General features: G+C 36.3%; 3 protein-coding genes and 1 long non-coding RNA gene across 8 annotated transcripts; 1 reads left to right on the top strand and 3 right to left on the bottom strand.

Annotated features, from left to right (window-relative positions):
• Positions 1-11,240: 11,240 nt before the first annotated feature.
• On the bottom strand, positions 11,241-12,324 carry LOC127794944 (uncharacterized). The gene is made up of 4 exons (XR_008021721.1): positions 12,076-12,324; positions 11,792-11,994; positions 11,540-11,711; positions 11,241-11,431 (listed from the first exon to the last, which is right to left on the bottom strand). It is a non-coding gene; the product is annotated as an uncharacterized LOC127794944 (long non-coding RNA).
• A 3,124-nt stretch (positions 12,325-15,448) lies between these two features.
• LOC127809247 (single-strand DNA endonuclease 1) lies at positions 15,449-23,845 on the top strand. 2 transcript variants are annotated; one of them, XM_052348018.1, is made up of 10 exons: positions 15,449-15,616; positions 15,737-15,894; positions 18,039-18,100; positions 18,207-18,325; positions 19,159-19,210; positions 19,345-19,417; positions 19,537-19,610; positions 20,180-20,239; positions 20,363-20,525; positions 21,741-23,845. In XM_052348018.1, exons 1-10 carry the CDS (start codon positions 15,549-15,551, stop codon positions 21,875-21,877), a joined length of 966 nt encoding a protein of 321 aa, XP_052203978.1. In that variant the 5' UTR covers positions 15,449-15,548; the 3' UTR covers positions 21,878-23,845. The 2 variants fall into 2 exon arrangements, with proteins under 2 accessions (XP_052203978.1, XP_052203973.1); XM_052348013.1 differs by having other exon boundaries at positions 18,198-18,325.
• LOC127809234 (splicing factor-like protein 1) lies at positions 21,832-27,254 on the bottom strand. Of its 3 annotated transcripts, none has more exons than XR_008025104.1 (4): positions 26,679-27,254; positions 26,406-26,511; positions 22,483-24,989; positions 21,832-22,103 (listed from the first exon to the last, which is right to left on the bottom strand). XR_008025104.1 is itself a non-coding variant. In XM_052348004.1 (4 exons), the coding sequence occupies exon 4, from the start codon at positions 24,982-24,984 to the stop codon at positions 22,573-22,575; it is 2,412 nt and encodes an 803-aa protein (XP_052203964.1). In that variant the 5' UTR covers positions 24,985-24,989; positions 26,406-26,511; positions 26,679-26,767; positions 27,011-27,254; the 3' UTR covers positions 21,832-22,572. The 3 variants fall into 3 exon arrangements, 2 of the variants coding, with proteins under 2 accessions (XP_052203964.1, XP_052203961.1); XM_052348004.1 differs by having other exon boundaries at positions 21,832-24,989; positions 26,679-26,767; positions 27,011-27,254; XM_052348001.1 differs by having other exon boundaries at positions 21,832-24,989; positions 27,011-27,254.
• A 6,507-nt stretch (positions 27,255-33,761) lies between these two features.
• Positions 33,762-67,330, bottom strand: LOC127809223 (DNA mismatch repair protein MSH3). 2 transcript variants are annotated; one of them, XM_052347991.1, is made up of 12 exons: positions 66,252-67,330; positions 59,485-59,673; positions 58,173-58,337; positions 57,662-57,760; positions 57,315-57,566; positions 56,392-56,643; positions 56,161-56,292; positions 41,522-41,788; positions 41,360-41,431; positions 38,599-38,748; positions 37,455-37,946; positions 33,762-34,349 (listed from the first exon to the last, which is right to left on the bottom strand). In XM_052347991.1, exons 1-12 carry the CDS (start codon positions 67,212-67,214, stop codon positions 34,032-34,034), a joined length of 3,351 nt encoding a protein of 1,116 aa, XP_052203951.1. In that variant the 5' UTR covers positions 67,215-67,330; the 3' UTR covers positions 33,762-34,031. The 2 variants fall into 2 exon arrangements, with proteins under 2 accessions (XP_052203951.1, XP_052203955.1); XM_052347995.1 differs by having other exon boundaries at positions 41,522-41,782.
• Between the last annotated feature and the right edge of the window lie 4,759 nt (positions 67,331-72,089).

The raw sequence follows: 72,089 nt of genomic DNA, 5'->3' as shown, positions 1-72,089 counted from the left end.
ATAAAAAATTACTTAATATTTTTTCAAAATTTATTAAATAAAATAAATAAATACAATACAAAATACTTTTATTTAGAATTCCTTCCATATTCCTCATTTTTTCAATATTGGTTAACATACACCGAGGGCTAAATAAAAATGGGATGAATTCATAATTAACCTAAATGAATATAATAAATTTGTTTTTAACTACTTCACAGAAAAAAAATATTTCTATATAATCAAACAAACTAATTACACTCTATAACTACTTTTATGTAAGATACCTAAAATACCCTTAATAAGATTTTAAAATGGAAAGCCCACATTGCCCTTAGCCTCATTTACTAAAATACCCTTGTCTCTTTCATTGACATTTCCTCTCTCTCTTCTCTTCCAAAATTCACGCTCTTACTTTATTCTCTCTATTGTTGAAACCATCAAACTTAACCATTCTTCCTACATTCAATATTTTGTTTATTGGGTCATGTAACTTCTTCATCAATCATTGCACCGACCACATTGAAGCCGCATTCACAAGAAGTTTCCCTCTCCAACAAGCATTCAAGGTATTGATTTTGATTTATATTTGTTTTGTTTTTCAAAAGTATTTTTGTGTTGACATTGCTTATTAAAGTTGTGTAGAGTGGTTGTGGTTGTGAATAAAATATTTTTAGTAGTTATTCATTCTAGATCTGTGTGGAAAAAACAATTCAGAAAAGACACACCGTCATCGAAATTTTCAGAAATGGCACACCATCATCAGGTTTTGTTGGGCCCTATTGGGCTTTGTTTGCAACAAAGCCCGATAGGCTTTGCAACAAGGCCCAATTGGCCCAATTAAGCCCGATAAGTCCAACTAAGCTTGATAGGCCCAACAAAGCCCCAATAGGCGCTTTCCCAACAAAGCCCGATAAGTCCAACTAAGCTAGATAGGCCCAACAAATCCTGATATGCTTTCCTAATTAAGCCAGATAGGCCCAACTAAGTCTGATAGGCTTTCCCAACAAAACTCGATAGGCTAACTAAGCCCGATAGGCCCAACAAAACTCGATAGGCTTTCCTAACAAAGCTGATATGGTTTTCCAATAAAGCCCGATATGCCCAATAAAGCCCGATAGACCCAACTAAGCCCGATATGCCTAACAAATCCATATAGGCTTTCCTAACAAAGCCAATAAGCCCGATAAGACTTTTCACCAACGATGCCCAAGGAGAAGCCCTCGGGCAGAACTCTCATGTGTGCCAAAATATGATAAAATAATTAAATTATTTTTTTTCACAAACTAAATATTTTAGTTATAATTAGAGAATATTATATTAATAATAAAATTATTATTTTGTAAGTAAAACATCATGTATTTAAGTTGTACAAATGATCTCTTTAGAAAAACAAAATGAAATAAAAGCTTTTTATACTTACCAATAGTTAGAATTGGGGAATTTAACATGTTCGGGTTAAATAGTTTAACTTCTTGCTTTGAATCTTGCAGGAATGGATAAAGTGTCGTTGGTAATTACGTGGAACAAAAAATGGACCGATAATAAGTATACTGGGGGTAATAAGACGTGTATGATGGCCAATAAAAATGCAACTTTTACTCAATTAATTGATATTGTTTACACAGTGACAGAAATTAATAAAACAATGTACGACATCAACATTCTTTTTTTAATGGAACCATCGTGCAGTCTTCCAGCCACTAAGCTCCCTATCAAGGACGACTATGGTGTTGAGTTTGTTATGTATGAATGAAGTAAATATAAAATGATTTATGTTGATATGATTTGTAAAGATGTTGGAGTTTGTAACATACATAGTAACCTGCAATATGAATTTCCTTTATATAGTGGTGGTAATCAAGATGCAGGTGTTGACGTTCCACTTATATCAGCACGTAGTCCACTGTAGAACGATGATTTTGGTACATATAGTACCGCTGGTTTGTTAGATGATGCTTCACACACAGATGATAGCAATAGTGATGACAGTGGTGGTGGTGATGAAGGATAAGCCAATACGGAGTATTTAGAAATAAGATTTTCAAGTTTTCAATTTGAGAACAACCTTTTACATATGGAAACTAGGTCGTTCCTGGTATAGAAAATTATGCAATTGAGATAACGCAACTCGAAATGTTGATTCCCTACCAAGTTGATATTTTTTTAGCAGGGCACACTATTTAAAAGTAAACATGAACTGATTTTGGCATTTGAAAAATATTGTGTTGATGTTAAAATAGACTATCGAATCAGACGTTCGTGCACGGTTCGATTTGAGGCCGGTTGCAAAGATGTGAATTGCAAGTCTTTGCTTCGTGCAAGATGCAGACCTGGTTGTACGTTTTGGCATGTGGTGAAGTTTATGTCGGATCACACATGTAGTTCGAACATCTACGATTCATATTTTCGGAGTGTGAAGGCTATTATCATCGGTTCTCACAACGAGTGGCAATTAGTGAATACACACGTGGAATGCTAATGGGAGAGCTGCTTAAGCAGCATGGTGTACAGATCATGTACACTAAAGTTTGATAGTCTTCACAACATGCAAAGAGACTTGCTTATAGCAATGCAGATGACTAATTTCAGCAACTACCCTCATATTTTCACATGTTGAAAGAAACAAATCATAACACTATCATGGTAATAGAGACAGATGAAAATAATCATTTCTTGTATTCATTTTTTGCTCTTGGAGCTTCGCTTCAGAGTTTTCGGTCTTACATAAGGCCGGTTGTTGCTGTTGATGCTACCCATTTGAAAGGTAAATATAAATGAGTGATTTTTGTTGCCATTTGCAAAGATGGAAAGAAAATGATTTATCCCATCGCTTTTGGATTTGGAGATGGTGAGTCTGATAGATTATGGATTTGGTTTTTAAGAAAATTGAGAGAGGCTATCGGCATACTGGAGGATTTGGTAATTGTATCCGATCGACACCAAAGCATTGCGAACTCAATGAGCATTATTTTCCCTCATGTTCCACATGTATTTGGTTTCTTCCACCTTAAACAAAACCTAAAAAAACGATGTAGACAACGAAATGATGTGATGGAGACATTCTACCATACAATATACAGCTACACCTAAGTAGAGTGTGATACACACATGATAGAAATTCAATTAATGCATCATCAGACGCATCTAACATTGGTGGAAGCAGATATTCCATGATGACCACCAATATTGTCGAGTCTCTCAATAAATGTATGGTGAAAGCACAAAATGAGTGCACATGAATTTTTGAGACATATGTTTCAAAAATTGCTCAACGACAGACGTGTTAGTGCTGACAGGATTGTAACTGAGATTACCTTCACTGTAGTGGCACATGTCAACTTTACCTATGACAAAACATTAGATCGAGTATGTAGTGTAGTTCCCATAATACTCGAGAATAAGTTCCTTGTGAAACATGCCAAAGAAGGTGATGGGATCGTTAACATTACTGCGAAAACATTCAATTGTCGTAAGTGGGATCTTGATCAATTACCGTGTCTTCATGTAGTTGCTACTGACGGGTATCATGGTTTGACTTTATTGTTCTTATTACATTCATTGTTTAATGTGATATATTAATACTCTATCTTTTTTATTGTACGTGACAGTTTCATGCAGGGGCACTGCTATTCGTTTTGCCATCCATATTACACCGCAAGCTGGGTCAGAAAAGCATATGAACTTCCCATCAATCCGGTCCTTAACAAGTCCGTTTGGGTTATTGTTGCACATGTTAGAGGGGTGGTTGTACACCCACCCGTACAAAGAAGACAACTGGGTAGACCGAGAGAGGGTCGGATTCCTTCCGGTGGGGAAGCTCGTTGAGGGAAAAAATGTAAAAAATGCGGTGCATAGGGGCACAATCGTCTATCTTGCCCTAATGAATGGTCTTCTTCCATTGGAGAGTCGAGTACAGTCGCTACTATAAAATCAAGATAAGCTGCCATGTCCACTAAAAGAGCAAGTTGAAAATGCAACATTTGTAAAAAGACTAAACACACTTGTCGTCGGTGCCTTATACAGTTGAGCAATCAATGTGATGATAAATTTGGCAACAATGTAGACAATCAATAGAATTGAGAATATTTTAGCAATTGTAATCTTTCGATTTCCTTGATATAAACTTGTAATTATTGATTGAAAGGTTGTGTGGTTGTATGTTGATGGATAGGGAGACTGAGTCTCTAATGTAAGTTCAATGGCCTAAAAATAAGGGAGACTCTACCGAAGTTTTATGAAATTTTAACTAACAATGACAAAGATGATGTTATGATATTTGATTTTCTTACTTTTTATACTGACAATCATCCTCTAAGAACAGATTAAATGCTCAAAAACTAAAAATGTTCATACTAGATGATGTTATGAATTGGGAATATTATATTATAATTTTTTTTATAATTATATTAAATTTATAACTTTATATTGTAATTTTTCAGAAGCTTTTAAGGGACATGGTCAATTCAAATCACTCTTTGGTGCTTCACTATAAATATTTTCAGCATATGTGTTACCTTTAATTTTTTAAAATATATTTTATAAAATAAAATTTGGAAATGTAATTCCAAATCAATGATTTAATTTTTTTCAAACTATTGGGAAACTAGGAAAAAACCCTATTACAAAAAAAAAAAAAAAAATTATAAAATTAAAAAATTGGTAAGAAATTGCCTATCGGGCTGTGTTGGGAAACAAAGCCTGATAGCCTTCCCAACAAAGCCTGATAGGATATTTTTTGTCAATTTTTTATTTTTTCAATTATTTTTTGGTTCAATTACCACTAATCTAATCTCTTTTAAGTCTTTCGGGTTAATTAAACATAAAATGCACCTCAAACAACTCTATACATCACATTAGAATTAAGTGGAATGGATGAATGATTAAGTGTTCTTTCTATCTATTAAGTGTTTACATTGAACCAAGTAGATGTTAGTATATTTTATAAAATAAAATTTGGAAGTGTAATTCCAATTCAGTGATTTAAGTTTTTTAAACTATTGGGAAATTAGGAAAAAATTCCATTACAAAAAAAAAAAATGTAAAATTGACAAGAAATTGCCTATCGGACTGTGTTGGGAAACAAAGCCCGATAGGCTTCCCAACAAAGCTTGATGGGAACAACAAAGCCCGATATGATATTTCTTGCCAATTTTTTATTTTTTTTATTTTCAATTATTTTTTGGTTCAATTACCACTAAATTGATCTCTTTACGTTCTTCGGATTAATTAAACATAAAATGCACTTCAAATAACTCTATACATCACATTAGAATTAAGTGGAATGGATGGATGATTAAGTGTTCCTTCTATCTATCAAGTGTTTACATTGAACCAAGTAGATATTAGTATATTTTATAAAATAAAATTTGGAAGTGTAATTCTAAATTAGTGATTTAATTTTTTTCAAACTATTGGGAAATTAGGAAAAAATTCCATTACAAAAAAAAAAAGGTCACTTCATCATTGTTTTTACATTTAGTTAAGCAAATTTTTTAAAAAATTCGATAGAGTCTCCCATATTTTTTAACAATAAACCTACATTAGAGACTCAGTCTCCATGTCCAACCATTTATCACATCAACAACACAAAAACACATAGGTATATGGTCACTACTTCCATCTAGTTCAAATCACACCATTTTACAAAGAATACATCGATATACAATCTATACTACAGTGCTATGTTTATACAAAAATATTTCTATCTTCCTACGAAGGGTACGGACATCTGGAGTTAGTTGCATCTATCACTTATCTTCATTATGCCTTAGGATGTCATGGGTGTATTTTAAAATAAGGCACCCGCAACTGTCCATGTATTAGACATAATAATTAATTGAAAAAATAATCATATTGAAAAATTCAAATGACTCTATAACTAGATTTTAATTAATTAATTTACCCCTCTTGTTGCTGAGGCAACTTCTGAGGATCGGTACTCTCCACCTCCCATTCACGATCTGAAGTGGCAGTTTTGATTGCGTGGGAGTAATAATCAGGGCGTGTTGCAACCTAGGGAATTCAAGACTTATTTTTTTTTAAATAAAATTCTTTTCACATGCTAAATTTAATTATTCTCGAAATTCTCATAAACCTATCCAGTGCCAGACTAAACAATTCATACACTAGGTTTAAACAGAATTTTATATAGTAGAAGCTGGAATCGAACCTGAACATAGCATCTTATACATTGGTAACCGAACATGATTCTTGATACAAAATCTTTCAAAACTTGGTATAATACATAAGCTTTCAAAATACGACTTAAAACATACATTCTTATCATGACATAATACATAATACTTGAAATATTTATGTTGAAGCAAAACATAGTACAACTTGCTCATTCCTTGACAATTTGTGTCGTTACACTTCTTTGATTTTCGTACTTTTATTGCAAGTCCCAACTGAAACGTTTGAATGTTTCAGGGGCATAACCCGAGTAAGATAATGAATCATCTAAGTAAGGGTAAAAAATGTTTTATTATGCATGTATGCAATGTCTTACTTCTTCATAAGGGTCAACTGCACCCTTCATGCTATTCATCATTTTTACGGCCACCCCTTTCGAAGTCGGGGTGGATGGGGGCACCTTTCGTAAAGTAGCAGTGCCAGTTTATACTCTCAAACGGATACAATGTACGTGATCAATGATATCAACGTGTACATATGCATTTCATAGTCATGTCATGTATGCAATTTACGTGATGGATACATATCAGGGCATGCCAATATGATGAAAATATTCTCGAGGATCGAGTTTCAAACATAAATCACTTACGTAGTACCAAGTACTTACTTAAGGGTAAATCATTTATAACCATACAAAGCTTGTAGAAGTACACTTACCTTTCAAAATAAAACTGTCTTGATAAGCATGTCGACCTCGAAGGGCATGCTAGACGTGCTATTTCTCAATTCTTGGCCTCACGGGTTCCTAAACATCAAATTTATTCCAAAATATCAATTTCCTAGTCTGCTCATAATTTTTCATAATTTTTCTAATTTCTCCTTATTTTCTAAGCCTTATTTCCTCAAAAATTTATAGTAAATATCTAAACCCTTGTTTAACCCAATTTTTCTTCACTAATATTCTTCAAATAGCATTTATAGGCTTTTTAAATTTTCTTGCAATTTTTCAAATTTAATTCCTATTTTTTCTCTATTTTTCATAATAACAAAATCACAAAATAAATAATTAATTTAACATTTTCCAGTAAATTTTTCCCAAAATAAGGCATAAATTAAATTCTAGATTTTCTGGATTATTTTTCCAGATTTTTGAAAAATTCTTCCTATTTTATTTTATTTTCTTTCTTTTCTTTTTCTTCTTTTCCACCTGGCTCGCGCGTGCAACCCACGTGTTGCCTCCCACACCCCTGGCGCGTGCGGGCCACGCACTGTTTTCTGGTCATCTTCTCCGGCGGCTACTTTACCGTCGACGACCCTCTCTAGCCCCCAAGCTTCGAAACAACCTCTTATCCCACTTAAATTCGACCTCCTGACACCGAATATGGCCTTAAAATTTTGAAAAAAATAAAAAAAAATCAAACAATACCTCAAATCGGCATTAACAGTCTCGACTCCGGTGATGGCTCGACTTTCCGGCGAGCTTTGATTCGCTGCTTTCCTCTGCTCCAATGGCCACCAAACTCTCCAAAATTCTTGCCCACAACTCAAGGATCAGAAGTTCTCTCACCAAACTCTCAAAACACTGCCTTAACACTTGATTTTCAAAGTAAATTTTGAATGAAAAACCATTGCTTGAACTCGGCTATTTATAACTCAAAATCAGCCACGACTTATCCCATCAAGGTCACTCTCACGCCCTAAGCGCCATACTGAAGGTCATCACGGCCTTAACCCTCTAATTTTGCTTGCTTCAGACGCGGCCAAAGCATGGTCATGGCGTCTGACTAATTCTGATTTTTGCTTGATTTTTTTTATATAATATACATATATATATATGAATTTATATAATAGCATATTAAAATAAAATTTGTAAGGAAATTCTCAAATTTAATACACAATCTTTACATATAATTTCTGGTATTTTATACAATAATCATGTTTAAACTCATAATTCATATAAAATATTTCACATTCATTTAAATCATATATGTATTTATAATTTATACATACCGTACTTTTTATACTTAGCCTAACTATATTAAATCCACTCATAGACACTAAAATTCTAATAATTTCACTATGGCTCACATATACCAAAAATTTACGCTATTTATTCACGACGTTCTAGGGTATTACTGTAAGCACCCCCGCCTGGATATCCCCAACCACCCGGACTACCTGAACGGGAGCTCCTACGGGAGGAGAAAAAGAATAAACATAAGACAAGACCTACCCTGGCATGCATGCACGAAAATAAGAACAGCGAAAGCAAAGCTAAACACATGCATGCACTACAGGTACCCCGCTAGCACAGCGGTCATAAGAAAAATAAAAGAATACAAATTCCTGTGCCGACACACACGAGACACGAGGTATGACCTGGCACAGTCAAAAATAAAAGAATAAACCCTACACAACCATCACAGTTGACAGAGACTGACGGGACTGCCTGTACACCATACCAACTCTGCCGCTAAAAGCTGATTCCCTTGCCAAACCCCACGCTGCCACTACCTGGAATGATGGAAAGCAAAGTGAGTCGAGAGACTCAGCAAGTATAAGGAAAGAAAGGCTGAAGGCTGTATAAATCCAATAAATTCTCCCCAGAATAAACCCTCAGGTACACACAAGGCATGAGACGCTACAACACAACAGTATAGCATAATAAAACACATACCGGTCCTTGGGGCCCACACAAAACACACGGCACCTAAGTCCTATACCAACCTGCCGCTGTCCTGAAAGGCAACATAAATCTCCAACAAACCTGCGTGCGCTGTCCCGGGTCGGTGCTCCCATCACCCGTGTGTTCGTGTCAGTACTCCTGACACCCGAGCCATAGGCTCCCTCGGAATGGTCATCCCGTCCGAAAACTGATAACTACCAGTAACCATGCAATGCACATAAAAATGCAATGGCGTAGTGAGCATCAATGTGATACACTGGCACCCATACATCCAGGCATTAGGCCATGCTCCACCCATATAGTAAACCACACGCGATGCATATGCCTGTGCTGAATGCAACCTAACCAAGCTAGAATGTCCGTGTCCAAGCATACTCAATAAATGAATATCCCAACATGCAACCCGTACCCATGTGCATGTCAAATCATGAACAGTAATATAATGAATATTATCGTGCAGTAAATCACATACTAGCAGAACTAGTCAGTAGTGCCCGGCACTGGTCAACGGCTAGTGATTAGGAGTGTCCACCCGACGGTCCACTTCAGGGCCGTACAATAGTCTACCCCAACATTACCAAACAGCCGACCCCTACCTCACTACTCGATAGCTCTAACTAAACCGTAAGTAAACCTGAGAAAAATCAGAAATAAACCCGTACATCTAGGAACCTAGTCCCCAAGTTGGGTTCAGCATCATTTCAAAAGGAATGAGGGCGGTACAAACCCCCGTAGGCACATAATAAATAAAACTCTAGAAGTCTCAGATTTAATTTAAATTAAAACAATTGAATAATAACTCAATAAATAATGTTAGCCGCCAAATTAGAGTAAGGGAGAGGATAAAATACGAGAAATTACGGAGTCTCTCACGGGAATTAAAGAACAAGAGGATAGGGTGAGGAGCTTGCCTTTATACAGCTGTTCCTTGCCTTTTTTGCACTCTCGCTGCGAAATAAAATGTTTTCCTAGCAATAAATAAATTCGTAACTTTAATTAAATAAATCTACCGTGTAATATAAATAATTTAACTATCTAAAATCCCACATAAACGCACTACAAATAAAATCCCAATAAATCTCACATTTATTTTAAATTAAATCATGCTAATAAAATTCTCATTTCGTATAATTAATACATGAAACCGAAACGAATTAAGAGAAGACATGGGGTTCACAAAATGGAAAAAAGATCGCAAGGGTAGATGGAGCTTGCCTCGTTTAAGCTGATTACAACGTTTTTACGCTTAAATCCCACCAAAATAATACATATTGCAAATTAATATAAACGCCCAAAATTAACAAAATTGGACCCAAAACGAAATTCCAACCGTACAGAATATTTAATACATAATTATTTACTTACCGGAATAATTAAACCACGATTAAACTTAATTTAATCTCAAATTTCTCCCCCAAAAATGGCCCTGCACGCTGCTACTTCTTCCTTTTAATTCCTCTCTGTTTGCTGGTTCAAAGTTGGGATGAAACTTCGTTGAAATTGGCTTTTAGAAAGCCAAAGAATTGGGCCACCAGAAGCTGCCGCGTGGCAGCCAGCTGGTGCCACCGCCTAGCCCCAAAACGACATCGTTTTGGAGTTGGGTTTGCTGAAAAATTAGCAACTTTTCCTTCCTAGCGCACGCTGCCTCCTTGCCTCGAACCCGCAACCGCCTAATTGATCCCTCGAACCCGCAACCGCTTGATTGATCCCTCGAACCTGCAACCGCCTGGCTGGTCCCTCGCGCACGCGACCAGCTGAGCTGGCTGCCTCTTTCATCCATTAAGCGTTCTTAATTAAATTTAAAAGACTCTCAACCAACTTTCGAGATTTGCACCAGCGCCCCAACACTTTGGAAAACTTCACTTGCACCTCACATTTAATTACACTAACACCCCGAACATTCCTAAAACTTCACCTAATTATTTCTTTCATTTCCATAAATATTCTCAATTAATTTAATTAATTACTCTTAATTTCCTATTTCTTCAAAACAACATAAATTATTATTCTTTCTTAACTCTCCAAATAATTTAATATTTCCATTAAACTCCAAGACAAATAATTATTTTCTTTAAACAGTAAATACTCAATAATCACTGAAATAAAAATTAAATTAATATTTCCTTTGAACCCACAAATATTCAATAATCACTATAAACACAATAATTAATAATTAATATTTCTTTTAAACCCAAAAATATTTAACAATTATTAATTATTCCACACCAAATTAATAATCATTTATTTAATTCCCCAATTTCGGGATGTTACAATTACAATAGTTGTACAGATTCTACCCTAATCCTCTGGCTGTCTTCGTTCGTGGCGTTGGAGTCATATATCACAACTTTTTTATCCTTCAAACAAAACTTGACCAGAAACCAATGATAATTCTTATAATTACATGGGACCAAAACCTACATTTTTTTCAAGATGTGTTAGTCGTACGGAAATAAATACATCAATGATAAAATTATTAACACTTACGTAGTTGATTGTCTACTAAGGAAGATTTTTGTCAATGCTCCTGTCAACAAAACGTGCTCATTCTTCCGGGACAGTCGTCGTAGAAGGAACGAAAATTGTCCCAGTGTCCTCATATTATTTTTTCCAAAATTATGCTATAGACACCTACAACCAAACAAAACATAATAGAACAATAACTCGGTTGACAAATTAAATTGAAATGAAACAAAACAAAAAAAAAAGAGAGTAATTTAAGATGCATGGAGCGCTCACAAATAGCTCGGTCGACATGATAGCATAATTCCTATCATATAGTGGATGAGACTGTGCACGTCTTAAGGAACACATGTAACTATCAATGTGTTCCTTCCCCAACCATTCAATTTCTTTCTCTATGTGTTGGAAGTCCACCGGGGATAGATTGAGCACGTAACCGGTGTGACGACTACAATAATCAAGAATTAGAATTTCTACCATTTAGAACGTATTGTTGTTGTAAATAGAAAAAAAATACAAGTTACTTACAAAATATTTTATTTAGAGGTCATGAATTCATCCCTTACTTGCTCAGGCACTGATGGTACTGCCTCCACTTCTGGCTCATTCGCTGGAACATTTTTCTTTCTCTTTTTCGGTCGGATCAGATCAGTGTAAGGAGATTTTAGAAACTGCGATGGCTATTTGTCTCGCATAGCACGTTTAGTGACCCTAACCACTTCCTCTTGCAACTGTACGAAAAATAACTATTACAACATGCATTTTTAAAATGATATGTAAAACGTATAAATAAAAGTGAATTAGGAACTTACCCCAGATGTAGATGTCTGGCCTTGAAAATCGTGATGATTAGGATCTATCTGATCAACACCCAAATGGTGCTCATTGCCATCGTCGCTGTGAGCTTGGGAATCCTCGGTAGACAGGACACGTAAATGAGTGCATAGTGTTGTGATCTGTTCTCTTGTTTGACCTATTTCCTTGTCAAACTGTGCCTTCATCTGACTGATTTCTTGTTGCATCCATTTCCTCAACTGATAGATTTCCTATTGCAGCCATGGCCTTAATTGACTGATTTTCCCATCCATCATCTGCACCGTTTTCAACGTTAGATCCAGCCTCTCGGTGAATTGCAAAGGGCAAAAAAAAAAAAAAAAAAAAACTTATTACAAACAATTACAAATAAATAAAAAAATATTATTGTAATAAACATACCTCATTCTCATATTGTGCGCGATGTGCACTATGCTGCCCAAATCTTGGCATCTTCTCTTCCTCTCCCTCCTCATCCCTGTGTATCCTATCCTCCTCATCCTCATGCCCTCTCTCCATACCTCAACTCTCTTCCTTTTCATGCTTGCCCTCCCAACCTCTACCCTTTCTACCTCCACCATCCTCATCCTCATCCTCATCCCCCCTCATTCTTCTCATCTTCACTTCCAATTTTGTAGACGTCGACTCCAACCGAGTGTTGAGGGTTATATGATCTCCAAAAATTCGTCTCCCGATCTGCATTGGTGGGGTCTAGTGTTGTAAACGATTCTCGTGCCTACAAAATTATATTTTTTAGATAGATATTACATAAATAAAAAGAAACGACACATTTTAGGTTATATTTACACTTACATTTATCAAACATTCCTCGTAATTTTTTATTTGTGGCCTTTTATTCTACAACCGTTTCCTGCACCTAGGAATGGTGATTGATTCGGGTAGTCTGACGACCCATTTATTCTCAAGAAATGAGAATGTCTCGATCAACCACCATTGTAAAGAGCAAAAAAAAATTATAATAAAAAAATATAAAACAAATTAAATTAAACAAACATTAGTAAATACAAATCATATACAATGTATAATGTAATGTAATACAATACAAAGAGAGTAGCATATTAGTGAACGAAACCATAAAGGTTGATTTTCTTCCCAATCTCGCTAGTTAGTTTCTCTTTCTTTGTGGCCAAACGAAGGTAATGTAGACTTTGACTATAGATGTATGTCCCCTAAGGGAACGTCTCAAATGCATGTAAATTATTGATCATAGTCCATATGAAATCCTCAACATATGCGCGTTTATGATGACCCAACAATAGTATATTGATCACAACAATGTAAATTAGTTTTAGGACATCATCTGGTACCAAGTCATTTCTCGTAATTAAGTTGCAATTTTATGTCATGCCCAGACACAAATAGTAGCGGTGGAAATAGCTGTGCCCGTAAACTATTTACCTCAACGGGCCTCGCTTCAATGCTTTATTTATCAATGAGGCCAAACTAGACTCTACTAATAAGGATGAACTTCTGCCTCCCATACCTATGTGGTGCGCCGCCAATCTCGAACTGCATTTCATCGTTACGGGCACTAGGAAATGTTACCTCTCTAATTAGAAGTTGAAGTAGCAGTTATATTGCAATCATCATTTGTGATAGAGGTATCTGCAAGAAGTGACATAATGGGCTCTGCACAAATCTATCCAACAATGCATATTGGTTGAGAGCTTCATGAACTGCCACAAGGTGCTTGATCCCACAATGAGTAGTGAATCGCATTCTTTGCGGTATTACTCGGTGAGCGTGAATATAAGTAAATTTCTTAGTCTGTTGATCAACCATTTGCAAGAAAAAGAAAAAAAATAATATAAAAAATTAAAATAAATTAGCAAACAGTCAAATAAAAAAATTGAAAAACACTAAAACTACTATAAAAAAAACAAATTTAATAAACTAATTGAGAACATGTGATAAAAAATTATAGTAAAAAAAGTTAATTTGAAATTGTTTAGTTGCCCAACAAAACATAAAACTGCATTAATATTCTAAACTTATAACCCATAAATGAAAAATAATGTAACATTTGCTCAGATGATTTTTCTGTATTTGTATTTGTATGACTATTTTCTTTTTGTATTCAATCTTGTATTTGTATTTTAAATTATTTTTTATTTTTTATGTAATACCCCGAGAGCCCAGAAAAGTTAGTATATATCGAGGATAGTGTAAGAAAAGAAACAACACTAGCTGGATACTTTTTGGGCTGAATGTTGGCAAAGAACTCCCAAGTTAAGCGTGCTTGACCTGGGGTAATTCAGGTATGAGTGACTCCCTTGGGAAGTTCGTGTAGGCCCATCAGGATAAGTTGTTCCGGTCCTTCCTATCGCTCGAACGGGATGTTACATTTTATGTATTCAAACTTGTATTTATATTCTAAACGTGTATTTTTCTTGAGCATTTTCTATGTGTTGAATAAGATAAATGAATGACTCTTGAACTTGCTTTTCTCAATTTCTACTGTTGTTTTTTGAGAGAACATTGAAAGTTCGATTTTAGCGCAGTGTTAAAATTGAAAATAATGTATAACATTACCCATAATAATTAAAAAAAAAACACTTCTATATGGAATCAAACATTATTTTTCTGCTCTAATGGTTGTATTTTCTGTGTTGTTTGGTCAATAAAAAAAACCTTTTTATATAATAGGGAAATAGTTTTTATTTTTTGGTAGATAGTAGGAATTTAGAGTTGTTGTTGTTAACGTAAAGTAGAAATAAAAAATAGAATTATTTTTAAAACAAATAAATTATTATAAAAAATCACCATTTACAAAAATAATGTGTGGCGGCAGGTAAAATTTTGTAGCAATTACAGATAAAATTAATATTTCTGAAAATAAAATACATTACAAATTAATTTTTATAATTTAAAATTTTATATTACAAGTTAACAGAAAGTGGTGTGTGAGCCCTACCTCTTATGGGGGCTATGTCCCCTTCTCAATTTACCTACATCGAGTAAATATTATGTTATTCAACCCAAACTATATAGTAACGCTCTGTTTTTCTTTTGGCTAAACATGGGCAACATAAATTTTTATTAAGTGCAAAAATTTAATATTTAAAGGATTAATTCAAGTTTAGTTACGAAAAATATTATTGATACACCTTTGTGTACACTTTAAGCTACATAAAGGTGTACCAATGACAAAAAGTTTCTCATGAGGCGTATAGAGGCGCGTGAAGTGCAGGATATTTTGGTCATAATACCCTTTTATGTAGCCCAAAATGTACAAAATGAGTGTACATCTAGCATGATTCGTTAGCTAAAGGTGTTAACGTAATATTGAGTTAAATTAGGGGTATCCATGTAAATTGATTTGAGTGTTGAATTTTTTTTGAACTTTCCTCTTCCAGACACTTGCTTCCCAGTTCCCAACGTCGCTCTTCTTCCTCGTCCTCCTCTTCTTTTTCTTCTTCTTCGCAGTGTGGAATTATCAAACAACACAAAGATGGGGGTGAAAAATCTATGGGACATCATAGAATCCTGCAAGAAAACTATCCCTCTTCACCATCTCCAGTAAGTTCGTTTTCCCTATCTAAAATTTAACATTGCTCAAATCTCGTGTATATATATATTCTCTGCGAATTCCATGGTTTATAAATGTTTGTTTCAAAGGATCTGTTTTTTGGGACTCAGGAATAAGAGGGTATCCATAGATTTATCGTGTTGGATGGTTCAACTTCAAAATGTCAACAAGTCGCACTGTTCTCTCAAGGACAAGCTTTACATCAAGGGTCTCTTTCACCGTCTCAGAGCCCTCATTGCTTTGAACTGCACCCTCATCTTTGTCACTGGTATTGTTGTTTTACCCCCGCTTTTCTGTCTCTCATTGATTTAATATATCTTGTTCCATTGACAAAATGTGCAGTCGTTACGACGCACAGTTATCTATACTTTAAATGGTTGAATTTTCCCTTTTAAGTAACTGAATATAGAAAACATTTATGTTCTTGGATACCATGGTGTATCAAAGTATGAAACAGCTTCAAGAAGTGGAGATACTAAAATGTTGTTCTGCATAATAGTACTGATTGGCTTGATGCCAAGTGTTTGTTGGTCTTGCTCTACTGCTTTTGCTAGATACTTTTTCTATTCCATCCACTTTCCTCGCAGGAGCCTTTTTATTAGTCATCTTCTCACATGACCAAATCATTTTAAGTGTGTGCCACACATCTTATCCTTGATAGGAGCCTCCCCAACCTTATTATGGATAACATTATTTCTAATTTTATCTTTTCTTGTGTGGTTGCATATCCATCTCAACATCCTTATCTCCATTACGTTCATATTTTGCATATGTTGGTGCTTTATTGTCCAACATTTTGTCCCATCTTACTATCACATAAAATGTTGGATGCACTTTTCCATTCTATCCATCTTGTCTTAATTCTATGGGTAACATCCTCATTAATCTATCCATCTCTTTGGGTGATTGGTCCAAAATATTTGAATCGATCTTTTCTTAGTATGACTTGATCTTCCAATTTTACCTTAACATCTTCCATACTTGCATGTTTTCACTAAACAAACATTCCATATATTCGGTTTCTACTATGCTTAACTTGAAACCTTTAGATTCTAACCTATTCCTGCATATCTTGATCTTAGTACTCATGAAAATGATTGTGCCATTACTGAGAAAAGCATCCGGTCTCATGCCATCCTTGAATCTACAAGTATTGGTTGGGTTAACCCCTCGGATAAGAGGAGGATATAGAAATAGATTTAGTTTCAAGTAGGAGCAAGTCTACCCTAAAGCGGCATATCACTTATGCCCATTTGAAAATTAGGAGACCCAATGTTAAGTGAGGAAGTTTTGTTAAAGTGATCTGAGAGTATCAATCCATGGTTAGACACTTTCTTGGCTAGCTCACAATGAGTTAGCTGGAGTATGTAGATGGGATTTGAGTAAGAGTTTGGTAAACTATTTTCAATAATATCAATATGGATGACATTTTGGGTTACCTTGTTGGGAATGTGCTCTTGCACAAGAAAGGAAAATAATGGATTTGATCTAAGTGAAGTGTATAAAAGATGAATACCAAATGGTTCTGTAAATGAAGGGGTGATCAAGTGGATATGGGAGGATTATTTCTTCAAGCTAGTTAATGAAGGTAGAGAGGAGAAATAAATATTACACTGGGAAATGTTACTAATTCTGAAAAATAAAAGAACTACTGTTCCATAGATGTGTTTGTGCAGAAAAAGTAAAGCAAGTCCTAGAAAAGATGGAAAAATGGTGAATGGTTGGACTAGAGAATAGCTTCATAGAAGCATGAAATACATGAAAGAACATGACATTTTATGGTTAATAAAACTATTTAATGTAACTCTTAAATCGAATAGCATTCCTAATGTGTGGGAAAATAGTACTCTTGTACCCATTTACAAGAACAGAAAAGATGTCCAAAGTTGAAATTACTGAGAGATCAAATTAATAAGTCACACCATGAAACTTTAGCAGAGAATGATTAAGCAAAGGTTGAGAAGAGAGTCCGTGGTCTTTGAAGACCAATTTAGTGACATGTCAAGTGAAAAGTTTTAGAGATAAACAAACAAAAATTACATATAGATATACTGTATATTACTTAGAGAAAGCTATGAGAGAGTCATAAAAAAGTCTCTGTTAAAGCTTTGGAGAAGAAAGGAGTCTAGGCCAATGTAAGCCAATAACAGACGGCCCATGTCAACTGCTTTTCTCTCAATTGAACCCAAGGATACGCTTGATCAGCCTGGCCTTGGTTGGGTGTTGAATGAATAGTGGATACTACCAGATCAACATAAAGAAAATTTAATAGTGACATTGGACTCTATGTTTAAATTTAGATTCTTGCATTCTTTTGCTAAATATCAAGAGCTGGGGTCTTGCACTGTCAATTTCAGAAGGGTGAATTAAGTCCAGGAATAGATCATAGCTTTAATCTGTGTTGGTGTACAGATGGATCAATTCCTGCTATCAAGTTATCAACTTACAGAAGGCGCTTAAAGTCAGGGACTGAGGTAGGGCAATCCCTGCATCATTTTCTTTCTTTTGAACTATTAAGTTTCTCACATAGGAACTCCTTGCTGTACTAACTGTGCTTACTTATTAAGGCAGACTCTGCAGGATGAAATAAATTTGAATAATACATCTTCACTTCGAAGAAATATGGGATCTGAGTTTTCCTGTATGATAAAAGAGGCCAAGCTCCTTGGCATGGCACTTGAGGTTCCTTGCTTAGATGGGTAATTTTTTATTAACCGTGAAGATATTTTTTTCCTGGCTTGCAGAAGTATGAAGTTGGAAAAAAAGATGATGAAAAAGAAATCATTATGAGAGCTAGAGATGATTAATATTTGTGTATGTGTATATCTCTTGTTTGGTCTTGCAAATAATGTTTCATATCATATACGTGTGGTTTATACGGAAAATCTTTGTTTTGGAGACATCATGGTGAAAGTTTTTTTTTTTCCGAAATATTTTATTTGTTCAAAAGATTGGCACTTCCCTTCTCCTTTAGGAAAAAAAACTCACAATAATAAATATCAAATGAGATTTTTGTTTTTTTTGGCTAATTAATGAGATGTTGTATATGAAAAAATAACCGACTTTGTTACTCCTTTTATTTTGTCAGATTTTTGAGTTATTGGGTTTTGCCACTCCCTGTGCTGGTATTCTGTGTTTAGAGGTCTGCTTAACTTTTATTGTGCCAGGGTATAGAAGTAGCAACAGATTGCAACCTATACACTCTTGTGACTCTTCAGTCGTGATGTGCTGCTGAATTCTTTGCTTAAGAAGTCCCTTATTGATTTTAATGAGCATGCATGTCAGTCTAAAAGATTTTTTTCATATTTGTGATTAAGGAAGAGTTTCTTATTGATTTTATTCATATTGATTCAAGGCTTGATATACTGTTGCTGGAATGAAAAACGTTAGGGAGAAGTAAAAGCTTTTAAATTTTGATTCTGTCAGAATTAGCAAGTTATAAGATCATTTGTATGGCATCATATCATCATCTATGGTAATAGTCAAATAATTAGCATTAATCGTATCTTTAACTTCCCTTGCCAATATTCAGGGTCGAGGAAGCTGAAGCTCAGTGTGCTTTGTTAAACTCAGAATCATTGTGTGCAAGTAAAATCTCTTATTTTTTAAGTGAGAGTTTTCCCCCTGATTATCTGATTCTTAAGGGGACTCAAAAAGGTGATAATCTTACCATTGTATTTGTTACTGTTATAGTTACTTGCATTGTCACTGTTGCCAGGATGGATGTTTCACTTCAGATTCTGATGTCTTCCTATTTGGCGCGAGGACAGTTTACAGAGATATATGTCTTGGTTTGTTTGATGCCTAGATGGGTTTTTTTGGTTGCTTTTGCAGTTCTCTACACACAATTTTCTCATACTTATGATTGCTTTCTTATTGTGCTGATAGTGTTGATTACTTAATGATATAGGGGAAGGCGGCTTTGTTGTTTGTTATGAAATGGCTGATATTGAGAGAGAACTTGGATTTGGAAGAAATTCTTTGGTAATTTTCCTTCTGGAAAGTTTGTGATGAAATAGCCACTAAAAAGATTGTTCATTTTGTTTCTATTGATAATCTCTTAATTGATTGCCACTTTTAGAGTACTGTTCTATCTATGATTACAGGAAAAGTTTCAAAAGGAAGGCAAGAGAAAACAAAAGAAAAATAAGATTTTTTATGATGCAGGGTGGGAAATATCACCAAATGGCTGTTCAGGGTAGAATATTTGATGCATTGAAATGTATATTTATTCTGTTGACTCGCATAAAAAAATTCCCCTTTTAATTATTCCCCCCAGTGAATCTGAAATTTCTGATATATTGGAAAGTATTATGTGCTTTTATGAAATGCTGCCTTTTGAATCTAGTTCGTAGATTCACCTACATTATTTATCTTTCTTGAGTATTTCATAAGGATCATCATGCATGGCCTCATGCAGCATCATTGCCTTTCATTTAATTTGTCACTAACTGGTTGTAATCTTTGTAATAAATTTGAAATTCCAATTTACAGCATATTCATGGGATTAAGTTTGTTCTGAAGTACTAAATTAATGATCTATTGATTTTCAGATTACACTGTCTGTTCTTCTTGGCAGTGATTACTCTCCAGGAGTTCGGGGGCTTGGTCCAGTAATATGCTTAATCTGTTGCTTTTTAATTGTGTTGGATTGGCTCTTTTTTTCTTTGATCAATTGAATGATTTGCAAAGGAGCCAGTTATATGGACTTTTATGCTTTTCAACCTGGTTTACAGGAGTCAGCATGCCGAATAGTTGAGTCAATCGGTGATAAAGGTGTTCTTCAACGAATTGCTTTAGAAGGATTGTCATTTGCAAGAAAGGGTTCAAGGAAACAGGGGTGCAGTCGCAGATGCAATCATAAAGAAAATGAGTCAGATCGTCAACTTAACATCAATGGTGAACCATATTATGCATGTATTTTATGTAGCCTAGTGGTTACTTTGGACTGGCCTGCTTTTTCTTTCTACATATTGAGCAAATTTCTGGATTTAGTGAAATGGAAATTAATTCCAGAGGAGCAATATTTTTAACCTGGACAACTTGAGGACTTTTTAATGTCGATGTTGGTGATAATGATGTGTTGAAACCTATTCATGTCTCCACAATTGCATGTTTTCCAGTGCAAGATACACACACAATCACCTTTCTATTTTTCATTTCTTTATCTTAAGGTTAATATAGATGAATATTTATCAAAAAGAAACAAAATTAATTTAGAGCAATAGAGAGATGGGTGAGGAAACTATAGTGGCTAATGTACAATTTGTAGAAGCATTCTGCTTTCTTCTTTCACTAGTTTTTCTATTGATTGGACACACTAGTGTAGGTTTCTTGTCTTGCTGGCAGGGAAGAGACAATGAATGTGGATTCTTCTTAGAAAACAATTAGAAGGAGAAAGCTAGATATTGTACATCCTAATATTACCCGATCCATGTTTTCTTATAGTACTATACGGCCCCAGGTGAGCAACGCAAACATTTTTGCTGTATATTGTATGAGGGAGTAGATTTTATTGGAGTGCTATTTGGGCTCGTGGTTTAATTGAAGCTTCTTATTTTGCTATAACATACATGTCAAACAGATATTTTATTGTTATTCCATGTTGTACAGGTTGATTTCATAATATTAACTATGTCTATATCAATCATCTTCATTCTCCGCCGTTTGATGAGCTTTTCCATATGAAATGTTGTTAAAACTTCATCTTATCATTTCCTCGCTAGAGGGTTGCATTAGGAAGGGCACTTGGTGTAAAATTTTGTCACATTATTCTTTTGGATGGATTTGTATTGTCAATGTGACTTTTAGAAGTCAGTTAACATTATGAATTCTGTGCCACTGACTTTAATTTGGTTAGAATAAGGTGCCGTTGATGATGATACATTTCAGATCCTACTTCTAGGTTGATTATGATTTTTCAGCACCCTAAAATTTTTTGTCAATTTCTTTGATCATATTTGAATCTGGGTCAGTGTTGTGATGAGGTTCTTGAATGCACCATGCCTGGGATGGCAGGTCACAGGGGGGCTGCAAGCCTAGTATAACTGGTATCCTTATGCCCTTCTAATTTTTTGCTTGTCTAACTGATGGAATACATCATTATTTTGGTAGGAAGTGAACGGGATTTACAAGGGGAAAAGCATTTCCAGCAAGTTGTTGGTGCATATTTGAAGCCAAAGTGCCATTCTGCTGACTCTGAGGCTGTGCATGGAAGCAATATTAAGGAACAAAGATGTAGCAAAAGTTGATCTGTTAAATCAAAGCCTGTTGTGCCCTGCAGACTCAGGACGCCAAATAAAGCAGAACATTGCCTCCGGTAGCTGCTCCACAGTTTCAAGTGCTCCGCAACTGAGGTCATCGATCTCTTGAGCCCTTCCCCACCGCAGCATTGCCTCTTGGTGTCAAAAATGGTGACAGTCTGGTCTTGAATGTTGTATCGATGTCATTGACTCGAGTGAATCGAAACTGAAGGGTCTGCTGATCATGCCAAGAAGTCAAGAGAGTTGAGATTGTTCTTAGCTAGCATCAGAGAAGACCTTAAGTGACAAATGAATGGAAACTTTTATGGCATAAGGCCATCATGTGTTTATTTTCCTGTTATGGTGGGATGATTGTTGAAAACCCCACTTTCCTGTTACTGAAGCCTAAACAAAAGGAGAAATTTCATACTTGGTTATTAAACATCTTCGGCAGAAGATGTACATTACATCTATCAAATCTACAGAGTTTTAACATCGACGGCCATAACTGGATGAAACAAACAACCATACAAACAATCTCCAGCGAGTGCATATCCCCATTGAAACAAAAAAAAGAAAAAAAAAAAGAAAAGAAGATGATGGTCTAAACTCACCGTATAGAATCAACAATGTTCATGCACATTTTCTCCAAGTGCCACACGGGCATTCTTCTCCAAGAAACTCATGCATCCCAGCTTCATTTCTCATCTAGGAAGGTAAAAGGTTGAGCCTCGTCTGTTTTGATCAAAAATGGTTTGCGGGAATTCAGATGTCTGACTGATATGGAACTGTGGAGATGGCCTCCGAGTTGGTGTGGCAAAATATGGTAGGAATTGGGACCCAGGGTAGTCAGGATCACCAGGAAATTGTGATGGCAAGCAATGGGATGCAGAGGTGGTCGAGCTGGAAGCTCCGTGAGAGGATGCTGAGTTGCTTGCAGTTGGAGGTTTCAAACTCGCGTGGCACGAGACAAGTGGGGGGATACCAATGGCTTGACCTTCAAGAAGGTGATTGTCATGTCCGAATGGGATGGAGGAAGGCATGCTGAAGCCCTCACTTATTCTGGGAAAGGAGCCTTGTGGCTCAGGCTGGGCTGATCCAAATGGGCCAGGCCAAGCCGTCTGGTTGGTGAGACAGGTAGAAAAAACTGGCGGCCCAGGATGCACTGGAAAGTGGCTTAATGCAGGCAATCCTGTTTGTGGTGGTGGTGGACGGCCAGCCACCCTTACTGCTAGTATTTTCCCCTCCATTTTGCGCCCATTCATATGGGTCACTGCCATGGCAGCATCAGTGGGACTTTCAAAATTAACAAACCCATAACCTTTACTGAGACCACTGCTGAAATCTTTAATCACTTTCACGTCAATGATCTTGCCAAATGGACAAAAGAGCTCTCTCAACCTACCATCATCAAAATCCTGAGGAAGATAACCAACGTAAAGGCTCGCATCATGGCTTTCTTTGTTGAGTTTGCTTCTTGCCTTTGGAATTGAACCAGCCCCAAGCTCAGAAGAATGACACAAAACGTTAGCATCCTGCGGTGAAGCCATCAAGGGACAACCAAAGGCTGGATGGCAAAAGCTTCCACAAGTTGAACAAGCAGTCATCATTTTAAAGGTTGACTGCGGCTGCTGAGGGCAGACATACTGTTTGTGCCCTTCCTCCTTGCACACGTTGCAGTAGTTCTCACCTTTGTATGTTCCATTTAGTTTTGCAAGCTCCTGCAGTTGGGCTCGTTTGCGATCACTCATTCCATCTACCGGAATTAGCATTTTCTCAACCATTCCTACAGCTGCATCCAAAGACTTCTGGTTAAGTGCCTCTATATAGACATGCAAGTCTTCATCGTCTTCTGGTCTCACTGATTTTCTCTGGGAGCCTCTACCCCGCAGTAGAATCTTAGCACCAGTTTTCTTCTCCATTCTCTTTAGCGTGTTTCCCCTTGGACCAATTATATAACCAATAAAGTTGTACTCAGGATATTCCTTCACTGGTACATACAATTTTTTAAAGAGCTTTTCTGGCTTGTAACCAGGAGGAGTATTGAAAGTTGAATTCTTCTTAATCAACTTAGAAATGATAATTTGGCGTTCTTTGACTAGTTTGTTCCGGAGCCTCACCTCTCGTGTATTTATTCTTATACCAAGATTATTGTACTCTGGCTGGGGAGAGGGAGATCTTTCTTCCTCGGGTCTCTCATCATGCAGCTCTGAACTACGTAGCTTGCTGTTTATTTGGTGGAGTCTCTCCATCAACTTCTGAATCTGGTGATCCAACCCAGATTCAAGAGATCTTTTGAAAAAGTCAGGAAGTTGGATAGGGCCAAGCATTTTTAACTGTGACAGATCGCTAACCCACCTGGTTTTCCTTCTTTTACCAGTCTGTCTAGCAGCACCACTTTCCTCAACCTGTTCAGGCTGCTGATCCCATCTACTGCGACTCCGTTTTCCAGAACTTCCAGCATGCTCCAGTTGCTTATCAGCAGTTTCATCTTCTAAAATTGTAGAAACAACAGCTTTACCATGGGGATCTGAAACCGAAGACCCACCATCTGATTCTTCTTTAAACAGTTCTTCCTGTCTGAACTTCTTCTGCAACTGGTGAACTTGAATCGTATCTGAATTGCATACTGTTGCATCCAATGGTCTCTTCTTTTCTTTTGAACTATCATGGTAAGATCCTGATTTGTTATCAGTTCCAACAGCGTCCCTTTGAGAAGAAAATTCAGATGCAATCTCCTTTGAAGCATCCTCAACTGGTTGTTTTGTCCCATCATGGTCCCAATAAAACGGTACTGGAGAAATGCAGGCTGAAGGTTCCTCAGTTAATTCTTCATCTGATCCAACATTTGATTCCTCGTCTAGATCTTCTTCAGGGTCCAATTCTGAGTCTTCTTCAAGTTCCGTTTCTGGATCCTCTTCAGGATCCTCATCTGGATCTTCTTCAAGCTCATCATCAATATCATTCTTAAGAGAAGTATGAGGGCCACACCCAACAACAGGCTCTTCCACTCGTTCTTCTGCCTGTTCCTCAGACAGTGCATGTTTTGATTCCTTGATTTGAAAGCTGTGCTTCTCTTTTGTTCTGGAGTTATATGAAGCTTTACTTCTATTCATTTTACCTGTCTTGTAAAGGCAGCAGTTATTATCCAACAATTGGCTTGAAAGGATTTGGTAGTAAACATTCGAAAAACTGAACAACAAACAAATTCATTTGTTGCACTCAAAAAAGTCATGGCATCACACCATACTTTTCTTTTGGTATGAGCACCTGTCTATGTAGTGAACAGATCTAGTAAGTTACAAAAACACCATTGAACCTAAATTCCAGAGAAAATATAAAATTAGAAACCCAGACCCTTAAACAAATGACATAGCAGCACTAAAATTCTTTGAAGGCATGGAAAACTTATTACAGTGACTGGACGTGACAAATCGCTTAAAAATGCTACAGTGAACACCATTGTAAATACAAAATATAATAGCTCTTTTTCTATTCAAAGGAATAAGTAGTATAAAACAGCAATTCTTTGACATATTATCAATAAAATGGAAACTGTATCACCAGCTAAAGTGAACCCCATTGTACATACAAAATACAGCTGTAGTTCTTTTTCAGTTCAAAGGGATAAATTCTTCCATATATTATCTAAATAGAACTGGTATCATTATAACCATGCCATTAACTGCCAACTCCCATAGTGTATTTTTTCAGAATGCCCCATGTACACAATTAAAGTCGCTCAGTACCAGAACAATTATGTGCCTAGCTGCCCATGTACAGAAAAAGTTCCATATAGCAACCGGATACTTTCCAAGCCATGTAAGTACTGGCACAAATTTTGAGCACCACCATAGATCTGCATATTATGCTCAGTCTGCTTAATGCTTGAAATGTACTCAACTGAGGTACCCTACAAAAAACATAACATGAACCCAGGATTCCCCATGGATACATTCCCTGGATACACCAAGTGATACCTAAAGTGAATTTCAAAAATACATTATATCCTGCATTATCACCTAAAAAATATGACCCCCCAGCATTTTATAACAGGCCTTTAGGGACAAGGTGAATTTGAATACTGGACCACTCCCTGCTCATAGTGTGTTCATTAATATAACTGCCCCTATTACATTTTGCCAAGAATTCTATAGAAATGACAGTAGCATACTACAACCCTTACTCAGTAAACCGATCGTCGATGACATATATAATCTCAACAAATTACCATCAACAAGAAAATGTTATGAAATACCCAAGATTCATGGAATCCACTAAACTGAAGTGCGTTCGCTCCATTTTGCTGCCCCCCCCCCCCCCCCCCCTCTCTCTCTCTCTCTCACACACACACACACACACACACACACATCTGACCGGAAAAGAGGGCCCCCTATTATTACAAGTGAACTTTTTGCCCATCAATTTCTAATTATATCCAAAGGCAGTGCAAATTATCGCCACAAAATTAAGAGCTGTATAGTAATCGCTTTGATGTAATCAATAACTCAGTTCTGCATGGATGAGAATTATTCACCTAATCAAGCCCGTCCTCTAACTCAATTCAATGAGCAAGAAACTCCAACGCCACCAAGCTTCTCGATCTTGAATGGTTATATTTCATCAACACGGTGCATCGTGTCCTATTCACATCCGAACAGAAATTTAGGATTCCAGGCAAGGCACTTTTTGAACTCCGACTCGGTCAAAGTAGCAAAGAATATAAAAATGCAGACGAATAAATCTGTAAATACAATAAATCTTATATGCAGGCGAAAATTTAAGAGAGACAATCACGTCGAAATAGCACCTTCGTGACGTTATACTACACAAATTCTGTCTATCACGTCGAAATAGCACCTTCCCTAATCGCGCGCGCTCTCTCTCTCTCGATCTCAACTGCGATGACGTACCGATTGAATTTGGTACCGATGTTAGGCCGCGTTTGATAGCCAACTTTTTCCAAGGAAAAGGCAATTTTTCCACCCAATTTCCAACTTGTGCATTGTTTGACAGCCATTTTTTTCCAGGGAACTCATTTTCCCATTAATGGTCACGTAATTTTCCTTCAAACCATGGAAACCAAATTCCTTGGGGGGGGAGGAGATGGAATTTTCTTGGCAATTGAAAGCAGCAACTTACCGAGCGAGAGAGTCGACAGAGCCAGCAAGCGAGAGAACGATGGGAGAGCCAGCGACCGGCGAGGGGCCAAGGGGGCGACTGGCGAGGCGGCGAGAGCGAGGCCTAGGCCGAGTCGGCGCCAGCGAGCGACGATCCGAGGTCCGACGGAGGCAAGGAGGCCGGAGAAGGAGAAGGGCAGGGGGGTGGGCGGCGGCAGCGAGCGAAGCAAGAGAGGCAGAAGGGGCGGCGGCTGGGGGATGAGGGAGAAGGGCAGGTGGGTGGGGGAGGGTTTGCCAATTATTTATATTTTGTATTTTTAATAATTAATAAATATAAATATATAAAAATAAAAAATAAAAAATTACGTATAAATTATTTCTTTGAAAAACAAAAAAAAATTAATTTTGTAATTTTATTTCTTTGAGAAAATAATGTAATTAATTTAAAATACATTATTATTTTAATTTTTTTATTTAAAATTTAATATTTTTCAATATATTTTTATTATTAAATTTCATGAAAAATGTGTCATTTCTATAAAAAAATAATAATTATCAAATATAAAATAATGCCTATCAAACACAAAATGTTAGGAAAATAATCAAATTCTATAAAAAATATTACCAATCAAATACCAAAAGATGAAAAATAACATAATTTTTCAAGTAAAAAATTATATTAATCAAACAGCTTAGGTGGTGTTCTCTTTGTGTTTCAATTTTGAGTTTTGAGTTTTGAATTCATTTTCAATTTTATGTTTTGAGTGTTTGTTTTGGGATTATTGAAAATGAGTTCTTTTTGTCATTCTGAAAAAATGTTTCTCAAAAACTAAAAAATAGAAAACGCGTTCTCTTCAAGATTTTGAGAAAAAATATTTTATGATATTTTATTTAATAAATTTGATTCAAAGTAAATTATAAATATTTATTAATAAATTATAAATTTAATTTAAAGAATTTAAATTATAATTCCAAAAATAATTAATGATTTAATCATATATAATAATGTTTTAAAATTACAAAGTATTTTTTAAAGTCATTTTTAATTTGACTCAACTAATAATTTTATAATAAAATTATTTTTACTTACAAATTAAAATTTGACATTAATTTTAAAATTTAGATTACCCACAACATAAATATTAAAAAAATTATAAATCATAAAATAGTAAAAGAAAAAGTTTATCTAAAATTTTAAAAATATTATTGAAAAGAAAAAATAATAACAAAAACCATAATATATAAATCATAATACATATTTTGGGTGTGGAGGCAAAAGAAATGGCAAGGAAGAAATGGCCGAAGCTGAAAGAAGAAATGGCAAGGAAGAAATGGCAAAGTGTAGAAGAGACGACTGGCGGTGGTGATGGTAATGGCAGATCTGGGCGTAGAGGGCAGTGGCGATGATGGCGGTGGCGGTGGCAGATCTGGGAATGAAGGGCAGTGACGGGCGATAGCGATGGCGGTGGTGGCGGATCTGGGAGTAGCGGTGGTGTCGGTGGCAAGCGATGGCGGTGGAGGATGCAGACTTTGGCGTGGAGGGCAGTGGCGGTGGTGGTGGAAGATCTGTGTTGCTTGTTGGAAGAGAGAGTGGAGCTTGAAAGAGAGAAGGAAGAAGGAGTGCGTGAGGCTGAAAACACTTGCTATAACATCCTGTTCGAGCGATAGGAAGGACCGGAACAACTTACCCTGATGAGCCTACACGAACTTCCCAGGGGGGTCACCCATCCCTGGATTACCCCAGGTTAAGCACGCTTAACTTGGGAGTTCTTTGCCAATATTCAGCCCAAAAGGTATCCAGCTGGTGTTGTTTCCTTTCTTACACTATTCTCGATATATACTAACTTCTCTAGGCTCTCGGGGTATTACATTCTCCCCCCTTAAGCACATGACATCCCCGTCATGTGACCTTACAACCGGTCCCAGATCTCTCCCCCCTTGCATGGCCGATGTAGGATTCGCCTAAGGTGCCTACACGCACCCCCCATAAGGGCCTGACGCCCCTCTCGAGACTCAGCCTCCTCGCTGAGGTTTGCCCCACCATTGCGCTCAGAGGCTCGAGGGTCGGCTCTGATATCATTTGTAACATCTCGTTCGAGCGATAGGAAGGACCGGAACAACTCACCCTAATGGGCCTACACGAACTTCCTAGGGGGGTCACCCATCCCTGGATTATCCCAGTACGCTTAACTTGGGAGTTCTTTGCCAACATTCAGCCCAAAAGGTATCCAGCTGGTGTTGTTTCATTTCTTACACTATCCTCGATATATACTAACTTCTCTGGGCTCTCGGGGTATTACACTTGCGTTTTTCGCGTTTTCAATTTTTACTGTATTTTGGCTGAAAACATCCAAAACGTTTTTTTACTGTTTTCCATTCCTTCACAAATTTTTTCCTTGTTTTTGAAAACACGTTTTTGAAAATAACAAAGATAAAACATTTTCAGTGTTTTGGAAAATTGAAAATAGAAAACGGCCCGAAAATGCCAAAGTTGGCCCTTAAATTTTCGATTTCTAGGAATTTATTTTTCCTATAATTCAATTCCTTGAAATTCATTTTCTTTCCACTTAAATTCCACATTTACAATCAAACACACCCTTAATTACGAAAGAAGAGAAGGACCAAAATACAATTCCATTTTATGCAAGGACCATTGTGAAACCTTGAAAGTTTACTAACCTTGGGAAATTATAATGAATTCAAAAGTGATTCTTCTTTTTAAAACAAGAAGTAATTTGTAAAAAAAATAAATTCATAAATGTTAAATAAAAAAAGTGATTTTTCTTTTTAAAACAAGAAGTAATTTGTGAAAAAAAAAATTCATAAATGTTAAATAAAAAAAATAAACTTATTTAACTGGTAACTATATATTTTAAATAATATATGAAACTATTGTTTTTACTTGATACAGACAAGTTGTTATTATATTAATATTTAAATAATAATATTTTAATTTTTAATTGTATAAAATTTATATGATAAGATTTACATTGATTATTGATAATTTAATATAATAATTTTTATTTTATTTCAGCTTGAAATCAAAATTTCTAAACACCTTTATTCTTTTGGGTGTATGTATATATATTAAAAATTATGGTTCATATTATATATTTTAAATAAAATTTTATTAGATGACAGTTAAATTGATAATTATAATTTAATTTTATATTTTTTATAATAAAATTTAAATGAACGTATTTTCGTTGATTATCAATTCGGACACTCGATATCAGCAGTGTCCGACCACTCCACATTTTTATATTAGTTTCTTTAAACCCACGTTTATTAATCCATCGACAAAGGTATATTTCCTTTATCTCTATGTCTCTTTCTTCACATGCAATTGCATTTTCTTTGAGTCTTTAGGGTTGTTTTCTTTTGCGGAGTATTTGAATTGAAAATTTTCAAATATCTATGAATGTGTTTTCTAGGGGACTTTGTTTTCTTTTTTATTTATATATTTCTCCCTTCTTGCTATTTTATGGTTTGATGCATGTGGATTTTGGTGATTTCTGTATTTTTCTATTTTTTTTTTGACAAGGGTAGGTTTGATTCTTATTCATAAACAAATAATTTTTACTTTTTTTTTTCTTTTGTTTTGATATCAATGATAAGTCGTAACAACACTTTTCGAGTGTGTATCGAGTAAATTTATTAGAAATGCCCAATGACTTATATATCACAATGGTAGTAAGTTCAAAGAAATTTGAATCTGGACTTACCCCCCCCCCCCCCCAAAGCTTGAACCTTAGCGGTAGAGAAAGGCCCTGCTTGTTGTAGCTTAAAAGTTGTAACTTCTAACTTCAAAAAAGTTGGGATGTAGTGTTTGTTTTAGTTTATAGAATTCTAACTTATAACTTCTACTAACTTTTAGAAAGGGTAGAAGTTAATTTTTTCAAAACTGTGGTACCCCAGCTTTTACAACTTCTACTTAAATAATTACATTTTTATGATAATTTTGCCCTTATTTTTAACAAATAATTACTCTTTTGTCTACGCAATCATGAGTTTTTCTTTTCCACCGCCATTTTCATTTTCAAATCTCTTCCTCTCTCTCGTCATCTTTAATTAATTTTTTTATAACACTTGAAATTTATACATATACACTAATTAATTTTTAAATTATCATTCTATAACTATTAAGAGTATTATGGACAATTATACAAAAATAAGTTATTTTACAACTTATGGTATCAAATACCACAACTACTTAACTACAACTTCTAAGAAGTTGCAGCAAACAGGTTCACAACTTATTCTAAGTTTTAGAAGCTATAATCTAAAAACTTATAAATTATAATTTCTTTAATTAAGCTGCAACAAACGGGGCCAAAGCCATGGATGCATGTCAAAGCTTTTCTTCTTTTAAAGTTACTTTAGTTATAAGCTACATTGTATTTGATTTTAACAGAACCAAATCAATCATCCCTGTCTCTTCTCACTCGGCTTAACTTCTTTGTAACTTTGAATATCTTTTTCAATATGAATTAGTCTTGCTGGTGCTTCCATATTTATGTTATTCTTGTTTTTATTTTTATTTTTTAGGTACTATTGGTTCATTGTTGTTTCAAAGTAATGGTTTGATGGGAAGGCTATTTTTTCTTCACAGGTTATTGATTACAAACTAGCTGCCTTGGTTCTTGAACTGCTAAAAAGACAATGTAAACTCATGCAATTGCCAGCCAAGCTAAAGAAAGCTAATATACAAACATAAAAGGGCATCCAAGTACACAAGAACAGAGTTAATAGAGTTAAAAACTGTGTGTGTAATATACAATATTGATATGTTTATTCGTGAAAAGCTTGTTGGTGTATAGGATAAGAAGAAACCATTTGAATATTCTCTATCTGATTAAAAGGTGTTCTTTAGTTTTATTCCTACATATAATTTTTTAGGAATTTTATACGAGAGAGTCGGAAGGGATCCAAATGGTGGTGGCCCAAGTTTTAAGAATCCAGACTGGCAAGAGATGGATGATGAACTGTTTCTAGCAATGGGTGAAGAATATGGAAGCGAAAAATTGCAAGGAAAGTACAATTGCCTTGGACAAGAGCGTTGCTAATTTACTGAGTTATTGGAGCACACGGGTGGTTGGTTAAACCGTGCTCACTTCAGAGGATGGATGTTTGGCAAATGTTCGCTCAGGTAACTTATTTTGAAGATAAGCATATCAATTGAAAGCTCAAAGCGAAAACAAATGGCTTAGGAGTACATTTCAGAGTCTGGTGATCTCAGACAATAAATAAAATGTGCCCAGCTAGACTCTGGCTCGCAAATGCTGACTTCTCTATTAAATACTATAATTGTGAAAGCTGAGGTTGAAGCAGAGAAGTATGAGAAACAATGTACTCGAACAAGAAGTTCAGTGTTTGATCCATTTTCAGTTGAAGAATGCATGGACTTGTTGGAGATGACTGGTGAAGCTTCTGATGCTTCATACTTTAAAGCCTTTGAGAAGTTCACAGATGCAGATTGGAGGAAAATGTTCATAAAAATGCCCATCAATAGAAGGAAGTCTTGGTTGAAGAATTTAGAGCGATTATATCATGAACCAATATTAACTTACGTTTGAATGATCTTCTTAGTGTGTTTTTGTTTTTCTTAGTTCGCTATGAACATTGTATATATTTTGCTGTGTGGTGTTTGCTGTTTTAATATTTAATATGTTTTTTTATATGCTATTATTGAATGTTTATTTTTATTTTGATTTATTATTTTGTTATACAGGTGAATTACCCAACGAACGGTCCTGCTGCAACTAGATCCACAACCACGATTTGGAAGAAGGAAAGATCTAACCTATAGCTATTGAGTACACATTATTTGAGGTCTGCGAGCAAAAAAATAATGCCAAATTCTACAATATAAACAAAAAAAAAAGAAGAAAGAAAGGATTTTATTGGATAATTACAATACCAGTTTTGTTTTATAACACAAAATATTATATAATAAAGTTAATTACGTGCAAAATATGAGCACGAGAGTGATTAAGATGTTGAAATGAATAATCATACCAAAAAAATATAGAATTAAAAATAAAACTATTCATAATAAAGTTGATATGACTCTTATTAAAAATAAGCTTATATAAAACAATTTAATCATGTGAAAAAAAACTAATAAGGGCTTGAAAAAAAATCAAGCAAAATTTAGTACACTTTGGCATGATTTAAACTGTAAGTAACTTACAGACAAGATTATAAAATAAATCACTAATTCGTATAATCAAATCTCACATTATTATTCTTCAATATATATGCAAGAAACACAAAATAGTATCAAGCTCATTAACATATACAAAACATGGTGTCCCCTTTACCATTTGGAATTTACTCATTTCCTTTTCCAAAATGTCAAAATACACATCATCATATGGATCATCCTCCTTAGAAAGCTCACAAAAAAAAAAAAAAAAAATCACAACTTTCATTCTACCGGACTCAATTGAGAACATTGTGGCGAGTAGCAATGAAATTTGTAGCTTCTCCCATCAAAATCATGTTGTCCATCTCCATGTGAATAATTTCCCATTTGCCTTCTCCAGTTAGGAGGATGAACCACGCAAAATAAAAATTGTAGAAAGAGTAGACCACAAAGTATCTGGCTGTTCTCTAAATAGATATTTACATATTCAAAATGTATTTCATTACAAAATGCATACTTCATTGATTTCATAACATGCAGAAGTTACAAGACTGAAGCTAATGATCTCAAACTGGCAGAGCAGTTGCCGAAATAAGGATGCAAAAAAGAGCCCAACAAGGAAAGATAAGCATATAAGCCCCTCATTTTGAGTAACTTTATCACTCACTAAACAAAGTCAAATTCATATGGGCAAAGTATATCATCCAGGAGACATCCAGGTCAAATAAAATACATAAATAAACAGCACTTTTTCCCCTTTGTTGATAGCAAAACAACCAGAGACAAAGTACCACTTCAGCTTCTGGCCATCCGCCCCAAATAACAAAGATTTTTTATAGCTACTATAACTATGATTGACACAATAAAGTGAAAAAGAAGACAAAAGCTTGATATCTTACCTATTAATCAACTCTTTGGCAATGCCTCTAGCATGCTTCAAACCGTGGAGGCAATTTGCAGGGTCATCATTCCTTAGAGAAGTGTTTAGGTTCTTGAAGAATTCCTTGTAAGCATGACTTACTTCTTCCAAGCACTCAATGCCTTCTCCAGACGAACAGTCCAGAGGCTTTAAGATTTCCCCTTCTCCAGCTTCATTCACAGGCATTCTTTTGTTTAGCAACTTAAGCACTCGTCTACCTCTCTCTCGGTTGTTCACTACTGCCTCCAACTTCGCAGCCATGGCAGCAGCTCGATGAATGCATGAAATTGGTAGCTGCAAGTGAAGGAAATGTATCAAAAACTAGCATTTGACCCATGCAATGCACAGTCCATCGGCAACTAATTCTTGTACTAAACCATCTTGGCTACAGATTTAAATAATATTTCACTTGTGGAACTTTAGATTTTGATATAATCTGTGATTATTCATAGCAATACAAATAATATAGCTCTGTACACCACACTTTTGCTGTGCTCAATTTCCAATTTTTGGAGATATCTCGTATATTTAATACTATTCTGCTTTCAGCACTTTGCTTGTGCATGTACATGTGTTTTAAACATTACACTCATGCCAAGTAAGAGAACTACTATATATTTATCAATCTCATTAAGGGTTTAAACAACCTAACCTATAGGCAAAAAACACATAAATTTTGCCCTCAAGTCACAGGTCAAGTGGTTGGGCCACGATAAATTGAGATTCGCACCAATAAGCTGTGGGTTCAAATCCTTGTCCTGCACAATGAGGCAAAGCCTCCACTTGCAATTTACCTTCTCAGCCGAAATTGAGGGCACGAGCGGCGGGGGACCGTGTAAGGGCGGTAATCCCAAAAAACACATAATTTTTCTCCCAACAATGTCAATATCCAATTAAGCAAAATAATAACACTGTTCAAAATAATGAAAACTGGATAATTTTGGCCATTATATGCACCAATTTAGAAGATTCAACATGCACAAAAACAAAAAGAGACTCCCCAAAATTGAAAATTAAGCAAAATAATGAAAACTAGATAAATTTTAGCCATTATATGAACCAATTTAGAAGATCCAACGTACATAAAAATACTAATAGGGTGTCCACTACTTATGCACCAATATAGAACAACCTGACCTTTGTTTTGCAAAGCGGTTGTTGCCACAATTTGAATTTGTGACCTTCTAATCAAAAAGAATAAACTTTACCATTGCAACCAAGGCTTACCCTCATGCAAAAGATACTATTAAAATATATAAATATTTGTAATATGTCAAGTAAATTAGCAAATCTAACTTTAAGTTTTATATTAGTGTGAAAAACAATGACAGAGAAAATTTTTATTTGAAAAGTATTCGATGAAAATAGTAGCTTATCATAACAAAAATAATATTTTATTTATTGTTATTTGTTTTTTATCCACATCACGTTGTTGTATTATCAATAAGGCATCCATATGAAGTACTTGCTATATTTTACCTAATTAATGTTAATAGTAGGAAGACAAGTGTGCTAATTCCTAAATTTAAAAAAAAATAGATTAGCAAAATCCAAATTAGCTAAAACCTTGCAGGCCATGGGAGGAGATCAATGTTTTCTTCTCTCATATACATGTGTATGTGAGTATTGGTTGTATCTAGGCAGCATTTATTCTAACTAAATATTCAACTTCCCAATTTGGAAATATATACCTGAATAGAGATGGTCAATTTTCCCCCCCAATAATGACATTTTTAAAGTATAGGAAAAATTACTTTTTATTGCCCCTACAGGGATAATTACTCAATTTGGAAATATATAATTGAATAGAGGGGGTCAATTTTCATTGCACTTATGACATGGCAAAAAGAAAAAATAGGAGTAAATAGTATTCAAATACTTTAAAATTTGAGCGGAAAATAGTCTCCATATACTTTAAAATTCGACATGTAATCCCTTCTGATTTAGACTAAAATGTAATATTTAACAGCCTTTAAAGTCCTTAACCTGTTTAGTGAAAAGACAAGGGCTAGCTTTATAGTGTTGTACATGTTTAGCCTTGTAGAGTTGTATATATACCTAATACACGAATAAAATATTAAAATACCTTTTGTCTCTTCTTCAAAAGATGGTGTCTGAGCACAAAGGACCACCAGACAGGTCACTGCCGTAGATCTGGTTGCCATCGCAGATCTGGTTGCAGAGGAGAGAGAGAGAGAGAGGTGCAATAGAGAAAAAGCGTGATTGGTAGAGGGAGACGGGCAATTGATGGTGGACAGCGGTGTCACCATCGCAAGGTGCAACAGAGATGCGACCAGTTGGAGAAAGATGGATGACTGGTGGTGGATAGCAGCAGCAATGGTGGCAGCTGGTTAAGGATTAGGGTTATGGTTTTTGTAGCTTTAGTGGCTCTGATACAGAGTATCAGACCATGACCTTAGCCACATGTGAGTTGGTTTGGCTCAAACAACTTCTTAAGAAATTAATATTTGGAGATTCACGGACAATGCAACTTATTTGAAATAATCAAACACCTTCATATTGCCTCTACTCTGTTTTTCAAGAACGAACTAAACACATAGAGATAGATTGTCAATTTGTGAGACAGAAGTTGATTTTTAAAGAAATTAGTACCTCATTTGTTGGGTCTAATAACCAGCTGGCTGATCTTCTTAAAAAGACATTACAGGGTCCACAACTTGACTACAGTTGTATCAAGCTAGGCACATAAGATGTAAATGCGCCTACTTGAGGGGAAATGTTAGCCATATAGTGTTGTACATGCTTAGCCTTGTAAATAGTTATTAGCTTTCTTGAGTTATACCTTGCAGAATTGTATATATACCTAACACATGAATAAATTATTAAAACACTTTTTGTCTCTTCTAGAAAACAACGGGAAAAAAAAAGAAGACAAAGTCAAGTGCTCTTGTAGTTCTCATAAGAAATGAATAACTTCCTTTTCTATACGCCAGGTCGGAATGTGAAATACATGTTCTGCTAGGTTTAATAAATTGTTTTATGTTCCACTTTTGCCAAAAGTGTAAAGAAGTTAATGCGTTGACTTTTGAAATACACCAGAACAGTGTTCCCCAAACATGACAAAATAGAGATAATTACCCTTAAAAAAAGATCACACAAAACATTATTTAAGCACCACACATAAGGCAGAAAAATTTGGCATAGGACACTGCTTGTATATAAGCATACGTTAGCAGGCAATTAGACTTTGGATTTGAAACTACTTGTCGTTATCCTTTATTTTACTTACAGGGATGTTGAGATGCCTGCAGTTTACTTACAAAGGGATATTTGTTAATTTAATTTTGTAAGAAAAACAATTTTCAGGTCCAATAATTTAAACTAAATGCTATAAAACACGTGCATGCATGCACGGGCGTGTAAGGAAGAGAGACTTACTTGGGCAAGCTGAGCAACCTTAAATCCAAAACTTCTCTCTGACACACCAGGCACAAGTTTGTAGAGGTAAATGACATCTTGGTGATCCACTTTCTCAACATTCTGATTGTTCAATTGCATCGTATCTCTTTCCTTCTGTGATGTTAGAAATGAAACATGGTATGCCCCCACAGAGCCTGGGAATTCAAGCTTGATGTCTACAATTTTGGGGTAATGGGTGACAAATAGAACCATGCATCTTTTATGCTCAAGAAGATGATGCAACGTAGCATAAGCAATTGCTACACCATCATGTGTGCTCGTGCCCCGCCCAAGCTCATCAATGATAACCAGCGATTGGGATGTGCAGGACTGAATTATGTTGGAAGCTTCACTCAATTCTTCCAAAAAGGTACTCCTTCCTTGCTGGATATTGTCAGAGGAACCTATCCGTGTGTGGATGCTATCAAGCACATGCAGTTTCACTGCTGATGCTGGAACAAAGGAACCAACCTAGAAGGATCAGAGAACACATTTTACGAACCTATGGCATATAGATTCTTTTTGCTAATCGAAAATATAGAATTCTCCTTTCCTTCAATAATAAATAGAACAGATATTGCATTTATGTTTTCACTCAACACTTAAATTTGTAACTCAAAATAATGATTCCCTCCCTTAAATGGTTGGATAAGCAATAGTGAATAGAATCATCCATCTCAGGATATAACAAAAGATCATATAAGAAATAAATGAAAGGAACAGACAAAATTAAAACTAAATAAATTGTATGATTTTTTTTTTTTTTTTTTGATAAATTGAATACAATTGTATGATGTTAGCATATAGATGCTTTCAACATATCAAAGTTCTAGTATTACATTAAGCAAACAGCAGGACATCTCCCCAAAAGGAAAAATAAATAAATACATAAATATTTCAATAAAATAAAGGGAATTATACAGGCATTAAAGTTTTTTTTTTTTTTTTTTTTTTCAAATATGATATGAAAGACAATGAAAAACAACTTAAGTTAATCCTCCGATGTCTTAGACCAGCAACAGTAGATTTCTCGGCAAGGAGAAGCAAGGACACAAATTTTTGGCCCTTATAAAACAATAATCAGAAACATTAATATTAGTAAGATCAGGGATAATAAATCTACCTGGGCCATTATAGAAATGAGAGCAACTTGACGAATATAGCAACTCTTTCCTCCCATGTTTGGTCCCGTCACTATCTGGCAGTACTCTCCTTCTGCATGTAAATTAGTCCCATTTGGGACAAAATTATCTTGTAATATAGTCTCCATTACCTGGTAAAAAATGATGGCAAATGAAGGTGCGAAGTACATTGATCAAAACTCACAGGACACCACAAAAATTACAGGACACCGCAAAAATTAAATGAAAAAATACTTGTTGGATCCTCAATTTGATTTGACAGAGGCAAGAGTTAAACATGATGCAGACCCGAGGGAGGAGAAGTGAAGGCTGAGTGTGGCGCTGGATGGAAGTACTATGTTTAAGTGTACCTTGACGTACTATGTTTTTTAATTTTATCTCAATTTTATTTGATTAATATAATTACTAGTTTTATATGACTAGTTTCTAATCATAGTATGGGAGATTTTCTTAGGTGTATTGTAGGAGAGAAGGCTAGTGATTCGGATTTGATTTCGCCTACTGCTGAATTTGCCTACAATAACTCCATTAACTGGCTCATCAGTAAGATTCCCTTCTCATGGTTATTTTCCTTGCACCCTATTGACCTTGTCCCTTATCCCCGGAAGCCCAAATTTCTGAGCCTGCTGAAAATTTTACTCTTAACACATTTATGATTTGCATGCTAAGATTAGGCATGAAATTGCAGTGAGTAAAATCATAACTTGCTGGTGAAGCTATTAATGATGATGACCATGTCATGATCTGATTTTGTCCAGAGCATTTCTCCAAACATTCCTACAAGAAATTGCATGCTCGAGTTAGTGGCCATTTTCCATCATTAGTAAATTTGGACCTAAAGCTTATTTACTTGATTTACCTAATAATATGATTAATAGTCATGTTTTCAATGTGGAAGATTTGTTACCTCACTAAGGCACACTTGAGTCTCCTATTTTGCCTACTAGTGTTCCTGTATCCTTGTTTTCCACACCTGCAACAAAGGGATGTGATGATTTTGTGCTGATGATGAAATTGTGGCTTCCTCTAATGGCGGCTAGTTAAGGGGGAAAATTGTCCAAATTCAGATGCTACTTGGATTGCTGAGGAAGATTTGAGCCTAGGGGCCAGAGCTATTAGAATGGCACTTGCAAGTTGCAATCCAACTCATAGGATCCGAATCCTTTTCAGCTAGGGGAGAATGATGGATGGCAATATTTTAAAAAGAGTAAATTACTGAGCACCCCTGAGGTTTAACCAGATGACACAAATCCCCTTGACATATCAGAAATTACAAAGATCTCCCCTACTTGTGTAAATGGAGCATTTTTCCCTCATTATTTAAGTCTCCTCTCTCTCAGCTCTTTCTCTCTCATAGATTTGGTCCTCTTCTCCAACAACAGTCCCCCCTCTCTAATGATGGTGTCATCTTCATCTTCTCCACCATCCCTTTCTTTCTCCCTCTCTCTCAATCTCTCTAAAAATTGATCAATTTGCAAAAACATTCTCTGCAAATCGAAAGGGGTTCAATTTGTAGAGAAGGTGCAGGTCCAAAGGCTCGGTTTGCAAAGAGATTCTTTGCAAATTGAACCCCTTCAATTTATAGAGAAGGGTTTTCTCTGAAGGCAACAAGAGAGAGAAAGAGAGCTTCACAGCATCGCGGCGTAAGGGTATGCCTCTCTCTATCTCTCTCTAAGTTGCTAAGGATGAGAGGGCAATGGGGTTTCTCTCAACCCCATTGGCAAAACCCCACTGTTGATTGGGTTGAGAGAAGCCCCATTGCTTGCTAAGGGATTTCATCTCTCTCTCTCAGCTGAAGGAGCCTAGAGGCTTCCTTCAATCCAGTTGCTTCAAATCAAAGCAACTTATTGCTTTGATTGTCAATGGTGGTGGCCTATGACGATGGCAATCACCAATAATCTTTTTACTTTTATTTTTTCTCTTCAACTACACGTGACAAAGGAGAGAGGGTATTTCTGACACTTCGAAAAAATTAACAAACAGTAAGGGAGAAAGTGATATAAAGTCAAATAACCTCAACAGAGGTGTTCATGTCCTTTCTAATATGTCAGGGGGTTATGTGCCATTTTGTCAAATCTTGGGGTGCTCGGTGTAATTTAACCTTTAGAATAAATTACTCTAGGCATAAATATAAGAATAACATTATTTATTTTATTTCTTTGTTTGATTTATTTATTTTGTTCATCTCTTATTTATTTATATATTTTATTAGGTTGCATTAGAATCCTAATCCTAATTAGAGTGTGATTAGTAGCCCATATAAACCCCTTTGAGACATATCCTTTGGCAACTTTGATAAAAAAATTCATATTGATTTAAGATATTGAATTGAATTTTGATTGATTTTTTTTTGAGTCTTGTTTCCTTTTGGGTTATGCATCAGACCTCCAGCAATAGGATACCGATTTTGAGAATCATGATTTCTAACTAAATCTAATGGGAAAGGAAAAAGTCCTAACTAGGCATATTTAGCACTTAAGGAATGGTCAGTAAAATTTCTATTACAAATTTACAAGACACCAAAAAACAGCCTAATTGATTGTGTGTGTGTGTGTGAGAGAGAGAGAGAGAGTTCGGAGGGGTAAGAATTATTAGCTTACTAGTGACATTAACTTTAGTGTCAATCATAACAGTTAATTATTTAACCTTTCAAATATTGATCCGAATAGGAGTACTTGTTGTAACCAATAAACATCTTTTTTTAAGACGAACTTTAAATCAATAAGCAGCTGAGAAACATACCGGATGACGACCCTCTGAAATATGTATCTGAACGGGTTGACCAGCATTTACAAAAACTGGACGGACATAATTCTGCCACAGGGAAGTTAACAGAATACTTTAATGCCAAATCTTGCAAGATGACCAGTTAATATCTATTCATAACGTCCTCAAAGAGTAAACCTTATTTCTCGAAACATTAGCAAGTGAATGTAGACAGTCCAAAGTAGCCAGTGCTTGAACAGCAGATTGGAACTCAGCATAATATTTACCAAATGCCGTCAAGAAATTATCCCAAGCAGCTCGACAGACAATAGCAAGCTCTTCATTTGCCAGTGATAACTGGTCCAATGCAGACAATACCTCTGGAGGGTGATAGCGTATTGTTTTCTTAGTGCTATTAACTTTCACCCAGTTTGATGGTACCCTCATATCTGCTGGCATCTGCAACTAAAGCTACATTTGCTCAAGACCAGACACAAAAAAAAAAAATTAAATAAATAAATATTGCATATTCTAGATATCAATAAGTACACCAATAGAGCAATCTCAACTAACTGTTTGACAGCTCAGTAATATTTATGCTGGACAGCAATAAAAACAACGGACATAATTTAAACTTATAACAACCGAGATCTGGTTCATAAATCTACAAGCAACTTTATCATCATCTTTGCAAATATTTTCCTAGTTCCACTCCTTATTTCCAAAAAAATGAATCCATCTCCTAAGTTATTGCAACTTGAGGGGGGGGGGGGGGGGGGGGGGGAATTGTGACAAGCTTCAATAAATTTACTAAAAAATAATTGATTAATTAGTTTGTTCTGAATTATACGACAAGTATTTCATAAAACTCATATTTGTTTGTTTGTTTCTTCTGGAACACTCATGGTTGACAAATAAAAACATGACCAAGTGTAGCCTGAGGAAGCACCATTGGCTATATTATTCATAGTCACCGGCGATTTCTTGTCCAAGGCATAATCTCTAGCTGGGAGGCACATATGATGGGCCACTGAACACACAGGATAGCTATAGGAACACTGTATACAGCTTCAAACCATAACATGATATAATACTTTGTTGAGGTTTATATCAGGCATATATGTGCTTAAAATTATTATTGAACAAAACCTGATCGGAGAAGGCAAAGGCATATTTAAGCATGCTTCATTCACAAAAAATAAACAGCCCCAAGGAAAAAAGAAATATTGTGTTCATTAAGAAAAATAAACACATTAATGAGGCAAGGGGACACCAAGGAAGCACAAAGAATCAGAAGGTAAAAGAAGTGAACTACAAAAATTAATTAAAGAGATCACCTGAGAGCCAAGTATGAAAAATGAAGAAAACTCTACTTTTCTATCTACTAACAATTATTCCTTCTCAATAAAAGTTCTTCTATTCCATTGCCTGAAAAATCCATGAAAGAGACAAACGAGCCAAAACGCTTCACATCCAAGCTCCCTTCCAAGAATATTGAGCTTCCTCATGTAGGGGAAAAACCAATTGCATGCCAAATAATCAGGTGATGAAGAACCAAATATCTCTAGAAACTTAACTATCCAAGAGAAGGTGGCTAACAGACTCCATATCACTTTTATAATGCAACACCAATCACCCAGAATAACTACCAATGATGAAAATTTTAACAAGTCAGATAAGATAAGCGGGGGAAACACTTTAGAAAAAACCTCCAGAATCAATACACTTTGTCTAGGAAACAAATTGATGCTCCAATAAGGCCTTATAATAGGATTTTTCCCTAAGACACTGGATTAGGAAGCTCAAGTGTGGGTTCCTGGCAAGGTCAATAAAAGACTCCACTTCCCCCATTAGGCCGAATAGACTAATATATCCTAAACTTAGAGTCAATTTTCAATTTTATCCAATTTTGACATTTGCTTCAATTTGATTATCGAACTTTCACTTTGTTTCAATTCTATCCTCGATCCAGCAAGCGTGTGTTCCATCTTACGTGGCTGCTGATGTGGCGTGCTGACGTGTTCAATAATGGACACGTCAGCAAAACAACACCGTTTTTGGGTCATACCAAATTTCTCAAATTGAAGATAAGGCAAAGAGTCAAAAGCAGAAGCCGAGGACGATAAAGCCAGATCAGATGATCTCTCCAGCAAAAGATGAGGCAGAGAGGCAGAAGCAAAAGCCGTCGGATTCGACGATCTTTGCGGCAGATCATCAGTTCCTAAGGTGGCACAGATGGAGGTAGCATCCACCGTAAGATTCAGCGATCTCGACGAACTGTCGGAGGCGATGGGAGGGTTTTCGGTGCTAGAGAGCTTAGATGGGGGAACTAGTGTTGTTAAAGGCCCAAGGCGACACTAAGGTGCAAAGGGTCTTGGAGCCTGAGGTGCGCGCCTGGCAGGTGCAAGGCACATGCTGACTAAGAAGAAAGAAAAATATACTTCTTAATTAAATAATAAGTCATAAAATAGATCCTAATCACATATGAACATTTATGTTATCAAAAAATTCAAGAATTCAACATATATTAAATAAATCACAATACAAACATACTTCATGACATATCTGTAAATTTCAGCAAATTAAATCCCACCATATTTCAACAAATCAGAAAAAGTAATCGACATTTAAACACCACAAATAAAAAACAAAATTACATATATAATTAAAAGACAACAAAATAGTACTAAAAATGTCATTAAACTTAAGCAAAACCCACCAAAAAATGTTAGTTTTAAGACTTTAAGTCAAGAGTCAACTTAAAAGAAAAAGTTAAATGATCAACCTTAAACCTTTAATAGGTCCTAAATGGCTAAATTTTAATTAGGATTAACTAGATATACATAATAAACTAGAAATCATCCTTATCATCAAGATCAAATGTATCCATATTTTCATCATCAGAACTATCATCTCCAATATCTTCTTCTACGTCATCTCCCTCTCCATATTCTTCTTCCTCGTCAAGATCCATTGGAGCATTTGAAGTTGATGCCCTTGTCCCCCTCCCCCTTGTCAAATTTGAAGTTGAAGTCGCTTTTGATTTAGTTGAGTGATTAGCTTCTTCAACACCAGATGCCATAGCAACATCAACCCATGTCAAATCATGATCTTCATGTACCAGCTCATCATCTGACTCTCCAAATTTATCAATTGCCCCAAGCAACCACTCATTACTTTCATCAACTTCATCTAAAGAAATTGGATCAATTGATTTACACAAACTGAAACGACGTTTCAAAGCTCTATTATACTTGACAAATACCAAATCATTGAGATGTTGCTCCAATTGATTTCTCTTTTTGTTATGAAGCTGTCATAATTAAATTAGAATCAGTAAGTTAAAGAAATAAGAAATCATACACCTTTAGTGGTGAATATTAAGAATAAGATAAAACACTCTTACATGCTCAAAGACACTCCAATTCCTTTCACAACCTGAAGAGCTACAAGTGAGGCTACATATATTGATGGCAAACTTTTGCAAATTAGGGGTTGCAATACCAAATTGAGACCACCATTCAACTAGGAAACAATATACCATAATCAATAATTGAAAATTGCTAGTTGTAGACTAATGATTAGACTTACTTAGATTATTAATTAAAAAACCATATTACCTGGTGGCAATTGATTCCTTCCTCTTATGCATATTTGTTTTCCAAATATCCCTTCAGCATTTTTATACAAGCTTAGCTCTTTATAAATTTTGTCTTGCACCTCTACAGTAGAAACCAACCTCTCTATGGTTTGATACAACCCATCAATAATCTCTTGATCTTCTCCAATGCTTGCATTTGAATAAAAAAATTCTGGATTCTAGTAATATCCGGTTGCATGTAGAGGACGATGCAATTGAATATTCCACCTCCCATCAATGATTTCAAATATTTGCTTGTATTTCCTTTCATCATCAAAAGATTTCGCAATGGCTTCTTTTGCCCTATCCATAGCCTCATAAATATAAGGCATAGCAGGCTTATCCTCATTGTCTACCACTCTAAGTACCTTGACAAGTGGCCCTGACACCTTGAAAGCATAAAGAACATTTTTCCAAAATGAATCTTGTAACACTGTTTGAGATGCGAGCTTACCCCGTGCTTCTCTTGCAAATTTAGAGTTAGTCCACTCTTCTGAAGTGAACATCTTTCTCAAGTTGGCTTTTTGTTTATGAAGTCTTGAAAAGGTGAGGAAAACCGTGGCAAATCTTGTTTTCCCAGGTCTTAGCATCTCTCTCTTTTTGGTGAATGTTCTCATCATGTTCAACACTTGTGTAAAGCTATACAAGAATCCATTTACTGCACATGCTTTTTGAAAAGTCTTCTTCAATATAGGAAGTTTAAAAATATCTTCTAACATTAGGTCTAAGCAATGGGCAGCACATGGTGTCCAATATAAGTGTTTTTGCTTAGCCAATAAGACGTCTCCTATAAGACAAGTTAAAAATCTGTCATTAAATTAACAACATCAACATCATTCAAAGTTGAAGTTAAAAAATAACAAACTTACCGGCTAAAACATTAGCCGAGGCATTATCAGTGACAACTTGAACCACATTTGCTACACCTACTTCCTCTACAAACTGGTCAAGTAATTGAAATATTTTAACAGCATCCTTGGCATATGAAGAAGTATCAATGGATCTAATGAACATGCTTCCCTTTGGACAATTTACCAAAAAGTTAAGCAAAAATCTCTCTCTTATCCTTCCAACCATCACACATAAGGGAACGTCCATATTTAGGCCAATCCTCCTCATGACTCTTCATAATTTCATTTGTGCGTACCAACTCCTTCTTAAGATAAGGAACTCTCACCTCATGATAACTAGGAGGTTTCATGCCTGGACTAGCTCGACTAATAGCCTCAATCATTGGCTTAAAACTTGGATACTTGACTGCATTGAAAGACAAGCCAGCTTCATACATCCATCTTGAAAACCAAACACAAGCATTCTCCCTTAGTTCTTTATTGACATGGGTCTCCATTGTTGTTTGCTTCCCAGTGCTCACTTTAGGTTTAGGAGGCAAAAGCAAATCAAAAAGCCCTTTCATCCTTTGCTTTTTTTGTTGCATAGTTAAACCTTGACTTGAACTTGAAGACACAAGCCTTTTAACACCTCTTTCAAAAACCACTTCATCATCATCATCATCTCCGAGGGTATCAATGTCGTCAAAATCTAGTATAACATCACTATTGTTCTTCTCTTCTAGTTTTTTCGACATATACTTTCTAATTTCTTCTTTAACATGTGAAGGACATTTTGGACAAACTTTGGCATTCCTATACCCTCCAACAAGGTGTTGTTTAGCTCGGTAAACCCCTCCTTTCGTTATTTTTCCACAAAAATTACATTTTAAAGTGTTTATGTCCTTTGGATCTGGCAATGTGTTATATTTCCATGCTGGATCTTTTCTACCACTGCCAGAGGAGCCACTAGGAGCATTTGAATTAGATGCCATTAGGATTAAGATATCTGCCATAATCATCATAAGCAAGGAGTCATAAATTTGGAAAAACATTGTAAAAAAATTCTGAAAAGAAGCATGGATCAATAAGTGGCTGAATTTCAACCAAGGAAGGGAGGGGTTGAAAAAGAATTCTAATTAGCGGTGGGATTTTCTGGAATGGAGAACTGATGCAGGACAACAAGAAGAAAGAAGCAGCAACAAGCATCAACAAAAAAAAGAACTGAAGAAGAAGAACAAAAGGAAGAGAAGAAGAAGAAGAAGAAGAAGTAGCAGCAGCGTAAGAAAGAAGAAGAAGAAGAAGCAGGCTAGCAATAGCAGCAGCATAAGAAGAAGAAGAAGTTTAGCAGCAGCAGCAGAAGAAGAAGAAGAAGAAGGATAGCGGAAGAAGAAGAAGGAGTAGGAGGATAACAACAACGTAAGAAGTAGCCGTGTAAGAAGAAGAAGAAGAAGAAGAAGAAGGATAGCAGCAACGTAAGATTAAGAAGCATCTGCGTAATAAGAAGAAGAAGAAGAAGCAGGCTAGCAGCTGCCAGCAGCGTAAGAAGAAAAAGGGATTGTCGATATGTTACCTTAGCCTGGAGAAATAGTGAAGCACCTCAATCAGAACTGGAGAAGAACTTGAAGAGTTGCAGTTGCTGGCTTGCTGCTTTGCGTGAGAAGAGACTGGAGAGTGCTGCTGCGTAAGAGAGTTGGTGTGGAGGTATAGTCTTTTGGCCTTCTAGAAATCAGATGAGCTGGAGCATGATGATATTTTTGAGTTTTGTTGATTTTTTAATATTGTATTTTATTATTTTCTCTCTTTAAGTTTTAACAGAAAAATGTTTAAAAAATAAAACATGTTGATTTTTCAACTACGCCTGAGGGAGGTGTGCTTGGGGGAGGTGCGCCTGAAGGGCTTAGGCGCGCTTGGTTGGATCTCGCCTCGCCTGGGCATGGCAAGGCGAGATGGTTGCGCCTTGAGGGGCCTTGCGCCTAGGCGCACCTTTAACAACACTAGGGGGAACCGGATTGGCGTTGTAGACAAGGGTATCAAGGACCCTGAGCTCGGCCTTTTCTTTCTCTCTCTTCTGAGCCATGGCTATGGTAGCAGCAGCAGACATGACGACATGGATTGTGCTTGGAGAGGACGGACGACACATGAAGAAAGAATGAATAGTGGTTTTGGTTTTGTTGTTTGATGGGGCTTTGGCTTTGGGTTTGATGGAAATTAATTCAATGCGATTGAAAGGGATTGAGAAATTTGGTATGGCTTCGAGTTTTCAGAACAAAAATCTCCAAATCTTCCACGTATCGTCGAACACGATACATTGTGCGACTCCCAGGCCGCTATTCACTGCTTCTTGTGCGGCTTCGCCACCCTCTCGTTCGCTATTGAGGACGACGACACTTCTTCTGACGCATTGTCCACCTTCAGCTCGAGGCCCAACACGTCAAAGTCACAATCCACGTCGTTGGCGTCGTCGTCGTAGGTCCACAACAACCCATTGAATGTCAGCCCCTTCTCGCTGTCGATGAACTCGCCATAGGTCCGGAAAACCTCGTCGAGAATTGCGTTTATTTGCTTGTCTCTGAACTTGACCCTAGGGTTTACGGTGACGACGAGAGCGGCCATTTCCTCCCTATTCAGCCCACCATCTATGTTGGCATCGAATTGCTGAAAGATTCTCTTCACCTTCTCCGATTTGCTGCCTCTCGTCGCCATCCCTAGATCACGATTCCGAAAATGTTCCGGTTTCAAAAAATTACAACCATTCCAAGCACACCAAACCTAGCCCAGATCTGACCCAATTAATCCATAGTTCTAACCCAAATCTTGCCCAATTTACCCATGTTGTTGACGTGTCCATTATTGAACACGTCATCACTCCACATCAACTTCCACGTAAGCTGGGACACACGCTTACTGGATTGAGGATAAAATTGAAACAAAAGTGAAAGTTTGATGACCAAATTAAAGTAAAGATCAAAACTGGATAAAATTGAAAATTGACCATAAGTTCAAGATATATGTCTATTCGGCCTCCCCCATTATCATTCAACTCCCAGCTAAAGTCAATACCCCAGAAAGCATGGCCAGTTTTCATTGAGATTATCTCAAACCTAAGCCTCCGTATTAACCCCTAAGAACAAAACAGATTAAAAGGCTTCCTCTAAAGTTGTCTCACCAAAGAAAATGTAATTCCAGACATAAACCTTCTCCTCAACGCCTATCAGAAATTGATGGTACTGAAAATCATCACATTGCCCGAATGATCTTCTACTGCCTCTTACCATGAGAACTAGTGAGCTCCCAATAAAACCAATCAGCCCATAAAATGCCATATTTAGGGCTCAGTATCCTCCTCTAGTATTTATTAGAATTCCATATTTAGGGCTCAGTACCCTCTTCTAGTATTTATTCCACTTCAAAGCAATCTATAACCACTTCCCTAAAGGAGCTCAAGTGAAACCTCAAGCTTACAAACTCCCAAACCAGGACTTAGTTCCAAATCCTGAAAGCAAGCTAAAATATTTGTCTTTAACAAATTCAACTAGGTTGAATGGAAAACAAGCTGGAAGCATAGAGCTGTTAGTTTAGAAGATGTTCATATTTCTACCTCTTTTGGTAAAAAAAAATTCCGTTCCATCCACTCTTTTCACTGTCCTCTATTGACTTTGTGGCTCTCCCAAATCCCACATCGTTGGCTATAGGTTTGGGAGGGTTTCCTTTTACTATAAAAGGAGCCCTCCCCCTCTTATGTAAATCATCCTAAAATTATATCTCCTCTCTCATTTGTATTACTCTCTTTGAAAATTAGTGAAGTATTTTTGGTGGTGTCCGAGTACATAGGCTAAATTGGTCGAACCTCATTAAATTCTAGTGTTCTATTTATTGCTATATAAAACAATTTTTGTTGGGTATATTTGTAGTGGTGTTAGTGATATATTGTGCTATTAAGTGCATGTCTAGAAAAAATCTGTCTTAGGAGTTTGGGTTTTAAGTGGGACCACTTGTGACCCCTCCAGTCTTTCTTGGAATTTTTCTTGATGCAATTTTTGGTACAATTGTTCATGCATTATTCACCTATACGAGTATTGTTCATCTATACGATACTATTCACGATGAAGTTGAATTTGGAAAAAATAGCCTGATTTTTCCAACAATTGGTATCAGAGCCAAGGTTTCTTAGTATGCTCAGCGGTTGCAATTGTATCTTCCACATCCGAAAATATTTTCTTGAATTGTTGATATTATGCTTTGATAACTAGTGACTATAAAAGATAATAAAAATGGCAGATGAAAGAAGTTAAAAAACATCCACATCGGGAGCCTTTTCCTCGTCCACTTTGGCGAGAAATTTGGCAAATACAATAATTGCAGTAGAGGTGTTTGATGGTTCAGACCATTCCGACATGTGGCAATGCAGGATTTTAGACGCTCTCTTTCAACAAAGTCTAGATATTGCCATTGAGGAAAAGAAATCAGTTGATATTGAAGAAAAAGAATGAAAAACCATCAATCGATTAGCGTGTGATACAATTCGATCATGCTTGTCCAAAGAGCAGAAGTATGCATTTTCGAAAGAAACTTCTGCAAGTACATTATGGACGAAATCGGAGGAAAAGTTTTTGAAAAAAAGCGGTCAAGGTAAACTCTACATGAAAAAAAGATTATTCCACTTTACTTATGTTCCCAGTACCACGATGAATGATCATATCCACTACCTTTAATTAGTTGGTAGCTAATTTGATGAACTTGGATGAAACATTCAAAGATAAAGATTTAACTTTGACGTTGTTGGGATCCCTTCATATGAAGTTTGAATTTCTTCAAACTACTTTGCTTTATGGGAAGGTTCAAGTATCTTTTAGTGAAGTTTGTGTTACTTTGTATAGCTAGGAGTTGAGAAAAAAAGATAAGAAAGAAGCAACGCATGGCTCAGCAGAAACATTGATTATAAGAGGTCATTCACAAAGCCAAAAGAAAGAAAGAAGAGGGAGATCTAGTTCGAGATTCAGATCGAACAAAGATGAGTGTTCTTTTTGTCGGGAGAAAGGCCACTGGAAGAAGGACTACCTAAAATTAAAAACTAAAAGCAAACTTGAGAAAGGGAAAGTTATCTCAAATGTAGACCTTTCACTGGTTCTTACATCTTCGACAAGCTATTTTGGTGCTTGGCTTTTGGATTCGAGTTGTAGCCACCATATGTGTCCCAATCGGGATTGGTTCTTTAATTTTCAAGAACTTCATGTAGGAGTTGTTTACACAGCAAATGACATACCTTGTGGAACAATCGAATTGGCACAATCCATTTGAGGAATCATGATGGATCAACCAGAATACTAATAGATGTGAGATATGTGTCGAATCTAACAAAGAATCTCATTTATGTGGGAACTTTAGAATCCAAGGGATTTAAAGTAACTGCAAAAAATGAAGTTATGAAGGTGATCTTGAGTGCACTTGTATTGATGATCTCGGGTGCACTTGTATTGATGAAAGGTATTCAAAAGAAGAATAACTTGGATTACTATCACTTCAATGCAATTATTGGGATAGCAACAATAGTAGCTTCCAATGATGACAAGGATACAAAAGCAACCAAACTATGGCATATGCGTTTGGGACATGCAGGTGAAAAATCCTTACAAATTTTAGCCAAACAAGGATTGTTGGAAGGTGTCAAGACCTGCAAATTAGACTTGTGTGAGCACATTGTCAAGGGGAAGCAAACGAGAGTGAAATTTGGCATTGCAATCCAAGATAGCAAGGGTATTTGGATTATGTTCACTCAAATGTGTGGGGACCTTCCAAGACAACATCTATGGGAGGTAAACACTATTATGTTACATTTGTTGATGATTATTCCAGAAGAGTATGGGTGTATGCTTTGAAGAAAAAGGATAAAGTGTTGGGATGTTTCCTTAAATGGAAAAACATGGTGAAAACTCAGACTGGCAGAAGGATCAAAACACTCAGAACAGATAATGATGGTGAGTATAAAAATGATCAATTTGACAAAGTCTATCAAGATGAAGGTATTGTTCTGACACTTCACAGTCAGAGATACATCGAAACAGAATGAGGTGGCAGAGCGCATGAATCAAACGTTGCTAGAGAAAGTTCGGTGTATGTTATCTAATGTTGGGTTGGGCAGACAATTTTGGACTGAGACTGTGGCATATGCGAGTCACCTCATTAATCAATTGCCATTGACTACTATTTGTGGAAAAACACCTTTTGAGGTGTGATCTGGAGAACCCGCTAATGATTAGACTTCATTACATGTGTTTAGTTCCACTGCATGCTACCATGTTAAGAAATCCAAGTTGGATCCAAAAGCAAAGAAAGCATTGTTCATGGGGATCACTTAAGGAATAAAGGAATACTAGCTCTAGGGTCTAGAATCAAAGAAGATAATCTTTAGTAGGGATGTTACCTTTGATGAATCTACCGTGTTGAATGAGGTAACAAATGAAGTTGTGTAGCAAATTGATGATGCTCCACAACAGGTGGAGAATACTCTAAAACTAGTGGAGTTTAGTAGAAGAATCATTGACCCATCAATAAATGATGAATCAAATGGAGACACTCATGTGGCAGAGGAGTCGTCGGATGAAGAAGAGGTTTCGACCCAAGAACCTCCACAACAATAAGAATCAATTGCAATAGAAAGGCCACGACAAAAGATTCGAAAACTTGCTAGTTTTGTTGATATGGTGGCCTATGTATCTCCAATTGTAAATAATGACATTCCTATCACTTATAATAAAGTTGTCCAAAGTTCAAAAAATGAAAAGTGGAGAAAAACCACGAATGAAGAAATGCAGTCCCTTCATAAGAATGAGACATGGAGGCTAACCAGCTTACCAAAGGGAAAGAAGGCAATTGGATGCAAATGGGTATATGCAAAGAAGTAAGGATTTTCTGACAAGAATGGTGTCCAATACAAGGCAAAGTTGGTGGCTAAAGGTTACGCTCAAACGGAGGGCATTGATTACAATGAAGTTTTTTCTCTAGTTGTGAAACATTTCTCCATTAGAATTTTGTAGGCCTTGGTAGCACAATTGGATTTGGAATTAGTTCATATGGACGTGAAAACTGCGTTTCTACACGGTGATTTGGAAGAAGAAATCTATATGATTCAGCCAAAAAAATTAAGGGTTGTTAGTAAAGAAAATTGGGTTTGCAAACTAAACAAATCATTATACGAATTGAAGCAATCTTCGAGGTAGTGATATAAGTGATTTAAGTAGTTTATGTTGGGGCAAAGGTACACAAGAAGCAAATATGATCATTGTGTGTATTTGTGCAACCTACAAGATGGATCTTTTATATATCTTCTTTTGTATGTTGATAATATGCTAATAGCTTCAAAGAATAGTGAAGAAATTGAAAAATTGAAGGCTCAGCTAAATAAGGAGTTCGAAATAAAAGATTTGGGTGAAGTCAAAGAGATTCTTGACATGGAGATTCTTGACATGGAGATAATTAAAGACAGGAAAAGAGGAAGGCTTTGTTTGAATCAAAAAACATATCTAGAGAAAGTACTATAACGTTTTGGCACGAATGAAAAATCAAAACCTGTGACTACTCCATTAGCTCCTCATTTCAAGCTTAGTGCATTTTTATCTTTGAAGAGAGTTGCGAAACGAGAGTACATGTCAAAAATTTCATATGCAAATGTTGTTGGTAACTTGATGTATACTATGGTATGTACAAGGCCCAAAATTTCACAGGCAGTTGGAGTTGTGAGCATGTATATGCATGATTAAGGGTGTGCGATCGGTTATAATTGAACTGAAGCAATCGAAAATTACTAACCAAACCAAACCGAATCGCATGTAATAACCGAATCGAACCGACTGACTAACCCCAACTAACCAAAACCGTGATAGCTAAACCGAACCGAACCGAAAATTGAACTAAAGCACAAAATAATCAAAGAGACTAAACATTAGTTCAGCCTTACTATTGCCTCTGGCCACCTAGCCAGTCGGTGATTCCAATGATTGGAATTGATCATCGAATTCCCCCAATTGCGTTAATTCATATATCCAAAAAAGGATTTGATCTAACAGTTGATTTTTTGTAGATCTAAAAATTAATTTTATGGTCAAAAAACTCAAAAACATGTTTATGGAAAAACGTCGTCGGCTATCATCCACGGCGGATTCAACGATTGGAATTGACCAACAGATTCCCTTTGGTTCAGTGACCCACATACCCAAAAATCAAAAGCATATACTAGTTGAATTTTAGTAGATCTAGATTCTAATGTAAAATAGAAGTTGCCGGAAAACTTACCGAAGGAGCCATCAGCGTCGATGGGCGAGCACGGTGGTGTGCAAATTAGAGGGGGAGAGAGAGATGTTGGGTTGGTGTTGGTGTCGGGGTCGGAAGGAGACGAAGGGCCGAGCGAATTGGAGACAAAGACAAAGGGCCAGCCATTCGGCTTCAGCCCTTTACTCGGCCCTTCGTCTTCATCTCCAGTTGCCGCAGAAGCAATTGGAATTTCCATAAACGTGTTTTTGAGTTTGAAATTATTAATGCAATTGTTTGAAATTGCTTCTTGGAGAAGCAAAATTGAAAAAGGACAATCAAATTAAAGGGACAATTAAGGGGAGGAGCAGGGCTGAAATTGAAGGGGCGATTGTTGCAAGCTTCTCGAAGAAGCCAAATTGAAAGGACAATTGAGGTTGAGGGGAGTAGGGCTGCAGGCTTCTTGGAGAAGCAAATTGAAGGGACCCTTGGATGATCTTATTCTTGTGGTTTCGTTGTATTGTTCCCCAGCCACGACTGATTTTTTTCGTGCTCTCTCTCTCTCTCTGTATACTCGCTGGTATAGTTGCAAGCACTTGAGGCAAAAGGAAGGATCAAACCAAGCATCAGTTATGTTAGTTCGATTAAACCGAACATGATAACCGAACTGATGAAAATTAACTGAAATTTTCATTAAAATTAATTGAATTGAACCGGCCAGTTCGGTTTGGTTAGTTCAGTCTAACCGAACTAATGCACAACCCTATGCATAATCCTAGAAAGGAACATTGGCAAGCTCTGAAATGGATTTTGTGGTATATTCTGAACACCGTAGAAGTTGGTTTAGTTTTTGAGCAGGATGAGAAAGTGGTAAATACATAGTTGGTTATTGTGATTCTGACTATGTTGGTGATTTGGATAAACGTCAATCTACGACTGGTTATGTATTCGCTTTAGCAAAGGCACCAGTCAGTTGAAAGTCTACCTTACAGTCTATAGTTGCTCTGTCTATAATAGAAGCAGAGTATATGACAGTTACAGAGGCTGTGAAATAAGCAATTTGACTTTATGGATTACTTGATGAATTGGGAGTTGGTCAAAAGTACATCAAGGTACATTATGACAGTCAGAGTGTTACTCACTTAGCAAAGAACCAAGTTTATCATGCAAGGACGAAGTATATTGATGTAAGATATCACTTTGTACGAGAAATTCTAGAAGACAATGAGATACAAATTCAGAATATCTGAGCCACTAAAAATCCTACTGATATGATGACTAAGGTAGTGACAGCAGTCAAGTTCCAACATTATTTGGACTTGATTAATATCCTTAGTATTTGAAGTTAGCGCTACAAAGTGCATTTGAAAACACTACTAATAATAATTAGCTTGAGGAATTTGGCTGGGATTTGGGAAATTCGCCAAAGTGGAGATTTGTTGACTTTGTGGCTCTCCCAAACCCCACATTGTTGGCTGTGGGTTTGGGAGGGTTTCCTTTTACCATAAAAGGAGCCCTCCCCCTCTTATGTAAATCATCCCAAAATTGTATTCTCCTCTCTCATTTGTATTTCTCTCTTTGGAAATTAATGAAGTATTTTTGGTGGTGTCCGAGAACGTAAGCTAAATTAGTCGAACCTCGTTAAATTCTGATGTTCTATTTGTTGCTATATTCAACAGTTTTTGTCGAGTATATTTGTAGTGGTGTTAGTGATATACTGTGCTATTAAGTGCATGTTTAGGAAAAATCTATCTTAAGAGTCTAGGTTTTAAGTGGGAACGCTTGTAACCTCTCCAGTTTTTCTTGGGATTTTTCTTGGTGCAATTTTTGGTAGAATTGTTCGCGCACTATTCACCTATACGGGTATTGTTCACATATATAGTACTATTTACAATGAAATTGAATTTGGGGAAAATAGCCCGATTTTCCCAACATCCCACCATATAACAATGATGATGACAACAACAATTACAAGCCACTAGGTTGGGTTGGCTAATCCCAACATATTAAAAAGTACAATCTAAGGATTTTGTAAGCTTGGCAGAAGTGGAATCTCAAACTGATTGGAAATTTGGAACTATCATCCAGAAAGATGAAGATATATTGACTCCAAACTGAACTACCTCTATCAAATGAGTTGTCCCAGAGATACTCATGAACTCCAATTTCGGCATTTCAAGCTGCTTGCGATACAAGCCAATCATTGAATCCAGCTTCTCCTTTGCCATTTGAACTGCTATCTGGGCTGTGGCAATCTGCACAAGAATTAATAACAATGATCAAGAAATAGGATTGATGGAAGCATGGATCAGAAATTAAAGGTAAATTCAAATCATCAAGCTTCTCAATGAAACCTCTGGAAATTCTCCACTGGAAATGTTGAACAAGTTTAGAAGATCCCCCTGATTAGCAGCTTCTTTATTTAGCGTGGACAAAAGTTTTGCTGCATTGCCAATTACGCTGGATGAGCAAACAGTCAAAATCAACTTTTTCAACAAGACAGACTGCACAGTTTTTTTCAGTGCATCCTCGCCTTCCCCTTCCTCAATGTGAAGTTGCTTAAGATGCTTTCCAGCAATTAAGAGAGCATCAATGACTGCCACAAACTGTATTATCAAGTCATCAAGATCATAACAAAGTTATAAAAAAGGGCAATTCAAAATTGATCACAATCAATAAATAGATGTTCTCCTAAGAAATTGTCTGCATGAATTCATGTGATCACAACAAAAGAATTCAAAGAAAAAATTTGGTTGTTGAAGGAAGGGGGGGGGGGGGGGAGAGAAAAAAAATAACACTTCCACAAAGCTGTAATGGTGAAACCCTAAATGCAATGCTGAATCCCAAGCATACTAAACTGGAATCCTAAATGTGGAGCTGAATCCAAACTTACTAGACTAAGAGCATACATTAATCAACAGTTTTATCATCACTGAGAAGCATGTAGGATTAAGGGCTAATTAGCGAAAAAAAAGAAGAAGAAGAAATATATTAAGAGCTCAAACATAGGCTTTATAAGATTCCATGTCTCAACTTATAATTTTTTTGCCAATATACATTCAAGCACACAAAAAAAAAAAGCATACCCATGGAAGTGGGAGCATACACTCAAGTGATGTGAATGTTAAAAACAATACCTAACAAAAAATATAATCATGATATTAGTACATGCGAGCACACTTCAGACATGCAAACATGGATTTCTGAGGGGAAATCTCAAATTGTCAGCAAAAGAAGAAAGATGCTCAAGTGCAAGCCTGAGGAAAAGCCACTCTACCTCAGATGTAGTAGCTGTTTTGTGGAAGATTCTGGTAATTCCACGCTGAATATCAGGTGCCCTTCCTAGAGTAATCAAAACTGAAGAAAGCACATGACCAAGATCAGGTTGCACAAATGTTACATTGGCACCGTCCACATCAATGCTGTTTGAATAATATGGAGCTTTTGAAGATCCCATGGACTCGGCAACCTCAGAAACAGCATCAAGACGGGCACAGATCATGTTTCGATCACATAAAGGATGAGTCACCTGTGGCATGAAGAAAAAAATCTCTAACTCAAATATCAGAAAATATTTACACAACCATCAGCATGAAGAATGAAGAACCAAGTGCTCCCCCATACCCAGTGCCTAAGAAGCCTTGAACCAAATATAGTAAGAGTATGATTCATGCATTGCAGCAGGGAACCAGACTCGGACCCATCAGAGTTATTCTTCAAAACCTAAAGCATTTCAACCATTAAAGAGATAATTTAGTGCGAAAAAGAAGCAATGGTGTAAGAGTTGAAACCAGATAAATAAACAATTTCAAAGTTTGAAATGATTCTGAAAATTAGTGGATATGTGACTGCAAAATTATTCTTCAGAAATACAATAAACATCATTCCACATAATTAACAAGAGGTTTGGAATATCCCTTCCCTTGACTATCATAATATCCTGTGTTCCAAGGCCTGACAAAGAATGAGACATACACAAGGCTGGTAAACTATAAATGAACAGCAGAGAAGCCATTTTCGTTGGCTCGTGAATTGGTGATGTGTGTTACATAATTGACAAGTACAATTTTTCAAAAGTGATAGAATTCTAACTGTTCATCTAAGCACAATACATATATTAGAAATGAAAAATTACCTCTAGCTGTTGAATTGCATTGGCTGACAAAGTCATTTCCGTCTTCCCTGATAATGGCCGAAATGATGATCCTAAGCACACAATTCTTTCAAATCCAAATTGTTTTAGATGACGGAATAGCAATGCCAATGCCTGGACAGCAAAATCTGGCATGGCCATAATTCCCTTTAAAACCAAAACTCTCAAGTTAAAAACACAAAAGAAGAGATTGAAAATGACAAGTATGATTGAACTACCAGCATGCATATACCAAACAGCAGGCTCAACTAACAAAAAGATAACCATCTTAAAAGGCAAATATGCATCCAAAGAACTCAGCTGTTGATGAACAACCCAGCTTGGTTCAACAATTGCCTTATTCAAGCTCATTCCAGAAAAATGTAAGCAGAGCTCAAGCTTCAATTAGACAATTTTTTAACTTGCACTCAGCAACGTCATGAACATGGTATTGCCTAGGCAGCACTATAGAATGTCAAATAAGTTGAGCAAAACAATCCAACCAAAAGGCAGAAGAAGTTCATTGATTTAAATTCGGATTGGCCCTGGAACAAATTCAAGAGCTAACTCGAAATAGCCACAAGCCATAGTCAATTTTACATCATATCATGTCTTGTAAAGATTCACAAGCGGTTAATATTTCACTCCTTGACCGCATAACCAACAGATTTTCTTTGCAAATCCCTTTCTTCACCTATGAAAATCCGCATGTGAATCACACAAGGGAATACCTGTGTTCCGGTATTAGATTTCTTCTATTTCATGGTTGAAATATCAGAGGTGACACTTCTGAAAGGATAAATTCACAAAACCTTAGGGTGCTAAATTACTTCAAAGTGATCTGTACACTCATTTATTCACTATTATAAATTGCACACATGGATTACATAATATTTCTGAGACACTTTTTTTTTTTTTTTTTTGGTATTAAATTTCTTGTAGTTTGAAATCTCAAAGGTGAAACTTCTACGGGCAAATTCACAAAACTTTGAGGAGCTAATCTTTTTTTTTTTTTTTTTTTTTGGGGGGGGGGGTTAAGTGAAGGTATGCTATGTGGCTTTCATAAGCATATATCTCTAGGGTACTCCATGCATATTCATCATTATACACCCTCCCCCCTCTCTCCGTATATACATAAAGAGGCCCACTGGAACTTGATGAAAGCAAGGAGAAAATACAGCTTCAAGGACCACCATGAATCTAAAAATTTGTTAAAAATTAGTTAGCTATTATGTTGACAAAATAGGCTACTGTCGCTTAATTTTAATGCACGGGCATTTTTATGCGTAGAGAAAAGGAATAATTGATTGCATACCTTAACCACACGGCAGTTATTTCCCATTTCTGTGACCTCTGGTTCTTCATCTGAGTACGCCAAGACATTTTCATTCATTTTGTTGTACAAAGACATCACTTCAGCCAGTGCCCCGCCCTCATTGAAGCATTCTCGTGAGACGCGCTCCACACAAACATTTGAGGCAGGTCCAGCATATGCCAATAGCAACTGTAAAGAACTTTACAGCAACAAAATTAGATAACTAAAGGAAGGGAATTTGCTTTGTTTTCACAAACCTTAATCCTACTATCAGGATGGGGCCTATCATTCAGTAAACACATGGTAGAGTGCAAACATGAAATCTCTTTTTCATGTTTAGTTGGAAGGCCTTATCAACTTATCTTGAGAAAATAACTACAACATTTGGTAAAACAACAGAAGTGGATTTTGAATAGATATTTGAGAGCAGAACTGACAACATACACCTCAGTAAACTTTTGACAATTAGTATATGAACAAACATGACAGAGACTTGTCACTCATATTCATGTTTCCAAACTAGATAAGGACCATTTGGATTAACTCCCAATGCATGATATTCCATCAGGAGATTTGAACTTATCAAAAGTACTTCCTTCCAGAGTCATAGGTTTAAAAGAAAAAAGAGGTAAAAATCTATGCTGCAGCAAATTTCCTCAATATATTGTTTTACAAAAAAAAAAAAATTTCCTAATTATACAACCAAGTTACGCTGTAGTAGAGCACGATCATGTCATGACCCCATGGGCTGTTTTGTAATTTTCATTTGCATTTTAAATTTTCAATTGTAGAATTAGAGGGAGCTAACCGATTCTATTAGTTGGTAATACCCTCGGGTTGCATGTAAACCATGAGGAACAACCCATATAAGGCTGTTAAACAGGAGGATGGGAATTCATTGTGGAATGAGAATTGAATTCTTTCCCTCTAATTTCTTCTCTCACTTTCCCTCCTAAATTCTCTCTCCGATCCTTCTCTCTTTCTCTTCTTAAATAGTCGAACTCAAGCCTCTTCCTCGAGGCTTGACAATTGGTATTAGAGCCGATCATCCTCAGTTGTGATCCGGTGAAGGTGGAACAGAATTGGCGAACTTACGATTCAAGAGGCGTCGTGAGATATGGCAGAAGGTACTAGAATGAAGCAATTGGAGAATCGAATGGAGGCGATGGAAGTCAAGCTCACTCAAACGCAAGAGGTGGTTACGCAAAGTAGAGAAGAAATGCGAACAATTCGGGAAGAGCTACGAGAGGATATCGTAGCATCCAATGATAGAGTTTTAAGGGAATTGGCAAGGCAGAGGGAGTCTATGGATTAGCGAATCAACAATGTGATTAACATGTTGTCAACATTGCCTCAATTCCAGTTGCCACCGAAGTTTCCTCCTCGAGCAGAGCTGGAGATGGGATCATTGGGACCAGGCATAATGCCAAGACCATCGGGAGTTTCGAAGGCGGGAGAATCACATTTCGAGGAGACGCATGATCAAGTAAGAGAGCTAAATTCCTCTAGATCTATCCAAGGTCACCTACCAAGGCTAGAGATACCTCTTTTTGAAGAATCCAAACCGCGCTAGTGGATTCGAAGATGTGAGAGGTATTTTTAGTTCTATCACATACCCAAGAGTCAAAGGATCACCATAGCTACAACATATCTTAACGATGTGGCCGATAACTGATACCAAGGATGGTCCAGATCTAGGGGTGTGGGGGTGAGATGGATTAACTTTGCAGAAGAGTTGTGTGTGAGGTTTGGAGAAAGGAACATGACCGATGTCATTGAGGAATTCAACAAACTCAAGCAAGAAGGGACGGTCACGGAGTATCAGGAAAAATTCGAAGAGCTAGAAGCATTGATATGGAGTGCTCAACCTACTATCAGAAACCAATATTTTGTCTTTAGTTTCATTAGCGGCCTGAAAGACGAGCTAAGGTCCATGGTAAAAATGTTCTTACCGGCCACTATAAGGGAAGCAGCGGATAAGGTAAGGTTGCAAGAATTGACTCTAGAGGCCATATATAAGAGGAATAGATCAGCACCGAGGGCAATGCCGGTGGCTGGATACCTAACAAGGGGCAACACTAAGGCATTGATGCCTGCAGTGTCCACGAGAAGAGCAAAAGAGGGTCCTAATACCACGATTAACAGAGCCTCAACAATGGAACAGAGGAGAATATTGGGATTATGTTTCAAATGTGGTGATAAATACGAACCTAACCATTAGTGTAGGAGGCACCTACTTAACATGGAAGGAGCGAAAGGGAAGGAAGAGGAAAACCAAGGGTAAGAAAAATAGGAAGAAAAAGATAAAGAGGCAGAGGATGACTATGCAAAAGATCAAAGACAAGAAGGGGGAGAAATTTCCTTTCATGCTCTTAAGGGTGGCCCTACGGGAAAGATTATCAAGGTGGTGGGACAAGTAGGGAGTAAGAGGCTAATGGTGTTGATTGATAGTGGCGGTACTCACAGCTTCTTGAACGAAGCTACGACCCACGAACTAAAATGCAAAATGACCCACACCACCCCACTATTAATGATCGTAGCCAACGGGCATAAGATGTACAGCCATTATAAGTGCGTTGACTTCAAAAGGGTGATGCATGGCTATGAGTTCAAGGCTGATTTGAGAATACTAGACTTAGGAGGATGCGATATTGTCCTAGGAGTAGATTGGATGAGAACAGTCAGCCCACTTACCTTTGACTTCAACAAGTTAGAGGTAACAGTAGAAATAGAGGGGAGGAAATTAAAACTGACTGGTAGCCTGGAACAGGAGGAGTGCAAGATGATTAAGGGAAGTAAATTGCAGAAGTTGTTTCAGAAAAAATGGGGGCAAATCACACAACTCTACTCAATCCAAGTTGAATAGCATGAGAAGGGAGGATGCTACACAGCCTATTCCCAGGTAACTAGAAGGGAGGATGCTACACAACCTATTCCCAGGTAACTACCATAGATAGCTTGAACTTACTTTTGGAAAGATATAAGGACTTGTTCAATGAGCCTAATTCTCTACCACCCAAAAGACCTTTGGACCATGCCATCCCTGTAAACATTCAACCCTACCGTTATTCACCTACCCAAAAGGCTGAGATTGAAAAACAAATTTCCAACATGTTAGCCACTTCCTTTATACAACCGAGCAAAAGCTCTTTTGCATCACCCGTGTTATTGGTTAAAAAGAAGGATGGCTCGCAGAGATTTTGTGTTAACTATCGTCAACTCAATTCTCACACCATCAAGAACAAATTCCCTATTCCCCTTATAGATGACCTGTTGGATGAGTTAGCATGAACCAAAATTTTCTTTAAGCTGAACCTTCGATCCGGATACCATCAAATCCGGATGAAACCCACCGATATCTCCAAAACAGCCTTTCGAACCCACCAAGGCCTATATGAATTTGTAGTCATGCCTTGCGGTCTTACTAATGCTCTTGCTACTTTTCAAGTATTCATGAACCAGAATTTTGCTCCCTATCTTTGAAAGTTTATCCTAGTATTTTTTTACAACATACTCATCTATAGCCCAAACCTTGAACAACACCTAACCCACCTTCAAACTGCATTTTAAGTCCTTAGATCAAACCAATTGTATGTCAAGCTATCTAAGTGTGTTTTTGCCAAGAATGAGGTGAGGTATTTGGGGCACATCATATCGGAGGAAGGGGTTAAAACAAACCCCAACAAGGTTACAACAATGGTGGAGTGGCCAAGGCCTAGATCAGTCAGAGAATTGAGAGGATTCTTGGGGTTAACAGGCTATTACCAGAAATTTATAAGGCACTATGGTGTAATTAGCGGGCCTCTGACAAATCTATTGAAGAAAAAAGGGTTCCATTGGAATCCACAAGCAGAAGCAACCTTCCTGACTCTCAAAAAAACAATTGACCCAAGCACCAGTATTGCCTCTACCTGATTTTTCCAAACAGTTCACAGTAGAGGCAGATGCTTGTGACAAGCGAATAGGAATTATACTAATGCAAGAGGGAAGGCCTATTGCCTATATTAGTCAAGCTCTGGGACCTAAACATTTGGGGTGGAGTGTGTATGAGAAGGAGCTGCTAGCAATACTGAAAGCCATAGACAAATGGAGGCATTATTTAGAGGGTAACTCTTTTGTGATTAAAACAAATCATGAGAGCCTTAGACTTCTGTCCCAGCAAAGATTACAATCCCAGCTCCAGAAGAAAAGGGTATCCAAGCTCATGGGGTTAGATTATACCATACTCTACCGCAATGGGAAGGAAAATATAGTGGCGGATGTCCTATCTAGAAGGGAGGATAGTGACAAGGAAGGCTAATGCCACACTATCACAGCAGTGGTGCCAGAATGGATGAAAGAAGTGGTGCAAGGTGTCACAGCTCGTCCGTGAATTCAAAACTCTCCTAGCCCGGTTTGGGTTAAGAGATGATTTCTATTGAACAGAACAGAACAGAGCAAGGGAGGGAGAGAATGAGAGTGAAGAGAGTGAGAGAATGAAGAAAGAAATTAGAGCAATAGGAGGAAGAATCGGTTTGGATATTCAATTCAATGATAACCTTCCCAGCAAGCTTGGGAATATTTATACAACCGATTCGTTGGGAGGCTGCCACAGCAGATCCCTTCTCTATGCTGTTATAACTGCCCCTTTGTCCTATTCTACCCCCCTCCATGCAGGGAATCTGCCAGCCTGGCTAACTAATATCTCTAGTGGAGTTATTACATTAGTAAGCAAAAAACAAACTAATACAAATAGCTACTTGAGTTATCAATTCCGGGTCCTTTTCATGACACAAAGTTACGAGAATACTAAGGGGGTGAAAGCACGCATAACCAAATTGGCAGTACAAACTACAAATGAGAAAGGTTACTCATTGTCCAACGGCCTCATCAGATTTCAGGGCAGACTAGTGGTGGGAGACAATAAGGGGTTGAAAGAAAAGATATTGAAGTCACTACATTGCTCACCCTTAGGGGGTCATTTCGGGATCAGGGCTACCTACCACAAGGTCAGATAATTGTTCTTTTGGCCAAAACAAAAGCAAGACATGGTAGAATTTGTGTTGGCATGCGAGACATGCCAAAGAAGTAAGCACGAGCAAGTGTCATACCCAGGCATGTTGTAGCCTTTAGAGGTTCCAAAACAGGCATGGGAAGGTATCTCTATAGATTTTGTGGAGGGATTACCAAAATCCGAAGGCAAAGACGTGATTCTAGTGGTGGTAGACAGACTAACCAAATTTGGGCACTTTATCAATCTCACACACCCCTTCTCAGCCCAAGAGGTGGCTAAAATTTTCTTGGATTCAATGGTAAAGCTACATGGGGTCCTAAAACAATAGTATCTAACAGGGATAAAATATTCACTAGCAATTTCTGGCAAAAATTGTTCAAGAAGCTAGGAGTTGGGTTGCAGCTTTCCACTGCTTACCACCCTCAAACCGACGGCTAAACGGAGAGAGTCAACCAATGCCTCAAAGCATACCTAAGGTGCATGTGTTTTACAAGGCCCAAGAGTTGGAACCGATGGTTGCTGCTAGCCCAGTGGTGGTACAACTCTTGTTTTCATAGTGCCATCAAGAGAAGTCTTTTCAAGGTTGTGTTTGGGTACAAACCCCCTCTATTGCGGGCTATAGCTAGCACTTCTTCTAGCCTAGCAGCAGGGGAGCAGTATTTACAACAAATGAAGGATATACTCTCTGTTTTAAAGAATGAATTAGCTAGTGCTCAAAATAGGATGAAACAAGCAGTGGATAAGAGAAGAAGTGAAAGGACTTTTGAGATTGGGGACAAGGTGTTCCTTAAGGTTAGGAGGTCTTTGCAACAACCATTCACTTCCACACCTGCATCAAAGCTTAGTCCCAAGTACTTTGGGCCCTGTCTCTGTGTCATTGAAGCTAGAGTAGGAAAAGTAGCCTACAAGCTAAGGTTACCTGAAGAAATCAACATGCACCCGATGTTTCACGTGTCACTTCTCAAGAAATCCATTGAACCAGGGGCCACCATCAGCCAACAACTACTGACAGCAAAAGATGAGCTTGAAGAGACCCTAGAGCCGTGGGCCATCCTAGACAAGAGGGTGGTCTATCAAGGAGCAGCACCCCTAACACAAGTTCTAGTCTAATGGTTGCAACTACAACCAGACCATACTACATGGGAGTACCTACCCGAGTTGCTGACAAGGTTCCCACGAGTGGCCAACCTATCGTGAAGGATTCTTGGGGACAAGAATGTAATTGAAGGGGGGAGAATGTCACGACCCCATGGGCTGTTTTGTAATTTTCATTTGCATTTTAAACTTTCAATTGTAGAATTGGAGGGAGCTAACCAATTCTGTTAGTAGCTCTTACCATAATACCCTCAGGTTGCATGTAAACCATGAGGAACAGCCTAATTTTCTCAGGTTGTGGAATGAGAATTGAATTCTTTCAATCTAATTTTCTCTCTCTAATTTATTCTCTCACTTTCCCTCCTAAATTCTCTCTCCGATCCTTCTCTCTTTCTCTTCTTAAATAGTCGAACTCAAGCCTCTTCCTCGAGGCTTGACAGATGAGATATGCATGCAATCATTGACATTCAGCAACTACAATTGTGGGTCTTGAACTGTCACTCTACAGTCAGGAAATCCCATTTTATTTATAGAAAGGGACTCATAAAAAAAATGCATCACATAATTCACTATATAAAAGAGAATGCAACGGGGATTCAGAGCAACTACATGAAAATATAAAAATATAGTTCTTCAACTAGTTTTGATACAAGGAACTTCATTGCAAGAAAAAGGCTACCTTCTCTGTTTGTCTGGAGAGAGGCTCCCCAAGGAGCAACTCAGCAGGCGACAAGCTTAAAATGACAGCCTCGAGCCCAGCCCTCATAAAATTATCATTGAATTCCCCATAAGCAACATCCCCAGTCGATATCTCAACTGCAACAACTGCGATTCTCACATCAAACCCACTCTCTGCATTTCCAGAAACCAAACTCTTCTCAACTACACAAACCAAATAATTGCTACACGATCCACACCCCTCTTCCCTACCTCCAAGGTCCTCTGCGGCCTCCAAAGTGGCCTTCGTGTACAACGCCGATAAACCGCGGCAAAACGGCCCCAGCCTGTTCGATCCATGAGCCTTTATCGCCGCGGTTTCGGTCTGTTTCACCACGCCCACCTTATACCCCGCACTCACAAGCCTCCTCACATGAACATTCAGCCTGAAAGTCGGCACGCTGGCCGTCAAGAAATTATGATCCACATGAGCATAAATTCCCAAAACCCTAGCCGCATTCTCGGCGTCCTTGCCGAAGAACCGGTACTTGTAACCAACCTCAACCATCAAAAGCACGTCTGGATACTTAGCTTTGAGCTCCACGACTTGCTGTTCAAGGGGAGTGTACTTGGGATTGGAAATTGGAGGTGTTGGCGAATGTTCTAGAAGTTCCTCGGGCGGTTCCAGAAGTTTCTGGAGGAACCTTTGGTGGAGAGAGGGGTTGGGGAGAGGAGGGATAGGATTTTGGGTGTGGGGAGAGAGTTTAGGGTTTTTGGAGGGTTTAGGGTTGGCGGAGGAGAGTTGCGAGGTCCGGCGGCGTTTGGATGGCGAGAAGGTGGCGGTGGCAGAGATTTTCGGGGGAGGGGTCGGCGGATTTGGGGCTGAAGATTGTGATTGTGAGAGCGAAGAAGTTGAGGTCGAAGGGTTTTTCGGCTTCGGGGCGAAGAAGCGGGAAATCACCTGTTGCTTCTTCTTCCCCATCATGGCGTCGGCGGTCCCGGGATTAGAGGTTGCGGCTATATGGTTGTTGGTTTGGCCTTTGGGTTGTGGCGCTCTCTGTTCTCTCCGCTGCCTTCTGCCGCTAGATAAGCAGGAGTAACTGAGACTCGGAATTCTTTAGATTATTATCATTCCTAGGTCGTTTGTTATTTTATCTTATCAATTTTGACGGAGAAGATAATCGTACGTAAAAATTTTGGGCCTATTTGTAATTTAAAAGTTGTAATTTTTAGTTTCTAACTTTAAAAATTGAGAATATAGTGTTTATTTTAATTTGTATAATTCTAACTTATAATTTTTACTAGTTTTTAGAATGGGTAAAAGCTAATTTTTTCAAAGTTAAGGTACCTCAACTTCTATAACTTCTAATTAAACGGTCACATTTTAATGATATTTTTGTGATAATTTTACCTTTATTTTTAACAAATAATTACCCTCATGTCCACCCAATTAAGCGTCTATCTTCTCTACTGCCATCCCCATTTTCAGATCTCTTCCTCTTTCTCGCCATCTCCCTCTCTCTTTATACACTAATTAATTTTTTTATAACACTTGAAACTTATATATATATAATAATTAATTTTTAAATTATCATTCTATAACTACTAAGGGTATTATGGACAGTTATACAAAAATAAGTTATTTTACAACTTATGGTATCAAAAACTACAACTGCTTAACTATAACTTCTGAGAAATTACAGCAAACAGGTTCACAATTTATTCTAAGTTTTAAAAACTATAATTTGAGAAGGTATAAACTATAATTTCTCTAATTAAGCTATAACAAATGGTGCCTTTATTTCACTGTGTAGGATAAATAATCAAACTTACGATTTAGTGGTGTGAATCCCAACTTATCATGACTCAATCATTTAATTCATGTCCTAAAAGACACTTGAAATTCTTAAGCCTTATCACTTATGTGAATTAAATCAAATTCACGACTTAGTGGTGCGTATCTCAATTTATCATGAATCAATCATTTAATTCATACCCTAAAGACACTTGGAATTCTTAAACCTTTTATCATTTCTTTGAATTAAAAGTTTACCACTAGGGATGATGAATGGTATTTTATTATTATTTTTAATAATTTTTATTATTTTATATAAAATTTACAATGATTATTATTATATATATTTGATTATGTGCATTCAGAGGCAAGTGAGTTTAGTCGAAGTAAGTTTCGTCTCCTCTACCCTGACTTGTTTTATCTTAAAAGTGTTCAAATTTGATTTGTTTACGAATTTAGCTTTACAAAAATTACTAAAACCTATTAGAATGTTAAGATATTTTGCGTTTGCTTCATTTAACTTAACTGAGTTCAATTCAATTTTATTTTGTAATAAAATTATTTGTGACTGTAAAATCATATATAAATGTAAAAAAAAAAATTATAAACAATCCTAGTTTGTTAATGAGATACTAAAAAAGGATGACTCCCTTAATTAAACGAATAATAAATGAGTTTTAATAGTTTGCTTACAAACATAATAATAGAATTAGAATTAAATAAATTATGTTCAAACTTAATTAGCTTGTTTTAAAATCTTATATAAATTTGCTTAATTAATTAATAAATAATCAAAATCAAATCCACTCCTAAACTATCTAATGACCGTATTGTTTGTTTTATTTACACTGCTCTACATGCAATTAATTACTAGGCTAGTTTTTGTGTGCTTAACATATTGGGCCAAACTCTTTAAAAAGACTTAAATGTACACTTTTCCGGATTGACATTATGCATGTGAAATATTCTTGTTCTTTCTTTTGCCTACATAGATTTTTGTTAAATAATGTGATCATCATAAAATTAACGTAATGTTTACATAATTATCATGATATTAACTCTAGATTTGTTAATGATTTATGTTGACTCAATACTTGTTAAAATAACAAAGATACAAAAATACTACTATTAACATGACATTTAAGTTACCTCCAATATGTAGACTTAATTAAGTTATAAGCATATCTTAATAAAAATTATGAATTTATATGTGGTCAAAGGTAATTAAAATTTTAGGGTTTAGCCTAATACTCCATATTCGTAAACAAATAACAAGGTTTAAATTTTTTTAATAATAAGTCTTTATATAAGTACTACGTGCTATAAAAATAATAATATTTTTAAAAAATATTTATATTATATGTATAATATAATTGTAACTTTTTCTCAAGTGATTCCTCTTTCCCTCTTTCACTTTGTCAAATTGTTTGGCAATTCCTCTTAGGAGCCCTTCTTGCTTGTTGGCACCATAATTGTCTCTTTTTTTTTTTTTTTTTTACTTCTTTATAATTTCTAACACCTTCTTTTGTGACATTTTAGTTTACCATTAAAATTGCGCGGCATATTGGTGAAATTAGACAATTTCAATTTACTATTAAAGTTATCAAATTGAGATTGTTTATTTTTTTTTCTATAAATAGAAGATCTCGGCCAACCACACACAATAGATTTTTTTTAATTTATTATTTTTTTCTCTCTAATATTATTTCATCTTTTGTATCAATATTTATTGAATTTTATTTTTTTTAATGTTTCTACCACCTTATACTATATAGCTAGTAATACAACAAAAGATTGTTGTATTACGAGAGTAGCCGCTTTTGATATTATTATTATTATGTGTAACTGAATCTACCTTTAGAACAGTGATATCAAATCTTATGGTTAATTATTTTATCATCATCATTTTGTTTATATTTTACTTTCAATTTTTTTCAACATTATGTACTTACTTTATGATACAACTTGTGACCTATTATGCATGCGTGTAATTAATAAAACTTACTTAGTAAATATAAAAAAAATGTCTCCAAATTCTCATAAATAAAAACAAAAGGTCAATCATGACTTTTTGAATTTAGATTTCCAGTTTTTCTTTCATTTTCTAAATAGGGAAGCAGGATGATTTGGAATGATAGTACATTGCTATTATTAAAATCATATTATTGTTCTTACTAATAATATATATATAATTATAATTATTGATACAGGCATTTTTTACATAAAAATATAATATTTTATTACAATAGAAGAAGAAGTGACGTAAATTATTCAAATATTAAAATCATTTTACTTTATAAAAAGAATATATCAATGAATTTTTATGAAATGGTTTCATGAGATTTAGCCAATTCTTGATCGTGAAATATCATTAAGAAATAAAAATCCATGTTATCAAATAATTTCCCCTAATTGTTTCTATTATAGAATGAGTCAATCATTCACTTTGATATTTTATTGAATAAAAATAGTGATATCAAGAATTTTGATTTTTAAAAAGTATTATGATCATTTATATATATATTTATATATATATATATTATTGTCAGTATTCATTCATTTTATTATGGTCAGATGGAATATTGGCCAGGCAAATGACAATGACTTCAATCCCCAGATTTATTTTCTCTGACAATATAGTATGATTTTAATAACAATATACTAGCATTGTGAATCATCTTGTTGAATAATACGAGCACATAAAAACATTTTTTATAATCAAGGTTTAATTTTTTTAATAGTAAGTCCTTATATAAGTATTATGTGTTATAAAAATAATAACATTTTAAAAAAATATTTATGTTATTATTATATATAGGGCTATTAGTTCCAAAAAGTCAAATATTTCGGGTTTTGACAATTTTATCCAATGCTTTCAATTTTGATAAGAAGAGCCTAATTTCTAAAATTAGTTGCAATTTTAGTCAATGTTAAAATCAATTTTGACCGGCGTATGGTTTTGCCCAAGTGGCATGTCACTTGATATTTAATTTATTTTTTAATTTTTTTAATTATTTTTTGAAGAAAAATACTCTCTCTAACATATACACCAACATATATATATGCACACGCACACACATAAACATATACACACACATTAATATATATATATGCATACACATAGGAAAAGTTCGATCTGAGAAGTTCGATAATGAAGGGCATAAAAGTTTGATAATGAAGGCTGGAAAAGTCTGATCTGAAAAGTTCGATAATAAAGGGCGTAAAAGTCTGATAATGAAGGCTGAAAAAGTCCGATTGAAAAAGCCTTATCGGAAAAGTCCGATCGAAAAGGCCTAATAATGAATGGCATAAAAGTCTGATAATGAAGGCTGGAAAAGTTTGATCGAAAAAGTCCAATCGGAGAAGCTCGATAATAAAGGGCGTAAAAGTCTGATAATGAAGACTTGAAAAGTCCGATCGAAAAAGCTCGATTGGATAAGCCCAATAATAAGGGCGTAAAAGTTTGATAATGAAGGCTTGAAAAGTCTGATCGAAAAAGCTCATGAAGGGTGTAAAAGTCTGATAATGAAGGCTGGAAAAGTCCGATCGAAAAAGCCTGATCGGAGAAACCCGATAATAAAGGGCGTAGAAGTCTGATAATGAAGGCTGGAAAAGTTCGATAATGAATGGCGTAAAAGTCTGATAATGAAGGTTGGAAAAATTCGATTGGAGAAGCCAGATAATGAAAGGTGTAAAAGTCTGATAATGAAGGCTGGAAAAGTTTGATCGGAAAAACCCGATCGAAAAAGTCCGATTGGAAAAGTCCGATAATGAAGGTTGTAGAAGTCCAATTAGAGAAGTTTAATCAGAGAATTCCGATTGGATTTCTCTTATGAAGGTCGTCGAACTTCATCATTGATCTATCTGTTTCACCCTCTCTCTCATTCCCGCCAGCGCTGTCGTCATCCCCCACCACTGTATATATATTGTTGTGTGTATATATTTTTATATATAAATGTTGCTGTGTGTAAATATTTATGCATGTGTGTGTATATATACGTTGTTGTGTGTGTATATATATGTTGTTGTGTGTGTATATAAATACATGTTGTTGTATGTGTGTGT

Source organism: Diospyros lotus, chromosome 1 (assembly GCF_014633365.1).
Source record: "Diospyros lotus cultivar Yz01 chromosome 1, ASM1463336v1, whole genome shotgun sequence".
Taxonomy (NCBI): domain Eukaryota; kingdom Viridiplantae; phylum Streptophyta; class Magnoliopsida; order Ericales; family Ebenaceae; genus Diospyros; species Diospyros lotus.
This window is presented reverse-complemented; position numbering and strand designations above follow the sequence as displayed.

Excerpts from the sequence above, each read along its gene's own strand:
- LOC127809247 (XM_052348013.1), top strand. The coding sequence starts at position 15,549 with ATGGGGGTGAAAAATCTATGGGACATCATAGAATCCTGCAAGAAAACT. Across the intron at positions 19,611-20,179 it reads GATTTGGAAGAAATTCTTTG|ATTACACTGTCTGTTCTTCT; the intron begins GTAATTTTCCTT and ends ATTGATTTTCAG. Across the intron at positions 20,240-20,362 it reads GAGTTCGGGGGCTTGGTCCA|GAGTCAGCATGCCGAATAGT; the intron begins GTAATATGCTTA and ends CCTGGTTTACAG.
- LOC127809234 (XM_052348004.1), bottom strand. The coding sequence starts at position 24,984 with ATGAATAGAAGTAAAGCTTCATATAACTCCAGAACAAAAGAGAAGCAC.
- LOC127809223 (XM_052347991.1), bottom strand. The coding sequence starts at position 67,214 with ATGATGGGGAAGAAGAAGCAACAGGTGATTTCCCGCTTCTTCGCCCCG. Across the intron at positions 57,567-57,661 it reads CAAGGCTTCTTAGGCACTGG|GTGACTCATCCTTTATGTGA; the intron begins GTATGGGGGAGC and ends TTCATGCCACAG. Across the intron at positions 34,350-37,454 it reads AGGTTGCTCAGCTTGCCCAA|CTACCAATTTCATGCATTCA; the intron begins GTAAGTCTCTCT and ends CTTCACTTGCAG.